The sequence below is a fragment of the Urocitellus parryii genome, chromosome 1 (assembly GCF_045843805.1).
Source record: "Urocitellus parryii isolate mUroPar1 chromosome 1, mUroPar1.hap1, whole genome shotgun sequence".
Lineage (NCBI taxonomy): Eukaryota > Metazoa > Chordata > Mammalia > Rodentia > Sciuridae > Urocitellus > Urocitellus parryii.
Genome location: NC_135531.1, coordinates 138,153,830 through 138,225,918, shown reverse-complemented (window position 1 = coordinate 138,225,918; position 72,089 = coordinate 138,153,830). Strand labels below are relative to the sequence as shown.

The following is a 72,089-nucleotide window of genomic DNA, read 5'->3' as shown; positions in this document are numbered from 1 at the left end:
GCTGCTGCCACCGACACCAAGAAGAAATCTCCACTGTCCTTTTTTCTCTGTGTCAGTAGTTTCAAATTCAAAATCCCCAGATAAGTGCATCTGATTGGCAGAGTCTAAGTCAAGAGCCAACATCCCATTTGGCAGAAAAGGTAGAATACTAGGTTTCTCTTCATTTCAACTTCTCTTCTAGGAGGCAAAGAATCCCTCAATTAGGAAGGGTGTTCAAAATCTGGACATCAATAATTACAAGTTTCCATTACACATATGACACTCTGACAAATGCCATAGGATGTAAGGGAGATATACAAACTTAGTTTCAGCAATACCATATTTAATACATATAGCACAGTACCCATTTTATAACAGGCACTAAATAAATAATACTTTTATATTTAGTATCAATATCATTATAATCATGGTCATTATTATTCCCCAAAATAATGTGACTTTTCTCCTTCTCCCATGCAGAAGTGAAGTCTAGTTTTCAAACCCTTTTAATCCAGTTGACCTCTCAACTTGCTTTGACCAACAGAATGAGGTTGAAGTGATATTATTTGAATTCTGAAACTTCAAGAGACATTTGCAGCCCGGTGCAATGGCTCAAGCCTGTAATCCCAACGATGCAGGAGGCTGAGGCAGGAGGATCACAAGTTCAAGACCAGTGTCAGCAATTTAATGAGGCTAGAAGGAATGTTGTGAAACCCTCTCTCAAAAATAAAAAATAAAAAGGGCTGGGGATGTGGCTTTGTAGTTAAGTGCCCCTGGGTTCAAACCCCAGTATGAGAGAGAGAGAGAGAGAGAGAGAGAGAGAGAGAGAGAGAGAGAGAAGAAGAAGAAGAAGAAGAAGAAGAAGGAGGAGGAGGAGGAGGAGGAGGAGGAGGAGGAGGAGGGGGAGGAGGGGGAGGAGGGGGAGGGGGAGGAGAAGGAGGAGGAGGGGGAGGAGGAGGGGGAGAGAAATTTGCATCATCTGGAGATTCCAGCTGACAACAAGTACCAATCCTGAGATATCTGAGTAGTGTCATCTTGGACCTTCCCACCTTCAACAGAACATGGCAGCATGACTAAGCTTAGGCAAAAGCAGCATGGAGAGCTGAGAATATCGCTCAGTGGTAGAGTGCTTGCCTTACATGCACAAGGCCCTGGGTTCAATTCCTAGCACCTTAAGGTAAAAGAGGAAAAAAAAAAAAAAAAACACCATGGAAACTGCCCATGAGATCTATAGAATCTCAAAAAATAATAAATTCTTCACATCTCTCTCTTACCCCCATATTTTACTGATTTGGTTTTTTTTTCCTAAGCAACTTGGCAAGACCCTGTCTCAGAATAAAAAGACCTGGGAATGTGGCTCAGTGCTTAAGCACCGTTGGGTTCAATCCTGAGTACCAAAAGACAAAAAAAAAAAAAAAAAAGCCCTAGGCTATTTAAATCTGTGTTTTATATTATGTAGGCTATTCTACATAAATGAAAAATACACATATTTTAAATAAGTTTTTAAAAGAATATTTTGATTTTTCTCATTGGTTTACTCAAGCAAATTACCTCAAATGATAAACTAAGTTTTTTGTTTGTTTGTTTGTTTGTTTGATACCAGGGACTGAATCCAGGGGTGCTTTTCCACTGAGCCACATCTCCAGCCTCTTTTTTACTTTTTGAGATGGGGTCTCATTAATTGCTTTGGGCTTGAGCTTGTGATCATCCTGTCTCAGCTAAGTTGCTGGGATGACAAGTGTGTGTCATCGTGTCCCGCCAAACAAAGTCTTTTGAATTGTCTGCACCTATCATTTCTGATCTAAAACATTCCATTTAATATAAAGAGTCATATCCAATTCAGGCTCTGCTATAATTTGGGGGATATTTTGTTTTGTTTTGTTTTTGTTTTTGAACTGGGGATTGGACCCAGAGGCACTCTACCACTAAGCTACATCCCGTCTCACTAAATTGCCCAGCCTGGCCTCAGACTTATGGTCCTCCTGCCTCTGGAGTAACTGGGACTTCAGGTGTGCACCAAAACACCCAACCACAGTTTGGATTCTCAATGAAGTTCAAAGGATCATGTGTTAAAGGCTTGGTCCCCAGGGTAGCATTGTCGGCAAGTGGTAGAAATTTCAGGAAGTGGGGCCTCATGGAAGGCTTTTAGGTCATTGGAGGTATACCCTCAAAGGGATTATGGAATCCTGGCTTCTTCCTCTCTCTTTTTGCTCCTGGACTCATGATTTGACCATATTCCTGCCATAATATATTTCCTCACAGTAGGCCTAAAGGAATAGGGTCAACTGATCATTGGCTGTAATCTCCAATGAATCCCCACAGAAAATGGTTTAGTCTATGTATAAACCGAATTGTTATCTCCAAATTCCAATCTATCTTACCCTGACAGTCTCAACCTCTTAGCTAATTTTATAGGTAGTGAAGGCCGAGCGCAGTGGCGCACACCTGTAATCCCAACATTTTAAGAGATATTAAGGCAGCAGGATCAAGAGTTCAAAGCCAACCTCACAGTGGTGAGGCACTAAGCAACTCAGTGAGACCCTGTCTCTAAATAATATATAAAAATGGGGCTGGGGATGTGTCTCAGTGGTGCCCCCTAGTTCAATCCCCTGTACTCCACTCCCCCCAAAAAAGGTTGTGATGATTGTTAAAATCTCAAGCCACCTCAATCAAGGTAGTAAGTTCCACCCCTCCTAAATCATAGTGTATTAATTACTGTGAATACTCTTTTAACTAACATCACCTAAACCTTAAAATGTTAGTGGCTTAACATGAATACAATCCAGTATGGATTAGGAACATGGAGAAGACTGACTGCTCCATTCAGCCATTCAGGGACCCAAGCTCCTTCCATCAAACAGCTCAGTCTCCTCTGCTGGATTCTTTCTGCATCTTGTCAGCAAAAGGAAAGAGGAAGCACTGGGGGATAGACAGCATAGGAGGATTTTCAGGGACTTGGAAATGGTAGGGACCACTTTCTCACCCATCTTACTGACTGACTACAGGGATATGGTCCCACACATCTAAAGGAATGCAAAGAAGAGAACAGGGGGCCAGGTTTGTGGCTTAGTAGTACAGCACTTGCCTAGCATGTATAAGGCACTGGATTCGATCCCTGGTACCATATAAAAATATATACAAATAAATAAAGGTATTGTGTCCATCTGCAACTAAAAAAATATTTTAAAAAAAGAACAGGGTTTATTATTACATAACAAATTACTCCCAAATTTGTGGCTTAATGCGGTATTATTCTCTCAATTTCTGAAGGTCAGGAATTTGAAAGATATTTTGTAATGGAGTCCCACGAGTTTGCAGTCATATATTGAACAGGACTCCAATTATCTGAAGAAAGGTTTGACTGGGGCTGGGAAATCTACTCCCAAAGTAGTTTATTCACACAGCTCACATTATTGCTAGCTGTTGGAAGGCCTCGTTGTCTCTCAACATAGGCTTTTCCAGTGGGCTGCTATGTCCTCAGCCATAGCAGATGGCATCCCCCAAGTGAGTCTGTTAGGGATACCATAACAAAACACTAAAGACTAGGTGGCTTATAAATAATAGTAAATTTGTTTCTCAGTTTGGGAGACTGGGAAATCCAGGATGCGAGGCATTGGCAGATTCAGTGTCTGGTGAGGACCCACTTCCTGACTAACATTGGGTCTCCTTTTGGGTCCTCACATGGTAAAAGGGGACAGGGAAATCTCAGTCTGTCTTTATAAAAGCACAACATTTCTTTTTTTTTTATTATTGGTTATTCAAAACATTGCAAAGATTGCAGAATCACATCGGTTACACACCCACATTTTTACATAATGCCCTATTAGTAACTGTTGTATTCTGCTACCTTTCCTATCCTCTACTATCCCCCCTCCCTTCCCCTCCCATCTTCTCTCTCTACCCCATCTACTGTAATTCATTTCTCTCCTTATTTTTTTTCCCATTCCCCTCACAACCTCTTATATGTAATTATGTAATTTTGTATAACAATGAGGGTCTCCTTCCATTTCCATGCAATTTCCCTTTTTCTCTCCCTTTCCCTCCCACCTCATGACTCTATTTAATGTTAATCTTTTCCTCCTGCTCTTCCTCCCTGCTCTGTTCTTGCTCTCATTATATCAAAGAAGACATTTGGCATTTGTTTTAAAGCACAACATTTCTTATCACCTAGTCAGTCACCTACCAAAGGCCCAGTCTCCCCATACTATCACTGGAAGTTATGAATTTTGGGAGGTACATTCTAGCAAGCAATCCTAGAGACCACGGTGTTAGCCAGAATGACCTACATTACCTAGCCTCAGAAATCATACCCTGTCACTTCTAAATGTTATTGGTCCCCCAAACCAGCTCTGGTTCATTAGGAGATTATGCAAAGATCCTAGAAGTAAGGATACCTATGGGCTATCTTGGAAGACTGGCTATCACATGAAGTTTGGTAAACATCTGCCACAGGACAATGTAAGGTAGAGATAGGTCATGGACAGAATCAGCAAGATAAGTTAGTGATTGTCCACCTGACTTAACACTGGCTTGACTAAAGCAGTGGGAAACACAATATACCTGAAGAAAGTGGACTGAACCCGATTTTACAAATGTTTCACATTTCATTTTGTACAATGCTACAGATTCCTCCAAAATTTTACTCCAGACCTTCTCCCAGTATGAAATATAAGACCATAAAAATACTAGGGGAAAAAAAGAATATATATTATTATATTCTTAATATATATATTAAGAATATATATAATATTATTATATATTATTTCGATTGTGATATACTTTTTTTAAAAAATCAAATTCCAGGCAGACCAGGAACCAGTCAGGTGACCCTTCTGTTATTTAAAGATATAAAAAATGCTGGAGACTTGAGAAAAAAGGCCATGGAAGGCACCATTGATGGCACATCAATACAAGAATACAATGGCTATTGATCCATTTCAGATACTTGAGGCCACAAACAAAGCAGTTCACCTCTACAATCTGAGAAAACTGAAGTTAATTCTTTTTTTATTTTTATTTTGTTGTTGTTGTTGATAGACTTTTATGTGGTGCTGAGGATCAAACCCAGTGCCTCACAAATGCCAGGCAAGTGTGCTATCGCTGAGCTACAGCCTCAGCCCAAGATGAGACTCTTATCTACTGAAATTATTTTCAACCTTTCTCCAAACAATATTTCAGAGTTTAAAACAAAAATTGCGGGGCTGGGGATATGGCTCAAGTGGTAGCACACTTGCCTAACATGCGTGAGGCACTGGGTTCGATTCTCAGCACCACATAAAAATGAAATAGATATTGTGTCCACCTAAAAAACTAAAAAATATTAAAAAAAATGAAACAAAGAAAAAAAACTTGGTATCTTAGCAAATGATACTTCAATTTTAATTGCTTACATTGAAGACGGAGAAAAACAAGTAAATAAAAATACCTAATATCTCAAGTAGAAGATCACCAGATTTCTTTGAAAAATCTTCCTGAAATAACAAATATTTCTGAAGTCAAAAAGATATATAAGCTGTCTTCACAAGAAAAGATTGGGACATTATTGGATAGTATTATTAGAATGTCAACATAAGATGTGGTATAAAATGTTAAAAATATTTTTTTTTAATATTTCTTTTTTTAGTTGGACACAATATCTTCATTTACTTATTTTTATGTGGTTCTGTGGATCAAACCCAGGGCCTCACCCATGCTAGGAGAGCGCTCTACCGCTGAGCCACAATCTCAGCCCCAAATGTTAAAAATATTAACAGAAATTTTCAACATTAAAGAAAACATTGAGGGGGCTGGGGTTGTGGCTCAGCGGTACAGCGTTCGCCTAGCACATGTGAGGTCCTGGGTTAGATCCTCAACACCACATAAAATAAATAAACAAACAAACAAAGGTACTGTGTATAACTAAAAGAAATAAATATTTTAAAAAAGAAAAACAAAACATTGATTTTTCTTTGCTGATTATAAAATTAATATATGTTCATTCAGAAAATTTTTTTTCATGAGACTAAGGATTGAATCCAGGGCTTTGTGCATGCTAGGCAAGTGTTCCAGCCCTACAAAAAATATTTTAATAAAATGAGATTAAAAAAAAAAAAAACTCCTAATCCTACCATTTTTACTCATGTTAGTTTTTATTTTTGTTGTCTTCTAGTCTACCATTTGCATTTAAACATTTTATTTTCATAATCGAAATAAAAATTGCCATCAGTTATTGAAAAAGGAATTCCAGGTAGTAGATTTATTTTATTAGTTATTGCAATTCTGTTTGGGGGAGTAGGGGGTACTAGCGATTGAAACTAGGGCTTTGTGCATGCTAGACAAGCACTCTATCAACTGAGCTATAGCCCTAGCCCCGAAGAATATTATTTTTATTTTAGTACCAGGAATTGAACCTAGTGGCACTTAATCACTGAGCCACATCCCAGTCCTTTTTTGTATATTATTTTGAGATAAAGTCTTTCTAAGTTACTTAAGGCCTTGCTAAGTTGCTGAGGTTGGCTTTGAACTCACAATCCTACTGCCTCAGGCTCCTGAGCTGCTGGCCAGGTGTATAACACTGGACTTGGCAAGAATAATTTTTATAAATCCCACTGGGGTGGGAAAAGCTTGTGAAATGAAATTTAAAATTAATGCATTAAATGTGCCAATATTTTAAACACCATAAACAAAATAAGGAGACAAACTGAGGAAAAGTTACTTGTTAACAGTATACATGAAGGATTAATTTCCCTAAACCCTCACCCACAAAAAAAAAGTTTAAAAATCACTAAGGAGGGCTGGGATTGTGGCTCAGCGGTAGAGTGCTCGCCTAGCACGCACAGAGCCCTGGGTTTGATCCTTAGCACCACACAAAAATAAATGAATGGATTAAAGGCATTGTGTGCAACTAAAAAAACAAAAACATTAAAAAAACACTAAGGAAAGAAAATTTTTAAATGGCTTTCCATTAAATGTATAAAGCCAGGCATGTGGGCCCATGTCTATAATTCCAGCAACCTGGGAGGCAGAGGCAGGAAGACTGTAAGTTCTAGGGCAGCCTCAGCAGATTAGTGAGCCCTTATAACTTAGTGAGACTGTCTCAAAAAAATAAAAAGGGCTAGAGATTTAGCTCAGTGGTAAAGTGGCCCTCAGTTCAATCCCCAGTGCCAAAAATACTAAGTAAAAATGTTAATATTTTTTTTAAAAGTAAACGTGTCAAAACCCTACTAAACCAATTTTTTAGAGATTAATAGAAGGATAATGTATAAGCCTAAAGAGAATGAGAGAAGAGACAAAAACAGATATCATCTCAAATTTTGGAAAGCTATAAAGTACCCACATGAAGCAGTTATTTACTTTACAGAAACTTAGAAAGGGTATAGTGCCTGGAAAGACAAAAAAACAGTCTATATTAAGAACTCAGACCTTAAGTTTCCCTCCCTACCTCCATATAACCAGGTTCATCCACAACTTTTATTTTTGCTAATGTGACATACATATTTAAAATAGTGGGTTTTATTTGGAAAAGCGTTTAAAATAAACATTCAGATAGCGTTTAAATAGCAAGGAAATATCAATATCTGATTTTACACAGTCATCAAAAATTCTATGACAAACCTACTTTCATCCTTTCCAAATTATCTCAAGACTAGGGGAAACATGTGGACTGAATATATTGTTCATAGACCCCAAACTGCCACCTTCTGGATCAATCATGTCATTACTCTTGTGGTCTTAGAGAATGAGAATTAGATTAGAAAATCTTCTCCTGGACCAATACTTTAGCCTGAAAGAATATTTCAAAGCCAAATTTGTGAACTCTTGTGATTTGTCTTCAAAGACTAATCACACCATTATAACAATGCAGTATTCAAATGCTGTGCTCCTCCTGGGGAAGCAAATATAAGAAATATGAGCTAGGGGTACAGCTCAGTGGTGGAGAGTACTTCCTCACACTTGCCAAGCTCTGGGTTCAATAGCCAGCACTGTCCAAAAAAAAAAAGGCACAAAATCTCCAAAATATGAACCTACCTTTCATAAATTCCATCAAATACAAAGAACCAATCAATTCAGAGACAGTAAACCATGCAACAATGTATTTATTATGTATAGGCATTTAAAATTATTTTCCCAATATCTCCAGACCAGGGCACAAATAATCATGCTGCTTAACATATTGGAAAATGCAAGCATAATCATTGCCTAGAGAAGGGAAAACCATCTAATACATGCTTAGCCAGGAGGCCAATTCATCTGCCGACCTCCAAGAACATGCAGATGAACATGATAGACAGACTGTCCTCCATCAGCACCTTCATTCACCACCATCCGATAACCCTTCTTAAGGCCTAGATCAGCAGCACATTTCTTGCCAACAATCATTAAATGTCCAAGAAGCTGGAAAAGAAAAAGAGTTTCTTAAGCAGAAGAAATTTACAACTTCTTGCCATTAAATAACAGTCAAGTTTAAATACCAAATTAAAATATTGCCAAGGTGAAACACACACCCTCTTGGGCAAATATTCTGAAACTCTCTTAATCCTAATACAGCATAATTTATAGTTAAAATCCCATTAAAAAGCTCTTTAATTATATTCCAAGTGTTTCTAAAAATATGTATATGTGTCATTCCAATGACTTGGGAGACGAAATAGTAGGATCACAAGTTCAAGGCCAGCCTCAGCAACTCAATAACACTGTTGGCGCCAGGTGCGGTGGCACATGCCTGTACTCCTAAGAGGCTGGGGAGGCTGAGGCAGGAGGATTGCAAGTTCAAAGCCAGCCTCAGCAACTTAGCAAGGCTCTAACCAACTCAGCAAGATCCTGTCTCTAAGTAAAATATAAAAAAGGGCTAGGGATTTGCTCTGTGGTTAAGCGCCCCTGGGTTCAATCCTGGTACAAAAAACAAAAAACAAAAAACTTGGCAATATGTACAGGTCCTGTCTCAAAATAAAAAATAAAAAGGTCTTGGACTGGGGTTGTGCCTAGGGGCAGAGCGCTTGCCTAGAATGTGTGAGGCACTGGGTTTGATTCTCAGCACCTCATATAAATAAATAAAAAATAAAGGCCTGTTGACAACTAAAAAACTATTTTTAAAAAAATAAATAAAAATAAAAAGGTCTGAGGATGTATGTAGCTCAGTGGCAAAGTTCTCCAGTGCCAAAATAAAATCAATCAATCAATCAATCAATCAATCAATCTGAAGTCCCATTAGATCTTCTCCCTTTGGTACAGGGCTACTTACATTAAGATAGAAGAAACTCATCAAGGCACAAAAATGCCTCTTTGCTACTGCCCCCCAATATTAAAGAAGCAAGTCTGCTCTAGGAATCAAAACCCTTCTGAAGGTAGAAGACTGATAATACAGTTTGCCCACTGTATTGAGTTAATAGTAAACAAAAGATATATAAAACATTTTCTTAATCTTTCAGTGTTCTTAAGTCTTATCACTGAAAACAAATCAAAGTGTTATTGTTTCAATACTAAGTTTCCCCCAAAAGCACAGGTGTGAGATGATGCAAGAAAGCTTGGAGGTGAAACAATTGGGTTTGAGAACCTTAACCATTATAATAAGTACATTAATCCATAGATAGAGATTAACTGGGTGGGAACTGTGGGCAGGTAAGAGTGTGTTGGGTGGAGGTGGGTCCTTGGGAGCGTGCCCTTGGAGCTTATATGTTGTCTGTGGTGACAACTCTCTCTGCTTCCTGGTGTCATATTCTGAGCTGCCTTCCTCCACCTCACTTTTCCACCATTATATTCTGCCTCACCTTAGGCCCAGAGCAATTGATCCAGCTGTCTATGGACTAAGACCTCTGAAACCAAGAGCCCAAAAATGAACTTTTCCTCCTCTAAAATTGTTTTTGTCAGATCTTTTGTTGCAGCAATGAAAAAGCTGACTAAAATACAGTTTGGCTCTGCACAGAATAGGAAGCAGAGCCTACTGTCCTGGTGCTTACTAAGGCAATGGGAACAAAAAACCTAAGACTCTCTCTCCCTTCCCTCTTTTCTTGCCATGGGAACTTCTTGAGAACTTGTAAAAATGTTGGGAAAAGAGGCTAATCCCCTTTGTCTCTTACCATGAGAAATAGCAAACAATGAACTGGTACTTTAAAGTTCTGTCACCAACCTGCCTCTCTAACTTTTATTAGGAGAGAAAGTTGGTAACACATAGGTAGACTACTGTGTAAATAGGACAAATTGTCCATTGACTGTATTGAAAAACAAAAACAAATGACCCAAAGTGAAATTAGGTATTTGCCACAGGTCCTACAAGTCCCCAGGCAATGTAAGAGATCTGGCAATGTCCACAGGAAAAACTACTACAGTGTACTTTTCAAGTTATATCTTAATTTCACAGGTTTTCTAATTCCCTCTATAGAGCTAAGCAATTGATTCTGAATACCCTCTCTTTCTGTTTCTGGCCCATTGCCTCTAACCCAAGAAAGTCATAAGGGCAAAGAAAAATGTTCAGACACATTTCAATATTACACAATCCTATCAATGGGATCTGAAATATTAAAAATATTAAAGTCTGACTAGTTACAATGTGATTCTAAGACTGTTGGGCTTTTGAAATTTTTGAAATACATATATTTGGGGGGCTGAGAATTAAACCCAGGGCCTTGTGCATGCTAGGTAAATGATCTACCACTGAGCTACATCCCCAGCCCTCAACTTCTATCTTAATTTCACAGGTTTCCTGGTTGCTTCAATATAACTAAGTAATTAGATTATGACTACCCCTCTGTTTCTGGACTACTGCCTCTAAACCAAGAGTCATCAAATTTTCTCTGCAAAGGGTCAGACAGTGGGTCACTTGGCCTCTATTAAAAACTACTCAAGGGCTGGGGTGGTTGAGCACTTGCCTCGAACCTGTGAGGAACTAGGTTCGAATCTTAGCACCATATAAAAACAAATAAATAAAATAAAGGTATTTAAAAAACTATAAATAAAAACTTTATCTATACTGGAATCCAAACCTATAAATACAACTGTCCACTAAATAATTCACACAAGACATTTCTTTTATTCAAGGGTCATTGTAGAACAAAAGTAGCCATGGACACTAAACAAAGTTATTGTATTCCAATAAAACTTTATTTATAAAAATAAGCAGCCAGTTAGATGTGGCCCACAGCCCAGCTGCCAGTCCCTGCTCAATTACAGGTTTAGTAATCAGATTTTTAGACATAATAGGAATGTGCATTTGTAATTGAGTGTTGGAGAGGTTCACTTTGAGATATGCATGTGGATTCTAATGTTATCTATTTTGGGTAGACATGATTAAATTTGACTTGGAGTTTCACAAACTAGTGAGTTTCCTTTCAGTATATGCCTTGAATGTTTTTGCACAAATTATCCTTTAGAAGATTTGTCATTACCAAAATTCTGGTCATAATTTTAATATTCTCTATTTGTATTTTTTTTCCTCTCATTCAATCATATAGCACACCAATTCTTGGTCTTATGACATGCCAATAAAATCTAATTTATTTCTCTATATGCCTAATTTATAAAAATCAAAAATTACTTCTGTATGTTTACCTTACTTCAAAGTGTCACAATGCTTTGTTTTTTCTCAGTAATGCTCTTAGGAAGATGAAAAAATGACAGCACTTTAAGAACAAAATATAATCTCCCAATTTAAAAAACAATAAAATAAACTGTGTTGGAATTTTACTTACATTTTCATCATCATCTTCTGCAGCAGAAATCTGGGTTATATGTTTCTTGGGTACCACCAGAAAATGTGTTGGTGCTTGAGGGGCAATGTCATGGAAAGCAAGACACTAAGGGGTTAAAAAAAAAAGTCAAAGTTTTAGTATATTATCTGCTTGGCTTAAACTTTTTCTTTCAACAAGTATTCATTGAACACTAACCATGTGGGAGACACTGTACTAGATGCTAAAAAATAGAAATAAACAATGCACATACAGACTCCATGACCCCTTCTATGGAACTTAAAGAAATTAACCACATCATCTCCCCAGTCAGATCTCTTGAAACTCTTTACCTCCAAGTTATACTGTCCTTCAAAGCTCTCTATCCTCAGAGCTTTCCCCCTCTACTTCAAAGATGTTTTCTCCCTCCATACCCAACTTTTGCTATTTAATTTTAAATGCTAGTCATTCCTCAATTTGAAGTGCTAAATCCTCTCTTCCTAGCACACACATATATACATATATATATATATATAAAATTTCTGAAGGAAACCTAATTCCCTTCCCCTCACACTTTCTCTAGATCAGAGTCCTGATTGTGTAATTTCTGTGTTTTTTTTCCCTTTACAGGAATCAATCAGTTTTGTAATCACATGTTTGTCTCATATTTAAACAGGTATTCTTCCCATTTAACTCAACTATTTAAGAAACATATATGTTACCTTTTGTGGAACTGAACAGTAGCATTCTGACAAATCATTTACCACACTAGAAGTATCTGTAAATATACATACTATATGAATGTCTTTATATCATTTGTTCTTTACTGAAGGTGGAAGCTGTTTAATAGAACTCATGCATGTTTATTTGTCTCAGAAGTAATTTTATTTGGTATTCCCTACAAAATGCTGTATCATGCTGTTATGCTGAACAAAAGACCTTATTTCAACGTGCATTTATAAAATGAAACTGGAAACTTTTTTTTAAAAAGAAACATGCTTTTTCTAAAACAAAAGAACTTCCCAACTAGTAACAAAAGTACCTAAATAAAATTCAACTCAAAAGAACTAATTAAACCATAGATAACACTTTGAATCTAGTATCAGTAGCACTGGTTTCCTTTTATTCCGTTATTTCTTAGAGTTTGTAGATGGACACAGTAACTTTATTTATTTTTATGTGGTGCTGAGGATCGAACCCAGTGCCTCATAGGTGTTAGGTGAGCTCCACCTCTGACCACAACCCCAGCCCTCTTAAAAGTTTTTTTAACAAAATGTTTATAAAAGTTTTTCTACCTATATGTGCCAAACTCCTGCTCAGCTTTATTTATACTGGAATCGAAACCTATAAATACAACTGTCCACTAAATAATTCACACAAGACATAATTCTTAAGTTTAATCAACAAGGATTTCACCTGTAATGAAGTTAACTATTTAAGAACTATAAAACTAAAAGTTATAAAACTGTTTCCCGTGAAATACGAAAGAAATCACTAACTTAAGTGCACGTTTTTCAGCGGTAGAGATCAAGGAGAGCACATCCCAGCCCGCCCCGCGCGACCCTGCGGCCGCCAGCGCAACGCGGTGCCTGCGGTGCGGTGCGGTTCGTGCGGGCCGAAGCGGCGCGGGGACGCCCGGGGAGGGCCAGCTGTGCGCGGGAGATCTCGGAGATTGGGCGTGAGTCAGGGCGCGATCGGGTTTCTCCCTGTCAGGCAGAGCGCGGGCGAGATTGAGAGATTCCTAACACAGACGAGGCCCGCGGCAGACGCGGAGCCGGCGGGCGTTGCTCCCGGGGAGCCCACGCGCCCAACGCCTGCCCAGGCTCCGCGGTGTGCGGCCCCATGAGCGGCCGGCGGCCTGGCTCGCACCCGTGGCTGATAAGGCGTAACTGGAGCGCCGGCACGCGCCGGCAGGCCGCCTCCATACCCGCCGCCCTGCCCGTTGGCTGGGGGCCCGAGGTAGAGGCCACGCGGGCGCATGGCTGGGGCGGCAGGGCCCCTTCCCTCCCCTCCGAGGGAAACCGGCGGGTCCTCAGGCCATTGCCCCGCCTTAGCCCCCGAGCAAGACGTGCCAGCGCCTACTTGGTCATCCTCGAAAATGATTTTGGCAGGGATTTCCTTGCGGATTATCTTCTCAAAGATGGTGTCGCCGTCAGAAGGCTGGGCCACCTGAGCCTTGGCGATTTCATCTGCCATCTCGGCCACCCTCCCGCACGGTGGCCAGGGGGAAGTCGAGAAGAGGGACGAACCCGGGGAGCCGGCAGAGGGCGTGTGCACGCGGTCCGGGCGACGCCTGCGCAGGGACCGCTGCTCGCGCGCTCAAGTGGTTCTGCGACTGCGTACTAGCCACCCGGGCTGCAGTTGCGGCTGCGGCAAGGGCGCGGAAGTAGCGAATGCTCCTCCTGCAAGGAGACACACCCGGGTCGTTTTCCCTTGGTTCTTTCTTGTTTGCCGCCGAGTGGAGCTATTGGCTTAAGCCTTTCATTTGCTTACAGGAAAAAATGGACGCTGTGACTAAAAAGATTTGACTATGTGCTGCTGGCCCCTGTTTGCTGGCTGAGACATCTTAACACTTCCTTTCTCAACTACTTAATTAAGGTCTTGACTAGAGCAATGAAGCCCATTTTGCATCAAGTTGTTCCTTTCCCTAGCAGTGGCTCTCAACTTTGCGCATTAAAGTCACTTGGAGATGTTACTTATTTATTGGCAGTGGGGATTTATTTTTTGGTATCCATCTCTGGCACACGCCTGTGATCCCAGCGACTCAGGAGGCTGAGACAGAAGGATCACATGTTGGAAGCCAGCCTCAGCAATTTAGCAAGACCCTGTTCAAAATAAAAAGTAAGGTCTGGGATTACAACTCAGTGATAGAATGCTTATCTAGCATGCTTAAAGCCCTGGGTTCAATCCCCTATATCACACACGCACACACAAGAATGGATAAATACTCTTAATAAATGATTTAAAAAGGCAGGAGATGTAGTTTAGCGATAGAGCATCTCTGGGTTCAATCCCCAGTGCCCCAAAACAAAAGAAAACAAGTTAGTAAAATCATTCGGGAAGCTTTTAAAATTCCCTGTGAACCTGGCAATACACCAGACCAATTAAATCCAAATCTCTGAGGATAAGACCCAGGGATCAGTATTTGTAAACGCCCTTGGCTGCTCTCCAAAGATCCCCCCCCCCCCAGCAGTCATCAACAAAGTGTAAAACACCTCACCTTAAAGGAACAAAGCCTTCCTTAATCCCACCTCCCCTTCCATATCTTGGCTCCTTTTAAAAAAGTGTTCTTTGCACATTGTGTCCACTTTCTCAGCTTTCACTTTTTAGTCCATTTCTCGCTTATCAAGGGTACTTTTTAGTACTAACAATTCTAGTTATCATACTAGATCCCCTGGCATCATTTGCTACTGTTGACCATTCCCTCCTTTCAGCAATGGATTTCACTCTACTACTTCTCTGCAGCCATTTTCTCCTTCCTTCACAGTGAGCTTCAGTTCCGTACTTCTCAGTGGTTTCTGTTCTTGGCCTCCTTTTTAGATAACACAATCTCCATTGTCCATATTCAGAAAACTATAACCATACCTCCTGAATTGTCCTGTATGATTACACTTAACCACTTTGTTTTGGCAAAATTATTCCTAGTGGTTCCCTTTAATCTTAAAAGTGCCCCTTAGGGGCTAGGGATGTGGCTCAAGCGATAGCGCGCGCTCTCGCCTGGCATGCCTTCGGCCCAGGTGCATGCGTTCGGCCCAGGTTCAATCCTCAACACCACATACAAACAAAGATGTTGTGTGCGCCAAATACTAAAAAATAAATATTAAAATTCTCTCCCTCTCTCATTCTCTCTTTTTAAAAAAAAAAGTGCCCCTTAACCTCTATTATCAAAGACATGGAATCTAAATAATGCCTATAAATGAGACAATAGTTTTGAAATCATGTTGATATCCTTTTTTTTTTTTTTTCAGAGAGAGTGAGAGACAGAGACAGAATTTTTTTTAAAATATTTTTTAGTTTTCGGCGGGCACAACATCTTTGTATGTGGTGCTAAGGATTGAACCCAGGCCGCACACATGCCAGGCGAGCCCGCTACCGCTTGAGCCACATGCCCAGCCCCTCATGTTAATATCCTTTTTAATGACAGCAAAATTTTCAAAATCATTTGGTCTGAAGTGGGGTCCTCTAAGTTAGGTTTCTAACATGTTCATAGGAAACGTGGTTGCTGCTGAACCTGGAACCACACTTTGAGGTCCACCAGTATAAAGGGATGTTTTATAGGAAAACATCCTCTGACATATTTAGAAGTATAGGAGTATCATGTCTGCAACCTACTCTCAAACAGTTCAGAGGAAAAAAAAATCGAGAAGGATAAGTAATCACAGTAAAATGTTAACACCTGGAGAATCCTTTTTTTTAAAAAATATTTTTTAGTTGTCATCGGACCTTTATTTTATTTATTTATGTGCAGTGCTGAGAATTGAATCTAGGCAACATGCTAGGCAAGCACTCTACCATTGAGCCAGAGCCCCAGCATTTAGAGAATCTTAGTGAAAGGCATATATAAATTCTGTATTTTTCTGGCAACTTTCCTTTAAGTCTAAAATTGTCAAAAAAAAAAAAAAAAAAACGAAAGAAAGAAAAGAAAAGAAGAGAAAGAAAGAAAGAAAGAAAGAAAGAAAGAAAAAGAAAAAAGAAAGTGCTATTTTAGCCCCAGCTACTAAGGAGACTGAGGCATTAGGATCACTTGAGCCCAGGAGCTTGGAGCCAGCGAGGGCAACATAGTGAGGCCCTGTCTCAAGAGATAAAATGTGTCTATTTTGGATAATAAATAATACAGACAACTTCCACGTCATCTAAAAGCTGTATCATCTATAAAGCAATCACTTAGGTACTTGTCTCCTGACCTGCCTCTCCCTTTAATTCCATACTAGCCAAAAGATGTAAATTATTTCTTACTCATCACCTCCACTTACTGTCTACAAGGCCCTTGAAATATAGTTTTACTCTGTCCACAACAAACCAAAACCTCCTCCTGTTATATTCAATATCCATGATAGTACCATTCACCCAGTTGCTCAAGTTGAAATTATTCTCAAATCTTCTGTGGCATTTTCAACAGATATCATGAACCTAATTCTCACTTCCTCTATCCCCACTACTCTAATCCAATATCATGCCTGGCATGGAGTCCTTGGAGGGACTTATAGTTGGAAAGACTCTCTGCTTTCATGGTCATCAGTTTGCCACACAGTACCCAAAGTGATCTTTGCAAAATATAAATCATGATGTCACTCTTTTGCTGGTAATATTCCAGTGCATTCCATCACAGAATAATATTCAAATCCTGGCAGCTTCTCCTATCTCATCTCCTCCTACTGCAACCTGATGAATTGGTCTCACCGAATGAGGATGAGGTAGGTGGAATCTCACCATATCCTAATCCCTGGGGCCTATGAATATGTTACCTTACATGGAAAAGGGATTTTGCAGATTGATTAAGGATCTCAAGGTAGGGAGATTTCTGGATTATTCACGGGGATCCAGTGTAATAACAGGGCCCTTTGTGAGTGAAAGAAAGAGATTCCATCACAGGAGTGAGAGAGAGAGATGTGATATCAGAAGCAGGGTGGAGATTTGAAGATATTCTGCTGTTGGCTTTTATGATGGAAAGAGCCATCACAAGTGGCCTGGAAGTCATAAGTCAAACTGGATTCTAGGGCTGGGGATGTGGCTCAAGCGGTAGCGCGCTCGCCTGACATGCGTGCGGCTCGGGTTCGATCCTCAGCACCACATACCAACAAAGATGTTGTGTCCGCCGGAACTAAAAAATAAATATTAAAAAAAAAAAATTCTCTCTCTCTCTCTCCTCTGTCACTCTCTCTTTAAAAAAAAAAAACTGGATTCTACTCAGCTAAAATGAAATTGTCAAAAGGGCTGCATTCTTTGAAGACTCTACAAGTGAATCAACTCTCTTACCTTTTCCACCTTCGAGAGACCACCTGCACTCTTGGTGTGTGGCCTCCTCCATCTTCAAAGTGAGAGCGGGAGTATCTTCAGGGCTCTTCCTGTCTCTTCTTCCTTTTTCTACTTTCAATAATCTTTATCCAAGGATCAAGAATTTGTGCTCTATTTGTGTACAAGTGTCAAAATGCATTCTACTGTCAAATTTAAAAATTTTAAAAATCTTTGTTTTTTGTTAGGCACAACATACCATCCAAGATAATATTCCATCCCTAAATTCTTAATTTAATCATATCTGTAAAGCCCCTTTCATCACATAAGGTAATATAATCAAAGGTCCTGGACATATAATCTTTTGGAGGGCATTATCTCCCTACAACAAAGCTCTGTGAACTTATGTGATGTTGGAATTTCCTGTTTGGTTCTGGGCCGTACACTTTCAGATGCAGACAAACACGGATGCTTTCCCTTAACAATCAAAAAGAGTTATTTCATTTGTGGAACAGTGAAAGGAACCACAAAGATATATGTAAGACAAAAGCACCCACAGATTGAACTGATTTTGGCATTATAAGAACTAAGTTTTCAAATATCAGAAGATGATCAAGCATGGTGGTGCAGGCCTGTAATCCCAACAGCTGGGGAGGATGAGACACGGTATTATAAATTCAAAACCAGCCTTAGCAATTTAGTGAGGCCCCAAGCATTTAGTGAGACCCTGTCTCAAAATAAAAAAGGTTGAGGCTGTTAAATTGAGGTGATTGTTAAATTACCCCTGGGATAAATCCCCAGTACTCCCCCCACCTTCGCCAAAATCAGCAGATGTGGGATTTTGATTGGCTGAATACAAGACCCTAGTCAGCCAGAGATTACCACAATAAATTACAAATTTTCAATAAATTGGGCTATGATTTTAAAGGGGAAATTTTTTTTAAAAAAAGCATCTTTTAATCATTGTCACCATTCAGAAGGCACTACAATACAATGTCTTAAGATCAACTAATTTATCGTGTCCTGTATTCAATACAATATCCAGTACATTGGTTTAATTGCTTGATTATGTCAAATGCTTTTCCACAAATCTAATGCACCGTAATATGTTTTTTTTAAGCCAGGCACGGTGGCACACACATGTAATCCCAACGACTCAGAAGGCTCATAAGTTGAAGGCCAGCCTCAGCAATTCAGTGAGGCCGGGAGCAACTTGGTCAGACCCTGTCTCAAAATAAAATATAAGGGCTGGGAATGTGGCTCAGGCGGTAGCGCGCTCGTCTGGCATGCGTGCGGCCCCGGTTCGATCCTCAGCACCACATACCAACAAAGATGTTGTGTCTGCCGAGAACTAAAAAATAAATATTAAAAATTATCTCTCTCTCTCTCTCTCTCTCTCCTCTCTCACTCTCTCTTTTAAAAAAAAATTAAAATAAAATATAAAAAGGGCTGGGGATATAGTCAGTGGTAATGCTCTGTCGGGTTCAATCCCCAGTATAATAATAATAATAATAGACTATTATCTACTATTCTCATGACTTGCAGTATATTGAAATGCAGACAATAGAGAGAAAAGGGGGCCTTGAGTTCCATTACTCCAAATCTTTCATTCTTTATAAAGTCAATTGTACCTAGAAATTAATCTGAAAGTTTGTGGGGGTAGAGAAGGTGAACAACTCTTATGACATAGGAACAAGGTTGAGATTTTTCTTACTGCTTGCAAATTCCTAAAGTAAACTGTACTTAAAAGTGCTTCTGTTATGATTCTGTTAATAAGTTACCCATTTCCTCCTCTAGCAAAACAAGTAGGGCAAATTAAGTAGGTAGGATATAAAGGGTATGGATAGTCTTTGTAATCAGGCTTAGCAGATTTGTATCCCAGGCCTCCATTTAATAGCCATGTGAACTTCAGCAAGTAACTCACTTCACCTTCTTGGAAAGAATGAAAGAATATCAGTTTTTAAAAATCAGTGTTCCAATCAGTGCCCAGTGTAGTTGTTAACGCTTGATTGTTACTGATGCACATTTCTAAAGAGACTGTCCCAACCAGGAAATGCTAAAACACAAGATATTCAAAACGTAACCAAAGCCCGAAAGAAAAGATAACCACCCAAGATGGAAGTGATTCTGCCCCTAATAAAGATGGCTTCCAGGTGATTTCCTTTTTCCTCTGGCCAGTAATTGGGCTCCAGTACTTCTCGCGGTTTTACAGTTGTAAATTGGCAAATGCCTCTCCCTGGTTCTTCCGAGGAAGGCGGGGCTACGGAGATGCTGCGTGATGATTGGTTGTGGCGCGCTAGGAACCGGGAGTTGGACGTCAACGCCAGGCCTTGATTGGTTGCCGAGAGGCGGGGCGACTCAACCGCTTGAGTCGGTGGCCGCCACCGCGAAGAGAGCCATGGGTCAGGCGGCCAAGGTGACAGGGCCTGGGGAGGGAGTGGGTGCGGTGCCGATGGTAAGAGTAATAAGTTCGTGGCCGTGGCCTTGGGAAGGTTGTTTGGAGTTTCTGGAGGCTGGGGTTCGGGACCCTTTCTGGAGGATGATGACCAACCCTGAAGGGCAGTCGTGGGTTCATGCAGGTGCGGAGAAGGGAGGGAGAAGTCATTACGGTTCTTAGTTCTTTGTGCTAACGGGCACTGAGTGTTATGAGTGATAAAAGCACGCCACTTGAGTTCTGAGTAATTGAGGGACCAATTTCAGGTCTCTGAGAAGTACAGGAGATGTTAAACACAATCCGGAGTTAAAACCATGCAATGATGTGGAATGTTTATTCAGATGATCAGAAAGTGTACAGAAGTGTAGGAACCAAAGGAAACTGAGCCCCGGCAGAATGATTTGCAAAGGTAATATTTAGCGATAAATAGCAGAAATTGTGAGACCCAAGTTCTCAAAGTTTGGGATGTGCTGGGCCCATCTGCATTACTCTCTAAAGACCTGGTCTCGGATTGTTTTCTCGTCGAGCCCATGCCCATTTCTTACCAGTGCCCAATTCTTGACTTTAAATATCAACATTGTGGCCCATTAGGACTTGCAGTTGTCACTGGCCAAAACAGGCACAGAAAGGAAGAAATGCTATGCTACAATACTTTGAGGAAAAACAGTGTGTTTATGGTTGATCAATAATAGGGAGCCACAAAGCGGTCCTCTTGTTCTATTGAACTTTCAATACACTTTAATATAAGTCACAACAATAGAAGCAAAATTGTACTGCCTGAGTTTCCTGAATAGCTGGGACTAAAAGCTTGTGCCAGGTCTAGTTTACCTCTCCGCACTTTCTGAAATTCCTTGCAACATGTCTACTACTCTTGCAATATTAAATTTCCAGGTTTCTATGATGGCATCTGTGTGAGTGTGTGTGTGCTGAGATTGAACCCAGGGCCTCACAGTGTTAAGCATATGCTATACTATGATGCCTTTAAAATCCATATTTTTGCCAACAGTCTCTTCAGGGCTATCAAAACTTTTACTACCAAGCACTTCAGAATTCTTCCTTCCTGTACACAGTATTCAATTAGAAAGCTACTTGCACATTTTTGGGTACTTGTTACAGCAGCATCCCATTTCCCAGTACCAAAATCTGCATTTGTCTCCTACATTTGTCTTAATAAAGTACAGGTTAAGCATCCCTAATACCAACATTGGTAATCTGAAATGCTCTGAACCATAAAACTTGTTGAGCATCAATGTGATTCTTAAAAAGTTTCAGATTTTTGGAGCATTTTGGATTTCAGATTTTCAGATTAGGGGTGCTGATCCAATAATTTTATGCAAATATTCCAAAATTTTGAGAAACCTCAAAATCTGGAAAATTTCTGGTCCCAAACATTTTGGCTAAGGACACTCAACCTGCCATAAACAGTGTGGCTTAGAACAACAGAAATTTATTGTCTCACAGTAACAGAGGCTAGAAATCCATGGTCAAGATGTCAGCAAGGCCACACTTCCTCTGAAACACTGTGCGGTGTCTTTCCTTGCTTTTTCTTAGCTTCCAATGGTGGTTCTGTGCCTTGCTGTTGTATCATTCCAGTTTCTATCTTGGTCTTCACCAGGCTCTCTTTCCTCTGTGTGTTTATAATTCGTGTGGTATTTTCCCCACATTGGAGTCTCATTGGAGTAGGTCACCCTAGTGACCTCATCTTAACTTGATTACATCTTGCAAAAGGTTTATTTCCTAGTAAAGTCACATTTATAGGTGTCTGGGATTAGGACTTCAACTTCTTTTGGGAGTATGCACAACTCAAAGCATAGTAGTATGGATATTCCACATTTTGTTTACCTATACATGAGGTTGTAGACATTTAGGTTGTTTCTACTTTTTGACTATTATGAATAATGCTGCTGTGAACATTAGTGTACATGTTTTCATTTTTCTTGGGTATATATCTAGTAATAGAATTGTAATCAAATTATTGGATTGTGAGATGATTGTGTTTTAACTTTTTGAGCAACTGCTAAACTTTTCCAGAGCAGCTGTATTTTTTTTATCATTTTCACCAACAATATATAAGAATTTTGTATTTTCCATATCCTTGCTAACACTTGTTATTGACTTTGTTTTACTATTGCTATTCTACTGGGATGTGGTAAAATCTTATTGTGGTTTAGATTTGGATTTTCCAGAAGGGAAAGAATGTTGAACATCTTTCATAGCTCATTGGACGTTTGTGCATCTTTTTTTCGGAGAAATGTCTACTCAAATCCTTTGCATATTTTAAAAATTAGGGTTGTAAGTGTTCTTTTGATATTCTGGGTATTAAGCCCTTTTCAGTTATATGATTTACAGATATTTTCTACCATTCTGTGGGGTTTTTTCTTTTTTCTGTTTCTTTGAGATAGGGTCTCACTCTGTCGCTTAGACTGAACTCATAGTTGGCAGTCTGCCTCAACCTCCCAAGTTCTTCTTGTACCTGGCTGGTTTTTGTTTGGTTTTGTTTGGTACTAGAATCTAAACCCAGTTGTGCTTTACCACTGAGCTAGAGCCCCAGACCATTTTTTTTTTTTTTTTTTTTTTTTGAGACAGGGTCTCAAAACTAAAAGTTTCTAAGGCTGACCCAAAACTTGGGATCTCCTGCCTCAGCCTCCTGGGTTGCTGGGATTACAAGTGTGTGCCATAGTACCTAACTTTTTTTCTTTTTTGATAGTGTCTTTTCCCTTTCCTTTTTTTAAAATAAAATTTTATAAAGATGATAAATATGTAAAGTTTAAGAAGTAAAATTGAAAACCAGTAGACACCCATTTTCTTCTACTTATTCCCAATTCTTGCTTCCCAGAGATCAGTGCTTTTTAATCATTTTAATCATCTGGGATTTACTTCATATTTCTAAATAACATGTTTAAACTGCTATTCATTGGTTTCTTTCTCTTTTGAGATATTTTTTATTGACATTTAGCTATAGAAGATGAGGACTAGTCTCACTCTCATACGTTGTCTTCAAAATGTATAATTTTTGAAGAAACAGTTTTCATCTTTGATATTATTCCTATTATTATTGAGTGTAATTATTAACTTTTTCCAAGATTTGAAAACATTTTCTTGTCTTCTCATAGTGATATTATTTAGATGTTATATGCCATTCTTATTTTCTAATACTTATTTATTTATTTTAATATTTTTTTTAGGTGTAGGTGGATACAACACAATGCCTTTAATTTTTTTAATTTTTTATTTTAGAGAGAGAATTTTTTAATATTTATTTTTTTAAGTTTTCGGTGGGCATAACATCTTTATTTTATTTTATTTTTTGAGAGAGATAATTTTTTAATATTTATTTTTTAGTTTTCGGTGGACACAACATCTTTATTTTATTTTTTTTACGTGGTGCTGATGAGATGGAACCCAGCGCCCTGCGCTCATGCGTGCTACCGCTTGAGCCAGCCTATGCCTTTATTTTTATGTGGTGCTGAGGATTGAACCCAGGTCCCGCCCGTGCTAGGTTAATGCTCTACCGCTGAGCCACAATCCTAGCCCTTCTAATACTTTAAATGTGAACTGCTTTTTCCCTTAGATTTTATTCTTAGCATTTCACTGATATGCAGCTGTGAGTTTTGTGTTTTACACTTGGTGGAACCCTTCTGTCTAGTGACTTGTGTCCTTACTTGGTGAAAAATGTTCTTGATTATCGCCCTTTTCCTTTTTTACTTCCATTTCTTTCTTGTTGGTGCCCCTGCTGATATTATTGTTAGGTCTTTAGATTACTCTCTTAATTTTCTTATTTTCTCTCCTCAATTTCTTTCTTTCTTTCCTTTTTTTTTTTTTTTTTTGTTGGGGATTGAACCCAGGGCCTTGTGCATGAGAGATAAGCACTCTACCAACTGAGCTCTATCCCAGCCCCTTCTTTTTTTTTTTTTTAAAGATACCTATTATAATTTTTTTTTTTAGTTGTTGATGGACTTTATTTTATTCATTTATTTATATGTGGTGCTGAGATTGAATCCAGTGCCTTACACATGTGAGGCAAATGCTCTACCACTGAGCCATAACCCCAGCCCTCTCTCCTCAATTTCTGTCTCTGGATTTTTGTTTTATGTTCTGAACAGATTTTCTCAACCTAATTTTTGCTTTCATACAGTTGATATCCAAGAGATTTTTGGAGTTTTCTGCTCCCAATTTTCCTGGTTCTTTTTCTTTTTTTCTTTTCTTTTTTTGTTGTTGTTATTGTTATCTGCCTTTGATATTATCAGTTTTCTAATGCATGTAAAACCCTTAATATGGTGTCAGACATGCAGTATGTTCAGTGTTAGATTATCTGGAGAACAGATTGGAGGAAAGGAGGCAATGATGGTAGAGTGATATATCTTTGTAAGTCATCTAAGAAAGAGATATGAAGGTCTGAACTAGTTTTAGGATGGGGGATATAAAAATGTTTAGGGAGGTATTCCTAAAGTTCTACATGAAGAGTAGAGTAGATTTAAAGGATGACCTTAACATTTTTGGCTTGAAGCTCAGTGGTCTCAAAAACTAAAATTGAGAACATGGGCTGGGGATATAGCTCAATGATGAGGCTCTGAGTTTGCTCCTCAGCACCACATAAATAAATAAATAAATAAACGAGATTGAGAGGACAGGGAAGGAGTGCAATATTGAGTACCATTTTGGACTTGAGAAATGAGAGGTGACCTCAGCTTATCAAAAAAAAAAAAAAAAAAAAACAGCTTGATAGGGCTGGGGTTGTAGCTCAGTGTAGAGTGATTGCTTAGCATGTGTGAGGCACTAGGTTCGATCCTCAGCACCACATAGAAAGAAAGAAAGAGAGAGAGAGAGAGAGAAAGTAAGAAAGGAAGAAGAAAGAAAGAAAGCTATTATGTTCATCTACAATTTAAAAAATAAAAAAATCTTGATAATCTTTAACAAAAATGCCAGGTTCTTTTCTTTCTTTTTTTTACACAAACTTTGAATATTCATAAGTCTCAGCATTCCACTCTGCCTTTGAGAAACTGCAGTTAAACTTGCCTAAATTATCTGAAACATTTTTTTTCTGGCTCTTTTCAGATATAATAAGTTCATGATTTTGTGTAAGTGTATGTATGATTTTAAGAGTAGATGAATGGGGCTGAGGATATAGCTCAATTGGTAGAGTACTTACCTCCCATGCACAAGGCCCTGGGTTCAATCCCCAGCACCACAAAAACAAACAAACAAACGAGTAGATGAAAGCTTCAATATGTTAAGAGGTGAACAAATACATACTAAACTGGTAAAGTTGGTTAGCAGACTGATTTTTTTAAAATTTAAATTAATTAATTTATTTATTCTAATTAGGTATGTAGAATGCATTTTGATTCAGTGTACACAATTGCAGCACAACTTTTCATTTCTTACAGTAGTGTCCCACCATATGTGCAGTCATACATGTATCTAGGGTAATGATAACCATATCATTCCACCACCCCACCCCCACCCTGCCTTCATACCTTTCCTCCCTCCCCTTTGCCCAATCAGTTCCTTCATTTTCCCCATTGCCTACCCCTGCAATTATGGATCAGCAAGCAGACTGATTTTTGACAGGATTATTATCTTTTTAACCTTTCTTTCTTTCTTTGATTCAGAGAACTTTCTCTTGGTAAATAAAGCTAAAACTTTTTTGTAAATAAAGCTAAAACTTTTGGTACTGAGGATTGAGCTTAGGGCCTATGCATGCTAAAAATACACTCTACCACTAAACTGCATCTCCAATCTATATATCTTTCTATATATCTGAATGCAAAGGGAATGTTATTATGGCAAACCATGATTTTTCATGAGTTATTTTGAAAAATAGTTTAAGAAACAAATAGAAAAGGAAGACTGTTAATTCTTGTAATACAATTATGGAAAATTGAAAGTTTTTCTTGTGAGGTCTGAGTTCTTATTTTCTTAACAGGTTTTACAGCTCTTTAGAACATTGCACAGAACAAGACGACAAGTTTTTAAAAATGATCCCAGAGCATTAGAAGGTAAATATATTTTTTACCCCTCTGGAGCAAGTTCATTTTTTAGATGGCTGTTATTCTGTTCTGGAAATCCTGCCTGTTTGGTTAAGACCTGTCTACGGAATGACCTTTACTATCTCTCCTCTGAGATTATTTCCCTTTTGATTTTTTACTTCTTTTTCTCTCTTGTTGGTGTTCTTGTTAATATAACTGTTCTGGATTACTCTCTTAATTTTCTCCTCTTAATTTCTCTCTGGATTTTTATTCTACATTCTGGGCAGTTTTTCTTTCTTTCTTTCTTTCTTTCTTTCTTTCTTAATTTTTTTTAGTTGTAGATGAACATAATACCTTTATTTTATTTATTTATTTTTTAATGTGGTGCCAGGGATCAAACCTGGTGCTTCATGCATGCTAGGTAAGCGCTCTACTACTGAGCCACAACCCCGGTCCTTAACCAAATCTTTGATTTTACACATATATAGTTTATAAAGATTTATTTACATTACTTTTTTTGGTACTAAGGATCGAATCCAGGGGCATTTAACTATTGAGCCACATCCCCAACCCTTTTATTTTTAATTTTATTTATTTATTTTAGTATCAGGGTTTGAACTCAGGGGTACTCAACCACTGGACCACATCCCCAGCCTTATTTTGTATTTTATTTAGAGACAGGGTCTTACTGAGTTGCTAGTACCTCGCTTTTTGCTGAGGCTGGTTTTGAACTTGCAATACTCCTGTCTCAGCCTCCCAAGCCACTGGGATCACAGGCATGCGCCACTGCGCCTAGCTTATTTTTTATTTTGAGACAGGGTCTCACTAAGTTGCTTAGAGCCTCGCTAAGTTGCTGAGGCTAGCTTTGAACTTGTGATCCCTCTCCCTCAGCCTACTGAGTCACTGAGATTATAGGCATATGGCACCATGTCCTACTTCTGTCATATTTCTTTGAGGAATATCTACTTAAAGAAAAAAAATTAAATCAGGTTTTCAGTAAAGAATCAGGAAATGGTAGGTCAGAATTTCAGTGTTCTCCATAACTTGCCTTATTTTCAGATCATTAAACCTGTTTCTCTCTCATCATATTTTCACGTTTTAGGACCAGGTACCATCATATTGTAAATACTAGTTTTAGTCAAGAAGTCATAGTAGTTGAGAAAGAAAACCAACTCAGATGATTCCAAGTTCAGCATCTCCCTGTTTTAAGCAGTTTCTATCTTATCTGGAAGTTATAGCTATAAGCTTTAAGTTCAGTAATAGTCATAGTCAACTTCACTCCCAACTTCCTTAGGAGTTAAAAATTTTCTAATTAACCAGAAATAATTTTTTAAACATTAAGGTATATACGTCATATGTACTTTATCATTATTACTTGGTACTGGGATTGAGCCCAGGGACACTTAACCACTGAGCCATATCCCTAGCCCCTTTTTGTACTTCCTTACAGACAGGGTCTCACTGAATTACTTAGGGCCTCAATAAGTTGCTGAGTCTGGCTTTGAACTCAAGATCCTCTTGCCTCCTGAGCTGCTGGGATTATAGACAAGGCCACGGTACCCAGCTTCATCTGTACTTTAAACAAATTTCTAATTTAATTCTCATATCAGCTCTATAGAGTAGTAACTATTATAACTCCTACTTTTGCAAGGCAAAAACTAACAAAATGTGAAAAGATTTATCCCACATTATACATGATAAGAGGTAGAACTGGAATATAGCCTAAGTAATCTTGACTCCATAGCCCAGACTCTTAACCACCTTACATATAAAGATGTATCAAACACAGAAGGAAGGTTTTATGGCTAGTCCCTGTTAACGTGGTATATTTTTATTGCTTTAATTTTGGTGTTGGGGGTACTAGAGCTTGAACTTGGGTGCTTTACCACTGAGCTGCATCACGAATCCTTTTTATTTTAAATTTTGAGACAAGGCCTTTCTATGTTGTCAGAGGTCTTGCTAAGATGCTGAGACTGGCCTCAAACTTGTAATCCTGCCTCACAAATTCCCAAGTTGTTGGGATGATGGCATGAGCCACTGTGCCCAGCTGCTTTAAAAGTTTTTAAGTGATAATCTTAGCAACCCTGGAGCTGAGGCAAGAGAATTGCAAGTTCGAGGACAGCCTCGGCAATTTAATTGTCAGTGTATGTACATATATAGTTTAACACACTTGTATGTGTTGACTTTTGCTTTCTTGGAAAAACAAAAGATTTTTAATCAAAGTCCTTAGGTTTATAGAAAAAAAGCATGAAGCTGGGCTGGGCATCGTGGGGAACACCCATAATCCCAGCTACTTAAAAGTTGAAGCAAGAGAATTACAAATTCAAGGCCAGTCTCAGCAACTTTGGGAGACTATGTCTCAAAATATCAAAATAAAAAATAAAAAGGCTGGGCATATAACTAAGTGGTAGAACACCCTGGATTCAATCAAAACAGAACAGAAAAACACAAACCAGCAATCATTTGGATTTCTTAGAATCCAATAACTATAGAGTGAAAAGCAGGGAAAGTATTAGAGTGCTAAAAGTTTATTTATTTGTTTATTTATTTATTTTTTGTGGTGCTGGGGATTGAATCCAGGGCCTTGAGCATTAGAGGCAAGTGCTCTACCCACAGCTATACCCACAGCCCCTATTTATTTATTTATTTATTTATTTTTAACAAATTTACCTGTCAAAACCTCTCCAAGAGATTTATTTAATATATTTCTCATGCTTTGTTTTACATGGGAACAAACTCTTTTTTTATACTATAGAAAAAGAAATGAATAATATAATGAATGACATGTAAATTGTTGAGGCAGGAATTCTAAATTCTAAAGCAAATAACTGAATATATTTTTTCTCTCTAGCAGCCAGAATAAAGATAAATGAAGAATTCAAAAGTAATAAAAGTGAAACTTCTCCTAAGAAAATAGAAGAGGTACAGTAATTGAGTTTTTCAAATTATATCAATGCTCTTTTTTTTTTTAATTGGTGTATTTTAGTTGTATTGTACATAATGATAGGATTTGTTATTACATTTATATACAGGTACATACTATCATAATATAATTTGACCCATATATAATAAAGCTCTTATAAAATTTTGTTGGCAAAGAGGAAATGATGAAAATAGAGAGGATATATGAAGTCAAACCCATTACTTGATAAATAAAACCATCACAAATATAGATAACCTTCATTTGTTTGGTGTGGCTCACCTTCTCAAGATCATCTGCCTACACCCAAATGACACCAAGTTGCCCTGTGAAAAGAACATGGAAGTAGCCATGGTCAAACCAAGAGCAGCTGAACCAACAGAGAAACCCATGAAATTCTGTCTTCACCTAAGGCAAGTGACTGAAACTATGGAGAGTGTTGTAATAACTTGGAACTCCAGAGGGAACTTCTGCTCAACTAGTCAGGTCAACCCCTCCCCCCCCTTTTTAAAAAAATTTCTATCATCTAATAGCATACACAGCCTCAGTTTATGAACTATTCTACTTTGCCTTCCATATTTGCTTTTTGGTCACTTGCTATAGTTGAAGACACTCTACTGATATTAGTCTGTGAGCTCCATGGAACTCTTAATACATGCTCATAGAAAAGATGCACAGGTGATTCTTTTCCTGTATAATGTATATATATACAATGTCTCTATCCTGAACTTCTGTGTCTATCTTTGTATAAAGGTAGGGAAATGGTCCTTATGAAGCAAACAAAAAATAGAGAATTTTTGCAAGGGTTAGTTAGGATTCAAAGAATTGGTTTGGTAAAAGGGAAGATACAAACTAGAGTCTTCCATTTTTAATAGAATTTTTATGAGTTTTAAAGAAATATGATAAAATGCATTTATATTATATAGGAAAAATAGTATTTTATTTTCTTTTATTTGGTACCAAGAATTGAACCCAGGGGTGCTCAACCACTGAGCCACATCTCTAGCTCTTTTTATTTTTTATTTTGAGACAGGGTCTTGCTAAGTTGCTTAGGGTCTTGGTGACTTGCAGAGGCTGGCTTTGAAGTTGCAGTTCTCCTGCTTACACCTCCTGAGTTGCTGGGATTACAGGTGTGTACAATGGTACCTGGCAAAAAAATATACTATTTTTAAATAGTAAATACCTGTTATAGTTGAGCTAATAAAACAGAATGACATAGCCTAAGTATTTCCATCTGTATATATTAAAAAAAAAAAAAGGAAGATTTCACTTAAGCATATGATAGGACAAACAGGAAATATGTAATTTTTATTTATGGTAGAAGTTAAGATGACAGTGTAATCAGTAATCAAATCATAACTAGGAAGAAGACTGGCACATGTCTGTAATCCCAGTGGCATGGGAGGCTGAGACAAGAAGATTGCAAATTCGAGGCTAGCCTCAGCAACTTAGTGAGGCCCCAAGCAACTTAGTAAAAACTCTGTTTCAAAATCAAAAAGGTCTGGGGATGTGGCTCAGTAACCCAAGTGTCCTTGGGTTTAATTCCTGGTAACAAAAAGAGCCAAAAACAAAAAAAAGCAAGAGTATATGAAGGGAGCCAGGCATGGTGGCATACGCCTGTAATCCCAGCATGTCAGAAGGCTGAGACAGGAAGATCGTGAGTTCAAAGTCAGCCTCAGCAACTGCGAGGTTGCTAAGCAACTCAGTGAGACCCTGTCTCTAAATAAAATACAAAATAGGGCTGGGGATGTGGTTCAGTAGTCAAGTGCCCCTGAGTTTAATCCTTGGTACCTTCCCCCCAAAAAAAAGAGCATATGAAGGGGTCTGGTGTTGAAGCTCAATGGTGAGCGCTTGCCTGGCACGTGTGAGGCAATGGGTTTAATCCTCAGCACCACATAAAAATAAATAAAATAAAGGTTTCATGTCCATCTATAACTGAAAATATTTTTTTAAATAAGAGTATATGAGGAAGTTTGTACTATTGACCATTCAGTAGGTGGATTAACAACAATATGGTAATTTTTAAATTTTGAAATTATTATTAAGGATGTTTTAATGTCACATGCCTCAAGTCCCAGCCACTTGAGAGACTAAGTGGTAGGATTTGAGGCCAGGAGTTTAAGACTAGCCTGGGCAACAAAGGGAGACTCTGTTTCAATAAAAAAGATTTTTAATTGAAGGCTTTTTCTGTCAACTAAATTGGGAACATGAACATACAGTCTCCCAAATTTATTTTACACATGGGACATTAATCTAACATTAACCAATATAGATATTGGATGTTTGTTTTATGTAAATACATATTTTATACTTTCAGTAACTATGTAAATATTATTTAGTAGTTATTGATAATTAAATTCTCATAGATTACAGGGTTCTTGAAATCTTGGTGTCAAAAGGAATCCTAGGCATCTTCTAGACTAGCAGTTCTCTAACTTGGTAGTCTCAGGATGCCTTTACCCTCTTAAAAATTGAGGACCCTTAAATGACAAATAAGCCAACACTACAAAGAATACTCAAACTGTATACAGAGGAACCCAAAAACAAATCCCAAAACTCCCAAGTAGATAAAGATCAATAGAAAACTAATCATCTAAATGAGAATGAAAACAATTAAACCTAAACAAAAATTAAAATGACTGTAAACCACAAACACATCCATAATAATATTGAATATTAATCTCAACTCCCCAATTAAAAGACATAGATTAGTGGAATGAATCAAAAAATAAGATCCAACTATATCCTCTCTGCTAGAGACTCATAGGCAAAGACACAGACTGAAGGTAAAAAGTTAAGAAATTTCCACTCAAATGGAGTCTGTAAACAATCTGGAGTAGCTATTCTCATATCTGACAAAGTTGATTTCAGGCAAAAATTAATCAAAAGAGACAAAGTAGGCCCTTATATACTGGCGAAGGAAACAGTCCCAACAAGAAGAGACATATATATAAATGTGTGTGTATATATATATACACACACATACATACACACACATTTATATAAAAAATGTCAAGGTACCTAATTAAGAAAATATTCCTTAAATCGCAGATAGATCCCAATATAACAATACTGGGTGACTTCAACACACCCTTATTACTACTAGACAGGTCATCAGAGCAGAAACTCAATAAAGATGTATTCAACCTAAATAATACTATAAATAAAATGGACCTTATAGACATATACAGAATATTTTACCCCCAAACAACTGATTTACCTTCTTCTCAGCAGTTCATGGAAACTTTTCCAAAATAGAATATATTCTAGGTCATAATGTAAGTCTTAGCAAATACAAAAAAAAAAAATCAATATAATCCCACGCATCCTATCAGACCATAATGATGAAACTAGAAATCAACAGCAAGAAATAAAATAGAAACCACATAAACACATGGAGATTAAATAATATTCTTTTAAATGAAGATTGGGTCAAAGAAGAAATGAGAGAAGAAATCAAGAAATTCTTAGAAACAAATGAAAACAAAGATCTAACATATCAAAGTCTTTGGAACACTATTGAAAGCAGTACTAAGAGGAAAAGTTATAGCAACGAGTGCAGGCACTAAGAAATGCAGGCATTAAGAAAATGGAGAGATTCCAAATAAATAATCTTATGCTCCTCCTCAAGGCCTTAGAAAAAGAATAAACTAACTCCAAATCAGTAGAAGATAGGAAATAATTAGACCACAGCCAAAATTAATGAAATTAAGAATAAATAGACAATACACAGGGTCAGTGCAACAAAGAGTTGGTTCTTAAAAAAAAAAAAAAAAAAAAAGATTTATAAACCCTTAGCCAGACTAACCAAAAGATAGAGAGAAGACCCAAATCAGCAGAATTAGAGATGAAAAAAGAGATATCACCACAGATGCTTCTGAAATCCAGAAGATCATTAGAAAAATTTTTTGAAAATTTGTATTCTAATAAACTGGAAAATCTAGAAGACACTGATAAATTTCTAAACTCATATGACCTGCCCAAATTGAACCAGGAAGAGTCAGAAAACCTAAATAGACCAATATCAAGTAATGAAATTGAAACAGCAATTAAAGGCCTGTCAGTGAAGAAAAGTTTAGGACCAGATGGATTCTCATTTGAGTTCTACCAGGCTTTTAAAGAAAAACTAACCCTAGTCTTTCTCAAATTATTCCGTGAAATTGAAAGGGAGCAAACACTCCCAAATACATTTTATAAAGGCAGTAAAACCCTGATCCCAAAATCAGGCAAAGACATATCTAGGAAAGAAAACTATGATCAATACCCTGATGGATGTAAAAATTCTTAATAAAATATTAGCAAGCTGCACTCAAAATATATATATAATAATATACCATGACCAAGTGGGCTTTATCCCAGGGATGCAAGATTTGATCAACACATGCAAATCAATAAATGTAATTCACCACTTACATAGAATTAAGAACAAGAACTGTATGATCATCTCAATAAGAGCAAAAAACGCCTTTGATAAGATACAGCAACCATTCATGTTAAGAATAATGAAGAGGGGCTGGGGTTGTGGCTCATTGGTAGAGCACTTACCTAGCACATGGGAGGCCCTGGGTTTGATCCTCAGCACCACATATGAATATAATAAAATAAAGGTATAGTGTTCATCTACAACTAAAATATATATTTTTAGAAAAACACTGGAGAAAATGGGGGTAGAAAGAACTTATATCAACATTATAAAGGCTATATTCTACAAACCTAAAGCCAACATCATTACTGAATGGAGAAAAACTGAAAGCTTTTCTTCTAAAATCAGGAACAAGTCAAGGCTGTCCACTCTCACAACTTTTTCTCAATATAGTTCTTGAAACTCAAGCTAGAGCAATCAGGCAAGAGAAGGAAATCAAAGGAATACAAATAGAAAAATAAGAAGTCAAGCTATCACTGTTTGCTGATGTCATGATCCTATATCTAGAGGATCCCAAAAATCCCACCAGAAGACTCCTAGAGCTGATAAAGAATTTAGAAAAGTAGCAGGATGGAAAGTCAACAATCAGAATTCAATAATTTTTCTATATTCTAGTAGCAATTCAGCATAGAAAGAAATCAGGAAAACCATCCTTCTCATAATATCCTATTCATAATATTAAAAAAAAAACTGGAATTAATCTAACCAAGGAGGTGAAAGACCTTTTCAGTGGAAAACTATGGAACACTGAAGAAAGAAATTGAAGAAGACCTTAGAAGATGGAAATTTTAATGGTATAATATAAAATAAAAATAAAATGGTCTGGGGTTGTGGCTCAGTGGTAGAGTGCTTGCCTAGCATGAGTGAGGCACTGGGTTTGATCCCTGGCCACCACAGAAAAATAAATAAAATAAAGGTATTTTGTCCATCTACAACTAAAAAATATTTTAAAAAATAAAATAAAATTGACGACTCCAGAAAGCTCCCATGTTCTTGGATAGGCAGAAGTAATATTGATAAAATGGCCATACTACCAAAGCAATATACAGATTCAAGGTAAACCCATCAAAATACCGATATTCTTCACAGAACTAGAAAAAACAGTCCTTAAGTTAATTTGGAAGAATAGGAGACCCAGAATAGGTAAAGCAATTCTAAGTAAGTAATTCTGAGTAAGAAAATTGATGCAGAATGCATCACAATACCTGATGTCAAATTATACTGCAGAGCTATAGTAGCACAAACACTGCAGTATTGGTATCAAAATAGACATGTATGCCAATTGAATAGAACAGAAGATAGAGGCAAATCCACATACTTATAGCCATTTGATACTTGACAAAGTTGGCAAAATATATGTTGGAGAAAAGAGCCTTTAAAACAAATAGTGCTGGGAAAACTGAATATCCATAGATAGAAGAATGAAATTAGATCCCTGTCTCACCCTGCGATTCAAAATGAATCAGACTTAGGAACTAGACCAAAAGCCTTGCAACTGCTAGGAAAAAAAACATAGTCAACACTCCATCATATAGGTATAGGTACCGACTTTCTTAACAAGACCCGTAAAACTCAAGAAATAAAATCAAGAATCAATAAGTGTGATGTCATCAAATTAAAAAGCTTTTGCACAGTGAAGGAAACCCATCAAGAGAAGGAAGAGAGAGCCTACAGAATAGGAAAAAACCTTTGCCAGCTACTCCTGTGACAGGGAATTAATATCCAGAATATATAAAGAACTCATAAAATTCAATTGCCAAAAAGCAGATAACCCAATCAATAAATGGCAAAAGTACTAAACAGAAAATTCTCAAAAGAAGAAACACAAATGGCCAACAAATATATGTAAAAATTTTCAACATCTTTAGCAATCAGGAAAGTGCATATCAAAGCTACATTAAGATTTTATCTCACTCCAGTCAGAATGGCAATTATCAAGACTATAAATAATAATAAATGCTGGTGAAGGTGTGGGGGGAAAGTACACTTATACATTGTTGGTGGGACTGCAAAATTAATACAACCACTTTGGAAAGTAGTGTGGAGGTTCCTCAGAAAACTGAGACTGGAAACATCATATGACCCAGTCATCCCACTCCTTAGCATTTATCCAAAAGAACTAAAATCAGCATACTGTAATGATACATCCACCTCAATATGTATAGCAGCACAGTTCACAATAGCCAAATTATGAAATCAGTCCAGATGCCCATCAATATATGAGTAGTTAAAAAACATATAGCATATATACACTATGGAGTTTTACTTGGCCAAAAAGAAGAATGAAATAATGATATTTGCCAGTAAATGGACGGAAAAGGAGAAAACCATGCCAAATAAGTCAGACTCAGAAAATCCAGGGTCAGATGTTTCTCTCATGTAGAAGATAGAGCGAAATAAGGGAAAAAAAACAATGGAGGAGGGAATTGGGTATCATAAAGATAAAGGGAAGATCAGTGAAGTAGAAGTAGGAGAACGAGAGGGAGCAAGGAAGGGAAAGGGAAAGAAACAGAATGAATTTAATAAAGTCAAGTTATATTCATATATAAATGGACCAAAGGGAATTTTACTTTTATGTATGTGCTGAAAGTACCAATCAAAAATAAATAAAGAAGGGGCTGAAGTTGTGGCTCAGCAGTAAAGTGCTTGCCTAGCACGTGTGGAGTGCTGGGAAATAAATAAATAAACAAACAAACAAACAAATAAATAAATAAATAAGCAAAAGAATGATCAGTAGAGTAGATGGAGAATAGGGAGAGGGAGAATAGGAGGAAAAAGAGAGGAATAGGTACTGAAATCAAATTCCTTGTATGTGTAATTTTATAAAATTGAACCCATATATTATGTATGATTTTAATGGTATAATAAAATATAAAATAAAAATAAAATGGACTCGGGTTATGGTTCAGTGGTGGAGTGCTTGCCTAGCATGTCCAAGGTACTGGGTTTGATCTTGGCACCACATAGAAATAAACAAATAAAATAAGGGTATTTTGTCCATCTACAACTAAAAAATATTTTTAAAAATAAAATAGAGGACTTCAGAAAGCTAGTTAACATATTAAAAACTTAAACCTACAATTTCTTTAAAAGTATATTGATTCATTTTAAAATAACATTAATAAACCCATTATTGGGCTGTATCTGTGGCCCAACGGTAGCGCACTTGCCTGGCATGTGTGAGACACTGGATTCGATTCTCAACACCATGTATAAACAAATAAATAAAGGTCTATAAACAAGCTTAAAAAAAATTTTAAAAAATAAAAATAAACCCATTACATGTAGAAATAATCTTAAAGTTTAAACATTTTTTAAAAAGAAATTACTATTTATGAAAAATAACTTTAAAAAATTTAATGAGAAGGGTGACATCATTTTGTATCTTTGTAAATCTCTGCTTCAGTAGAAGTTAGACATCTTCGTTTTTTTTTTTTTAATATTTATTTTTTAGTATTTGGCAGACACAACATCCTTGTTTGTACGTGGTGCTGAGGATCGAACCCGGGCCGCACGCATGCCAGGCGAGCGCGCCACCGCTTGAGCCACATCCCCAGCCCCTAGACATCTTCTTTATTGAATCTCTACAACATGGTTTTTTTAAAATTATACTTTTATTTATTTATTTATTGGTATGTGGTGCTGAAGATTGAACCCAGTGCCTCACACATGCTAGGCAAGCACTCTACCACTGAGCCACAACCCCAGCCCTCTACAACATGTTTTTTAGGTTGAAGAAAGTCCAGTCTCACACAGATATATAGTTGGAAAAGGGTAGAAGTATGTAATAGCCTTTTCAGATAATTGTGAATATTCTTTGATATTATATTTGACAAGTGGCAATTTCTTAAAGGTCCCTTGGAATATGGAACTTTGTTATCTGTAGACCAATGGATTTTTCGGGGGGAGGCTCTAGATTTCATACAGACCACCTCTTTCTCATCTCTGATCCCCCACATCTCTTCTTCCACATCTTACCTATTTTCAGCCTTAGCTCTAGGACTTAACTCAGTTTATCACCTCCAATGGAAGAAAAGACTCATCTGTCTTCCTCGGTACTCTGCTAGGCCCCTTTCTGGAGTCAGGAGGTGGAGCTTGCTCTCCCGTAACCTTCTCCACGTTAGCTAGTGGAAACTCCCTCCTTTTGATTCTCAAACGAAAAATGGTGGCATTTTCTTTTTTGACTGCTGTCCTGTCACATATCCAATCTGTCAATAGATCTTATTGGTTTACGCTTCAAAATAGATCCCTCATTATCACCTCATCCAAGCCACCATCATCTCTCCCTGCATTGTTCCATCAGCCTCCTACCAGGACTCCCTGCATCCACCTTCGCTCCCTATTCTCAAGGGAGTGATCCATTAAAAACACACACATCAGGTCACTCTTATATTCACAATCTTTATCCCTTAAAAAAAAAAAAATCTACTGGCTTGGGGTGTAACTCAGTAGTAGATCCCTTGTCTGGTGTGCCCATGACCCTGTGTTCAATCCTCTGCATCACCCCCACATTCCCCTGCAAAAAAAAAAAAGTTTTGTTGCTTATCATGATCTACAAGATTATATATCTACTTGACTGAATCTGATTCCCACCTCAACTTGAATCATGTACCCTCTTTCTTTTCAGTCACAGTGCCTTATTTTGAGGGTTTTTGAATCTACAAAGAACTTCAGTGTCTCAAAGCCTTTATACTGTTAACCTCTTCCTGCTAAGTTCTTTCTCACTTAGGGTTTTTCTTACTCACAGCTTCATTTAGTAGAATAATGACTCCCCGCTGCCATGTACCAATACTGGTGACTGAACCCAGGGGCACTCTATCACTGAGCTACATCCCAGCCTTTTTATTTTTAAAATTTTTAAATTTTGAGACAGGGTCTCACTAAGTTGACCAGGTTAGCTTCAAATTTGTGCCCAGCTAGACCGGTGAATTTTAATCTCTTTTCTTTTAAACAGATTTTTTTTTTTTAACCTATGCATGATTGTATAACACCATACAATGGTGATTTGGAAAATACAGTTTCATGAAAAGACAGATTTTCCAAATGTGTTAATGTAGTTCAGTGTGTGTGTGTGTGTGTGTGTGTGTTTTGCAGGGGGTGGGGTATACCAGGGAGTGAACTCAGGGGTGCTTAACCACTGAGCTACATCCTCAGCCCTTTTTTATTTTGAGACAGGGCCTCACTAAGTTGCTGAGGCTAGTCTCAAACTTGCAATCCTCCTGCCACAGCCTCCCAAATCTTTGGGATTACACATGTGTGCCACTACACTCAGCCATTGTATGATATTTTAAAATTACATCTATTAATATTAACATCTATCTCATCAGAAAAATCTTTTAAGTATTGCAAAGCTTTAAAGCTCATATAGCAGATACAAGTTCTCCAGAATTCCAATTTTTAATGGAAAGCTTGAATTTCATCATTGTCAGCAAATACTATCAATTGTTTTCTTGAAGTGACATATTCATTTCATTCATGTTTAAGATGTCTGACAAATATCTAAGTCTAAATAATCACAGCTCTTAGTATAAAATGGTATTTTTTCTGGGCGTGGAAGCATATACCTATAATCCCAGCAACTTGGAGGCTGAGGCAGGGGGATTGCAAGTTTGAGGCCAGCCTCAGCAACTTGTCAAGGTCCTGAACAATTTAGTGAGATCCCATATTAAAATAAAAATCTTAAGAAAAGGGGCTGGGGATGTAGCTCAGTGATAGAGTCTCCTAGGTTTAATCCCCCAGCCCCAGAAAAAGAGGTATCAGAGAAAGCTTTACTACTCACAAACAATGCAGAAGGCTATATATAGTATTATGAAAACAATTTTGATTGTGTTCATAATACTTTCAGATCCCTGAAAGAATTTCAAAGGTACTCAAGGGTCCACAGTTTAGGAATCACTGTTTTTGTCCAGTTATTAATTTTGCATTTGATGAGGTCTGAAAGTGAAAAAGAGTGGGTAGTTAACCCAAAGCCATTCCTTAATGACAGAGCTGGAGTTGGATTCCAGGGATTCTGACTCCTAAGCCAACACTCTTTCTAATGTTCAGAACATTCAACTGTATAAAGAAAAAAAAAGTCAAACCTCTGCCCAACTATTGTGCATTTTAAACACATTTTAAAATATGCATTATTACCAAAAATACTCTAAATCTATTTTGGAACATCATGTAAAACTATATGAGCTTTTTGTGTACTTGGAATAGTTGCAAAAAGTTAAAAGCAATATTATCTAAGAAGAAATTGTAATAAAACTGTAGATTTCAATTAAACATTCAGGGCTGGGGCTGTGGTTCAGTGGCAGAGCACTTGCCTCACAAATGTGAGGCACTGGGTTTGATCCTCAGCACCACATAAAAATAAGTAAATAGGAATATTTTTTAAAAATTAAACATATACATAAAACTCCTAAAAGATTTGTTGTTTGTTTGTTTGTTTTTTAACAGCTAATGAAAATAGGTTCTGATGTTGAACTGTTGCTTAGAACATCTGTTATACAAGGCATTCACACAGACCACAATACCCTGAGTAAGTTAAAAAAAAAAATTCTGACTGCAATGTGTTTTGAAATATTGAATAGTTATAACACTTTTATTTGTTTGTTTGTTTGCTTTTATTTTAAAAGATGGGGTCTTGCTATTTGCTCAGGCTGTACTCAAATTCCTGGGCCCTTGTAATCCTCCTGCCTTAACCTCTTGAGTAGCTGGGCCAACAAGCATGTGCCACCATACCTCACATTACCTCTTAATTATAGCACTTTTAATGTTAATAAGTAAAACAGCTTGATTTTGCCAGGCACTATAATATTTATTGTATGCATTTATAAGGTAGTCTAAAAATGCCGAATTATGAAACTTTGTTATACCAGATTTCATTTTAATTTTTAAATTTATACCCTGATTGTATTTGTAAAACTGTAGTTACAAAAACATTACTACTATTTTCATCATATTTATTTGGGATTCTTAATTTTTCTAGGCTCATGTATCACTTACCTAGACTAAATCTAATTTTTACCTTTTATTCTGTAATTATTTTAATTCAGAAGAATTGGGATTATAGGAAATGGAAATGTAATTAAGAATTCTCCATTATACCTTGAGACTCTTTATGGGATCCAGTAGAATCTCATTTCACATTATATATTGTTTTCACTCCCTGAAATATTTTGGGGGATAATAGCAACAAAAAACAATGACATTGAAAATCATTGTTTTTAGGGGGCTGGGGTTGTGGCTCAGAGGTAGAGTGCTCGTGGAGCATGCGTGAGGCACTGGGTTCAATCCTTAGCACCACATAAAGATAAAATAAAGATAAATGTTAAAAAAAAAAAAAAAGAAAGAAAATCGTTGCTTTTAAAGTTCTCCTTTTGGGGGCGGAAACTGGGGATATAACTCAGGGGCACACTTGACCACTGAGCCACATCCTCAGCCAAAATCATTGCTTTTAAATAGACTATTGGAAATATACAGAAAAGTACACAATATATAATTGTACAACTCATTGAATTTTCACCAAGTGAAAGACCTAACATCCATATCAAGCTGTATATTACAGCATCCCAAAAGTCTCTTCATATCCTCATGTTTTTTCTAGTAACCTTCTTCCCACAAGGGTAGCCATTATCCTGACTTTCAACACCATAGTTTGTTGGGTTGTTTTTGTTTTTTTTTTTTTTTATATAGGGGTTATTGAACCCAGGGCGCTTATCCACTGAGCCACATCCCCAGCCCTTTTTTGTATTTTATTTAGAGACAGGGTCTCACTGAGTTGTTTTAGCAGCTTGCTAAGTTGCTGAGGCCAGCTTTGAACTTGCTGTCCTCCTATGTCAGCCTCCTGAGGCACTGGGCATGCACCACTGTGCCTGCCATGTTTTTTTTTTTTTTTTTCCCTCCTTTATTCTGTAGGTTCAAAATGGAACAGATTTGATTCCATTAAGTTATGTTAGGCAAATTCCTCTGAATATTTTACCAGTGTCTATCCTGCATATAAAAATGAGAAATAAAATTCTGCTTCTTGTTTAGAAAATTGAGAATTGTGATTATGAATCTCTCTAGATGTGTATGTATATACATCTATGTATCTCAACATGAAGGTAATAGAGAGTAAAAATAATAAAATGAAACTGCATTTTTGCAATTGTGCATGAATTCTAAATTTCTCTTTTCTTTCCATTCCAAATAATATCTGTACTGAAAATTAAATATTGAATTTCACTCAGCAAGAACTCCTTATCTTATATAATTTGTAATTTTTTTCCTTTTTAAATACTAACTTCCGGGGCTGGGGATATGGCTCAAATGGTAGTGCGCTCGCCTGGCATGCATGCGGCCAGGGTTCGATCCTCAGCACCACATCAAACAAAGATGTTGTGCCTGCCGGTAGCTAAAAATAAATATTAAAAATTCTCTAAGGGCTGGGGATGTGGCTCAAGCAGTAGCGCGCTCGCCTGGCATGCGTGCGGCCCGGGTTCGATCCTCAGCACCACATACAAACAAAGATGTTGTGTCCGCCAAAAAAAAAAAAAAAACTAAAAAATAAATGTTAAAATTCTCTAAAAAAAAAAAAAATTCTCTAAAAAAAAAACTAACTTCCTTTATCATGGTGTGTGATTTCAAAGTTCTTTATTATAGACATGACAATTTAATCATTTTGGGAAAATTTTCTTATTTAAAAAAAATCTTTTAAAAATATTGTGGAAACTGCTTATTTTCCCCAAGTACTTGCTAGTTTTTGTGATTTTTTTTCCCATATCATCTTAATTGCACGAATTTGAATTAATCATAACATTTGATTCATACCATTCTCATCATTGGTCTAGCAGAGCCTTTAACTATGACTTAGAAAAATACTGAAATTAACTCATTGTTCCACAGTTGCTTTCTCTTTGATTATTGACGTAACATGGATATTAGTCAAATGGTTTTAGAATTGACCTTTATCCATCATACATTCTATAGATAGTTACAAATTTATGCATAAAAATTGTATCAAGAAAACTCAGAACTTCATGTGACTATATATCAATGGTATATAGTTTTGTTTTTGTTTTTGTTTGTGGTACTGGGGATTGAACCCAGGGCCCTGTGCAAGTACTCTACCAACTGAGCTATATCCCCAGCTCCTGGTATATAGTTTTTGAATAGGATCATCTATACTTTTTAACTTCTTCTGTGGCATATATGTAAGACAAACAAAATGGGAATGTGCTTTGAAAATTGGTATGATACATTTTTTTCAAATGCACTAGAAGCCAGACACAGTGGACCATGCCTGTAATGTGACTTAGGAGGCTGAGCAGGAGGATTGCAAGTTCAAAGCCAGCCTCAGCATCTTAGCAAGGCTTTAAGCAACTTTTTTTATTTTGAGACCCTGTGTCAAAATAAAAAACAAATAAAATGGGCTGGGGAAGTGACTCAGTGGTAGAACACTCCTGGGATAAATCCCCAGTACCACACACACAAAAAAAAGCAATCTTTTTTCAGATGTGTTTTTAAATTTCTGCCTTTTCATTTATTTACATTTGTCATTACCTACAACTATCTTAGAATTTGTATTTAAAGGCAAATTAATGTGATTCAGTAAACACTTATTGAATCCTCTTTGTGCTGGGCACTAGAATTTATGGAGAATGCTCTTAAATGTTCCTTCAGTCCTTCAATGCTGTAAGAGAGGCACATAAGCAGATCCCCATATGAAAGGATAGATTCTTGGAAGAAAACACTTAGTTTTCTAAAGTTCTCTAACTTCTTTTTTAAATATTATTTTTTATTGTTGTTTATTTTTTATGTGGTGATGGGGATTGTACTTAGGGCCTTATGCATGCTGGGCAGGTGCTTTACCACTGAGCTGTCTCCCCAGCACCCCCGCCTTTTTTTAAAAAATATTTTTAGTTGTAGATGGACACAATACTTTTATTTATTTACTTATTTTTATGTGGGTGCTGAGGATCGAATCTGGTGCCTCACACATGCGAGACAAGTGCTCCACCACTGAGCTACAATCCCAGCCTCTAATTTCAACTTATCATTTATATTTATGTTCTTGATATATTTAGCAACATTTCTGTAACTTCAGAGTTAAATATTTTAACATCTTATAAATTATTGATATTCAACGTGTCTCTCTGATTGCCATACTCTTATAAACAATGCTACCCATAATAGATTTTTTTAAAAACTCCTGCCCTTAATTTTGATTTTGGTCTATAATTGAGCTAAAGCCTTTTTATTTCAAAAGAAGTACTTTGTAAATTATGCATATAATATGACCAAAGTAGATAAGGCTTTCAGGGTCCTATAAAGTACAGGAAATAAACCATGATCTCAGTGCAGTTCCTTATCAAAGATCTGGCAATGTCAAATAGATTCATGTGGTTAATAGTATTTGGCATCTAACATAGAGAGCAAAGTCAGAGATTTTACAATCAATAAAATAAAATTATAGAAAAATAGTATATACTATGTAAATACACCTGTGGTATGTTTGGCCTAATTAAAGTGTTAGCAGTTAATGAATACAGAAAAATTCAATTATAGAGTAACCTTTGATTCCAAAGATCACACAATAAGAAGAATTGAGTGAAGGGATAGAGTAGTGGATATTCGAGAGGCTTTCTGGTTATTTACCAGTCTTTGAATGTCTTCCTTTGTCTTAGGAATTTTCATCTGCAGAAGTTCTAGATCCTCAAGATAGAATAAAGAAAATTCAGTTCCTCAGTTTCCTTTGCATTTCTGATATAGATAGCATTTGATATAGATATCTATATCAAATATCTATATCAAATATGCATTTGATATAGATAGCTCACACCTACCCATGTTCCGCAATGGACTTGAGGGGCTATCGGTGTAGTTCAGAGACAGGTTTGCCTCATATGCATGAGGCCCTTGGTTCAATCCCCAACAAACAAACAAAAGAAATGACCTTGAGGGCAGAGGCTTGGCACAGATCTCTTTTACTGGCAGGAGTAGCATTAGTGGTTATAGGATCAGGTCCTCATGGGAAAGTGGCATGGATTTGGTGGCAGGGGAGATGTAGGAATGTTGTTTCTGGCAGCATCTGAAGTATAGCACATTGTGTTTTTCATAAGGTTAAAAATGGTAGCAGTTTCTTCTAGTGCTCCATTGGAGTGGCAGTTTTTAATCATTAGGCCAGTTCTAGGGTATGGTTTTGCTGTTTTTCTGAAAACAGTCTCAAACCTGTCAGATTCTTTAGCCCTCACAACAATGCCATGAATAGATGAAAAACCTATTAATAATGTTTTTTTTTTCCTGCTTAATCAGTCCTAGTCCACTTGTGTTTAAAACCAACAGAAGTTTTCTCAAGAAGTGAGGTACTGAAGATTACACAACTTAAAATGCGAAAGTAGAGAGTGAAAAGTAAGGGTAGAAGGGAGTATGATTATCATGGACCTGACCACTATAGGCTTCAAGCTTGTGACCCATATAGTGGTAAAACATAAGGTCAGGGCCTCTTTCTATTTCTTAGGACACAAACCAAGTACTACCTGAGGCTACAGCTAAGAGAAATTGCCAGAATGTCAGTGCATGCTGGTTAGTTCTTCCTGCTTTCAACAAGGTACTGAAAAAGAAAATGAGTGCAGATTTACTAGTTCATCTGCAAAGCAAGATGGATTTAGTTAAGGGGTATTCTTTGCAGCCTAAAACCTAATTGATTAAGAGTTCTGCAAGGCTCTTTAAGAGAAAATGCCAATTGGTCCCATCCTCTAAAACTAAAACAAAAAATACAAGTAAGAGTCTTCTCAACTCTAATGTGAAATAAAATCAGTGCCCTTAAAATTTTCTCATACTGCCAGATGCATTTAGTCACTGAAGCGTATTGTTTTTCATTGCTCTAAGAAGTGACTTAAGGTAAGGACCATTCCAGAAGATCATCTTAACACTAAATATTTTACTATACATTTTAGGGGCAAATGACTATACTTACATTTAATTCTAATATAATGACTATATAATTATAATTCTAATTTTAATAATTTTAATTATTCTCTCTGTTTTTCTTTTAGAATTGGTCCCTAGGAAAGATCTTCTTCTAGAAAATGTACCATACTGTGATACACCAACTCAGAAGCAGTGAATTTTCTAGGATAAAACAAGACTTTGTATATTTTAACTATAAAATGTGTAACTGGCAAAAGTCCTGGAAATATTGAAAATGTATGAATTAAAGAGTAACATCATAATTTAATTCTACATTAAAAGGACATTGCTAAGAACTACAGAACATAGTTTTGGTTTTGGTTTTGGTTTTTGTGGTGCTGGGGATTATACCCATGGCCTATTCATGCTAGGTAATTGCTCTGCCACTGAGCTATATCCTCAGCCCTATAGTTAAGTATTTTTAAAGGACATTAGAGAAGATAATTTATTTTCATTGAAAATCAAACTTTATAAAGTAAAACTTAGGGAGGTATATCAAATTCACTTCTTTTAGACCTTTATAAGTGTTCTGCTCTTACCAAAGTTATTTGGAAATTTCATGTTTTGAAAAGTTGTAAGTTTTCCTCCCATGGAAATTTAATTAGATGTAAATTATTAGATTAAATTAATGTTTAGTCTCCAAATTATTAAAATGGCCAAAAGAGTCACAGCTCTCCACAGAAAGTATTCTTTGTTTCCTGAATATTGGAATTATTTCTGAAACTAATAAATAATTATAGCTTTTTTTTTTTTTAGACAATAGACAGGTTCTCTGTGTCCTTATAAAGACATTTTTAATCAGTCTTCTAAAGACAGATGAGTAAAACCTCAAAATCACTTAGAGTCACTATAGAATAAAGAAACCCTAATTGTTTTAATGAAATGGTGGGCTCAATCAAACTGGGTATGGCCTTACTAGAATTAGCTGTATTTAGACCACAGTTGACTTTACTGTGCAAATGTAACATATGGCTATATTCACTTTGCTTAAATCAATAAAACTTAAATGACTTTTCTTCTTCTACATGTCCCATCCTTGGGATGAGACTGAAGAATCACAAAAGGCCCTAGCATTCTACCATCTAATGCTAGAAGCTGGCGCTGGGGATGTGGCTCAGCGGTAGCGCGCTCGCCTGGCATGCGTGCGGCCCGGGTTCGATCCTCAGCACCATATACCAATAAAGATGTTGTGTCTGCCGAGAACTAAGGTAAAAATGTTTAAAAAAAAAAAAATGCTAGAAGCTATAAAATTGTATTAACATTCTTCTTGTTTCTCATTTATCTGTGTATCTTTATCGTTCCCTTTCTCAATGAATAGTGTGTTCTCTCCAATTTGATAGTGAACATTCTCCATTTGATGATGATACAGTATTTTACATTTTTTACAAGATTCTCAATGCAAGTTTATTTGTTAGCAAAACATTGGTATATCTATACAGGATATAAAATGTCAAATTGGAAAACAGATTAAATTTTAGAAAATCAAAAAATTATCAAAATTATTTAGATGTAGTACACTCAGTATTAAACCAGAGATTACCCTTTATGCATCTTAAATCTTTTTTTTGGTGCCAAGGATTGAACCCAAATGCCTAACCACTGAGCCACGCCCCCAGCCTTTTTTATAGACAGGGTTTTGCAAAGTTGCTTAGGCCCTCACTAAGTTGCTAAGGGTGGCTTTGAATTTGCAGTATTCCTGACTCAGCCTCCCAAACTCCTGGGGTGCAGGCATGCACCGCCACACTTAGCGCATCCTAATACTTTTGAGGAGATAAGTTAGTAATCTGTGAAATGTATTATACACGTCAAAAGATTCATAACTTTTCATCTTTGTATTTAATTTTTACTATGTGAATAGAATTATATATATTATGTATAATATACTATAATTTTTCAGTACCATTAAACATGTAGAAGCTCAAGACTTTTAAGAAATTGAATTATTTGTTTTCATTTTTTACTCACATTCATTTAAGTATCTCATCAAACTTTTTATAAACTAGTCATCATTAGTAGTAAAGATTAATAATTGTATTTTTATTTTGTTAAAGCTTATTGCTAGGGCTGGGGATGTGGCTCAAGCGGTAGCGCGCTCGCCTGGCATGCGTGCGGCCCGGGTTCGATCCTCAGCACCACGTACAAACAAAGATGTTGTGTCCGCTGATAATTAAAAAATAATAAATATTAAAGTTCTCTCTCTCTAAAAAAAAAAAAAAAAGCTTATTGCTTAGAGATTTTCTTTAAAATATGCATATAAGGGGCTGGGGATGTGGCTCAAGTGGTAGCGCGCTCGCCTGGCATGCGTGCGGCCCGGGTTCGATCCTCAGCACCACATACAAACAAAGATGTTGTGTCCGCCGAAAACTAAAAGAAATAAATATTAAAAAACTCTCAAAAAAATATGCATATAATAGAAATAGGTAGGTAGAATATTGTACTTTAATTCCTTAAGATTATAAAGTTCCTGTGAAGTATATCAACATATCAACAATAGGCTTGACTGTCACAGAATTTTGAAAGATTTGGCACCCTTTCCTTAGATAACATATGCATATTTCAAATAAATTTTAATGAGTTGTTTAATAATTTCATTAAATAACAAAATGGTTTATGAGTTCTTGGTCTGTTGTAAAACAAAGGGCAAGAGTCAGGATTCTAGAGAGTATAAATTACTATACTTATGTAGTGTTTATTTTGTAAACCCTTTGTAAAAACTTTGAGAATGATTATCTAGGCACCTACCTTTTCTCTCTCTCTCTCTCTGTCTCTCCCCCTCTCTCTCCCAAGAGAGAGAGAGGGGGAGAGAGAGAGAGAATTCTTTTTTTTTAATATTTATTTTTTTTAGTTTTCGGTGGACACAACATCTTTGTTTATATGTGGTGCTGAGGATCGAACCTGGGCCACACACATGCCAGGCAAGCGTGCTACCGCTTGAGCCACATCTCCAGCCCCCTACCTTCTCTCTTATACAATGCCAACATTTAACTAAATCTTTTTTATTTAGTTTTTTTGTTTTTAAAGTTTCTCATGTTCCCACTGGATTTTTGTGGCCCAAATCTAATTTTCCACTTTGATTATTGAAACAGTGATAATGGATCGTATGCATTCCAGTTGGAGATAACCTAGGCTCAAAGGCCCAGCAGGAGTTTGTAATCTTGAAGTTAGAAAAGGTGGATGGCAGGAGAATCAGATTTGGCAAGCATAGGTAGCTAAGACTCCTTCACTGAAGATTTAAATTTAGGGAGAATATGGCAGGTAGTTTGTATAACATCTAATCCAGAACATTAAAATTAAGGGCTGAGTCACACTTAAGTTGGTTCTCATTTTTCCTGTAGAAGGATCTTTCAATATCATTACAGTGTCTGGAAAGCACACAATTAAGAATAGATGGAATTTCTATACTCATCAACAAGGCAAATAAGTTTTATGGAAAATAACTTAAATGCAAGTGTAAACAAATGGAAATTTCAAAAGTGGATAAATCAAAATTAATATAGCTTTATTTATCAGCTGTAACTAGAAATACAGTGGGAAAAAAGATCTTATTTAAAGTAACAAACTATACTTAGGAATAGACTGAAAAAAAAACTGTAACGCTTAAAAATGAGAGATACTATGTTGTTCTAGTTGGTACAACTGAAAATTGTAATGACAATTCTTTGAAATTTAATCTTGAAATCCCAACAGATTGATATATGTCTACATAAAAATGTAAAACTTGTGTGTTCTATGGAAGCCACTATAGACTGTAGAGAAAATTATAAGCTTCTTCTATAATGATTAAAGTAGTTAAGAAAAAAAAGGTGCTTCTAGTAATCCATTAGCAAAATATAACTCAGTGCAAAACAGGAAAATTATATAAATAAATAGAAAACAAAAAATATTGTCTTACTGGGTGTGGTGGCACACACCTGTCATCCCAGCAGTGCTGGAAGCTGAGGCAGGAGGATTGCAAGTTCTAAGCTAGCCTAAGCAACTTAGTGAGGCCCTAAGCAGCTCTGTTTCAAAACATAAAAAGGGCTGGGGATGTAGCTCAGTGGTTGAGCGCCCCTGGGTTCAATCCCTGGTACAAAAACAAAACAAAAAAAATATTTATATGGTCTCTAATGAATGTAAATTAAAATACTTTCAAATTGTTACAACTTAAAGAAGAAATTATACTTTATATTTGTAAAGAGTAAAGTGTGGGGGGGAAATGGGCACTATCTTCAAAGGCATGTTAATTAGAGGGCCTTTTTGAAAGGGTTGACATCAAAACTTAAAATGTACATATTCAATTCATAAAGAGCTAAAAAAATACTAATGTATATACTCGGATATATCATATATGGAAATTTCTGTATTAACAAAAAAATGCTATGGTGGTTTTAAAATGCAAATGAGTGGTGTTATGTTCTATGTATTCTGCATCTTTTTTATTATATTGTTCCAGAAACTTGTCTTTATTGTTGCATGAACAGCTCTTTCACTTTTAGATTTTATTCATGATAAGAATAAACTAATCCAATGGATAATAATGTTTCCAGTTTTTTCATATTGCAAACCAATTTGAAAAAAAAAAGCACACAAATTCTTACACCCATTGCAAAAGTTTGTCTGGATATATACTAGGAAAAGGAACTGTTGTGTCATAGGATATGTGCGTATTCAACTTTTCAAGAAATTTTTAAATTGTTCTTTAAAGTCATTGTGCCAGTTTACTCAACAATGAGAAGTCCCATTTCTCTACATTCTCACTGTATGTCACTGTAATTGTTATAACTTTTCTTGTTTTTATCAAGCTGGTAGATATGAAATGGTATATTAATTTGTATTTACTGGTTACTAGTGAGAAATAAATATATGTGTGTGTGTGTGTGTATATATATATATATATATATATATATATATATATATATATATATATATATTGTTCTCACCAATGTGGACTGACATCATCCAATTCTGTGGAAGACTGGAATAGACAAAAGGGTGTCAGAAGATTGGATTTGTTCTCTGCTTGAGCTAAGACATCTGTCATCTGACATTGCTGCTCCCAGTTGCCAGGCTTTCAGACTTAGGCCAGAACTTATACCATCAGACCTTATTCTAAGGCTCTTGAACTCAAGACTTACACAACCATTTCTTCTGTTCTCCAGTTTGCAGATGACAGATTGTAGGACTTCTTGGCTTTTGTAACTACACAAGCCAATTCCTATATGGAATCTCCTCATATCTATAGATGTAGATAGGTAAATATAGATGTATGTCCTATTCTGTTTCTCCAGCAAGCCCTTAATAATATAATGTTGAAGATGAGTAGATTTGTCAAGAAAGATCAATAGTTTAGTTTTGGGGCTGGGGTTGTAGCTCAGTGATGGAGCACTTGTCTCATATGCATGAGGCACTGGGTTCGATCTTTGGCATCACATAAATAAATAGATATTGGGGCTGGGGATGTGGCTCAAGCGGTAATGCATTCGCCTGGCATGTGGGGGGCGCTGGGTTCGATCCTCAGCACCACGTAAAATAAAGATGTTGTGTCCACTGAAAACTGAAAAATAACTATTAAAAATTCTCTCTCTCTCTCTCTCTCTCTCTCTCTCTCTTCCTGTCTCTCTCTAAAAAGAATAAAAAAAGATATTGTGTCTAAACAAAAAGAGTTTAGTTTTGGATATGCATTAAGATGGCTATTAGACTTCCAAGTGCAAATGCTAAAAGGACATTAGATAAAATATTTAGAGTTCAATAAGTGATCTGGAGATAGAAATTTGGAGTCATGAACATAAACCAAGTATTTAAAATCGTAACATTGGAAAGCATCACCAAGAAACTGCTTATGGAGAAGAAAGCAGAGGGATGGATCTTGGGACACTTTGTGTTAACAGGTTAAGGAGTTAGGGAGCAACAACAGAAGAGACAGAAGTTTCCAGTAAGGTGAAACAAGGAAAATACAGAGGAAAAGATCAACGAACTTTGGAGCGTAAGGGATAAATCTGACTTATTACCTTTTTTTGTAAATGAAATTTTATTGAACACATGCTCCTTCATTTCCATAGTCTACTGCTTTCAGTCTGCAACAGCAGAGTTAGTAACTGCAGCAGACACTACACAGTTAACAAAGTCTAAAGTTTCTGTTTGGTTGTTCTTTACATAAAAAAAAAGGTTGCTTATCCCTGATATAGATAAGCATTGAAAAAGAGGTTATCTCCTTTGCCAAATGCTGCTAACAGGTCAAGTACGATTGGGACTAAGAATCAATAGTTGGATTTAACATGGAAGTGACTTTGATGACTTTGGCAAGAGTTTCAGTGAGATAATTGGAGAAACATTGTGTGCCCACATTCTCTTCAAACTGATCTCTAATTCATTGTAATTGCAAATAAAATTCCAGCAGGTCTTTTTATTTTTTTCTTTTGGAACTATTCTAAAACTTACTCAAAATTTTATGGGGAATAATGAAGATCCATAAAAAGCTAAATCAGTCATGACAAAGGAGAGTAAAATTCTATACTCACAACCAAAAATAAGAATTTTGATTCATACTCATACCATATACAAACATTACCTAAAAATTGACTTACATGCAAAATCTAAGACTACAAGGCTGGAGATGTAGCTCAATAGTATGGCAAGTGAGAACCTTGGTTCCTTAAAAATTTTATTCTTCCACCTCCAGTGATTCTTCGACTCTGCATTCCTATATGCTCTTTGCCTGTGCCCTTGGCACAGTATCCTGTAGCCCTGCAGTTACCTTCACCCTTCCTTGATCTTTCTGTGATATACAGATGAATATGTATAACTTGTAGGATGTATGATTTGAGTATTGCAGTTATTAGAAATTAAGATTGGAGAGGCTGAGGTTGTGGCTTAAGTTGTAGCAGCTCTCCTGGCATGTGCGAGGCACTGGGTTCAATCCTCATCACAGCATTAAAAAAAAAATTAAAAGATAAAGATATTGTGTCCATCTAAAACTAAAAAATAAATATAAAAAAAAGAAATTAAGATTGGAATAGAATAAAAGAACTTTTGATTGCCAGCTTCTGATATCAGGTCACCCACAGGTGAATTGCAACTTAGTGAGACTTCTGAATTTACTGTCATTCAATAAATTCTGGCATTGTGGAAAAACAAAAAAAGTGTTTATCTATGTTGATGGCATAGTTCACTCACAGCACTTGCATATTTTCCTCTCCTAGATATTTACCTAAGGAAAATGAAAACATCTATCCCCACAAAGCAGATTAGTGGTTGCCAAGAGATAAGGGCATGAGGACAAGTGGGAGGGAGGAATTAAAATATGGGCATGATGAAATTGGGGGAGGTGATGAAGGCAATTTCTTTGAATATATTTGTTAATCAGCTTACATTTAAATTTTGTAGGTCGTGCTGATGCACACCTGGGAGGCTGAGGCAGAAGAATTGCAAGTTTGAGGCCAGGCTGAGCAACTTAGCAAGACCTTATCTTAAAACATAAAAAGGCAGCCACTTGGGAGGCTGAGGAAGGAGAATCACAAGTTCAGAGCCAGCCTCCACAACCACAACTTAGTGAGGCCCTAAGCAACTTAGCAAGACCTGTTTTTTTTGTTTTGTTTTTGTTCTTGTTTTTGGTACCACACAAAAGCAGGGCAGGGGTGTTGCTGGGGATCTAACTTGGTGGTAAAGCACCCTTGGGTTCAATCCCCAGTACCAAATAAATAAATAAATAGTATCCCTCCACTGATCATTAACTTTTTACTTTACACAAAATACCTACCAATAATAATATATTTAGCATTTTCCTTCTTCTTCTTCTCCTTCTCCTTCTTTTTTGTACTGGGAAATGAACTCAGGGACCCTTTACCACTGAGTCACAAACCCAGCCCCCTCCTCTTTTTTTTGAGACGGGGCCTCACTGAGTTACTTAGGGCCTTGCTAAATTGCTGAGGCTGGCTTCACACTTGCAATCCTCCTGCCTCAGCCTCCTGAGTCGCTGGGATTACAGGTGTGCACCAGTCATCTATTCTTTTTATTATGATTGCTTTTAAGATTTTTGTCTTTTCTTTGGTATTCTAGGTAGAGATTTTATTTTGATTTATCCTACTGAACACAGTATTCTTCATCTTTCTGAGAATTCAAGTTGTACATTAATTCTAGAAATTTCTCATCTATTTTCAAATATTGCCTCACACTATCTCTGTTCTTTCCTACTGAAGCTCCTGCTAGTCATCTTTTTTTTTTAAAAAAAATATTTTTTAATTGTAGATGGACCTTTATTTTTTATTTATTTGTATGTGGTGCTGAGGATCGAACCCAGTGCCTCACACATGCTAGGCAGTTGCTCTGCCACTGAGCCACAACCCCAGCCCCTAGTCATTTCTTATACTGCTCATTACACTTCCTTCTTGTTAATTTGCTCAATTCCATAATTCATTACCTGCTCTGATTCACTACTTTCTTCTTTTTCTCTTTTGCTTTTTATTTTTCTTTCTTTCTTTTTAATTATTTTTTCTTTTACTGGAGAGGTTGAGCCCAGGAGTACTCTACTAAGTTACATCCCCAGACCTTTTAATTTTGAGACAGGGTCTTGCTAAGTTGCCCAGGTTGGCCTCAAATTTGCAGTCCTCCTGCCTCAGACTCGTGGTAGCTGGGATTTACAGGCATTTGCCACTGCATCCAGCTCTACTTCTTTTTTCAGCTGTGTCTAATCTGCTATTCATGCACCCCATGTATTTCTTCTTTTTATTTCAGCAGTTTCATTTTTAATTTTTAGTCATTATATATTTTATATCAAATGCACTCTTCCTTTTTCACAGCAATTTGTTCATTATGATTCTTTATATCTTTCATCATTTAAGATACTGATTTTATGTAGTCTCTTTTCAGAAAGTCCTATTTTATCAACTACATAGATAATCAATACTCCTCTTTGTGACACATTCTTTCCTCATGTGTTTTGTCAGCTTTTGTCATATGTGTATCTTTTTGGGGGGGGGCACGGGGGATTGAGCTCAGGGGCACTCGACCACTGAGCCCTATCCCCAGCCCTATTCTGTATTTTATTTATTTTATTCATTTATTGATATGCAGCGCTGAGACTCGAACCTAGTGCCTCACACATGCTAGACAAGCGCCCTACCCCGGAGCCACAAACTCAGCCCCTGTATTTTATTTAGAGACAGGATCTCACTGAGTTGTTTAGCTCTTCACTGGCTTTGAACTTGCGATCCTCCTGTCTGAGCCTCTTGAGCTGCTGGGATCACAGGCATGTACCACCGTGCCCAGCTTGTTCTATGTATATCTTGGATGTACATTATTAATTCTATGAGGATCCCATGTGGAGTTGTGGATTGTGGGAATGTCCTTCTAAGAGATTTTACGCTTGTCTTTGCCAGGCACCCTGAGAGTACTTAGGAGATTTCCATGCCACTCAAGAAATTTTTGATTCTAAATCATCACGTGATATGACAGTTTTCACTTCTCACCAGTGATTTCTCCTCCATGCAATGGAACCTTGCTCCTTCCTCAGGTTGATGTTTTTCAGCCTACATCATGGCTGTCCCAGTCCTGTGAGTTGCTGTGTACCTGCGCAGAGATCTCAGTTCTAGTCCCTTATGTTGATTTATCCTACTGAACACTTAGCATTTTTCATCTTTCTGAGGATTCAAGTTGTGCATCAATTCTAGAAATTTCTCATCCATTTTGAAATGTTGCCTCACATTCTCTCTGGGTGTAGCAAGTAGGGCTTATTTCTAAGTCTTCTAACAGCCTCTAGAACTACCTCAGCATCAGCTTACAATACACAGATTGTAAGTTTTCAGATCTCTTTTCTTTCTGGCATAGCTATGTTGCATGTGGTATAAAACAAAGCATTGGAAGGCTAATAGGGACATGTTAATGGGACACAGGATGTCTGGGAGTATAGCTCAGTGGTAAAGTATGTGCTTATCAGCATGTACAAGGTTCAGGGTTCATTCTCCAGCACTGGCAAAAAAAAAAAAAAAAAAAAAAAAAAAAAAAAAAAGACACAGGAGTTAAATTGAAGGAACTCTAGATGGTCAAATTTGGGACTTGTACATAAAAAAATAAAAATGACCATAATTGAATAATAGTCCAACACATTCATTAAAAAATACCCAAATTCAAGGCCAGCCTCAACAATTTAGAAGGCTCTAAGCAACTTAGTGAGACCCTGTCTCAAAATAAAAGAAATGAAAAGGGCTGGGTATGTGACTCAGTGGTAAAATACCCCTGGGTTCAATCCCCAGTACCAAAACCAAACCAAACCCAGGAGTTCATAAAGACAAAGTAAAAAGTGATTTTCATTTTTTTCTCATTCTAAAATTATTCAAAATAAAATCCTAGAGGGAATTAGTATTGAATCTTATCTAGAATTTTGTTGTAGGGAAGGGTCCACATCTTCTCCAACTCAAAATTTCAGATGCTATTCTTTTAAAGGAAAATAAATTTTTGTACATGGTTTTCTGGCAATCTACTGTTAATATATCTAGTTTTCTGATATGTTATTCAGTTAAATATGATTCAGGCTTTCATGTTAGGAGTTCTTTTTTCTGCAATAATATTTTTCCTATTTTCAACTGAATGCAATCTCTCCATGTATTCAACCAACATTAATTAAATATTTGCCCAAGGTGAATCTCAAGGTAGGATTCAACAACAGAAACAATCTAGTAGAGAAGACCAGCAAGAAGGTGGGCAATTGTAGTGTAACTAGTGCTAAAAAGGGATTAGGCATAGGATTTTAAGAATGTAAAAGTAATTGATTAGAATGAAGTTTGTAAAACATAATAAATACATAATATGATGTGTATTTAGTCTCTTAAAGAAATAACCAGGTGTAAAATCACTCACACTTAACCCCATTTTTCAAAATATAAACTGGAATGAGAAAAACAAGATTTTGCGGGCGTGGTGGCGCACAACTATAATCCCAGCGGCTTGGGAGACTGAAGTAGGAGGATCTCAGGTTCAAAGCCAGCCTCAGCAACTCAGCAAGGCCCTAAGTAACTCATGAAGACCTTGTCTCAAAATTTACAAATTTGCAAAGGGCTTGGGATGTGGTTCAATCATTAAGTGGCTCTGGGTTCAATCCCTGGTAAGGAAGGGAAGGGGAGGGGAGGGGAGGGGAGGGGAGGGGAGGGGAAAGGGGAAAGGGGAAAGGGGAAAGGAAAAGGAAAGGAAAAGGAAAGGAAAGGAAATTAGAGAGTGCTTGAGGAAGTGAAGAAAGCCAGATTGGGTAAAGGGCAGTTGAACTATAAAGCAGTTACAATAGGGCCTGGAGCGGAAATAGCCTTCAGAATTGTTCTGAATGAGGCAAGGAGACTGGGACTTTGTTCTCTTGCATTGAAGGCCCGCCTACCCCAGGGAAGAGGCACAACCACAGTGAGGTAGTTCTATTAACTAGGGATAACTCCCAAAAAGAGCCATAGCTGTGAACCTTTAGCAGCCAGTACTCCCAGGAGCTGGGGAAATGAACACTTCTTCTGAAAGGGACGGCTGGGCTGTTTTCGGGACCCACTAAACCAAATAAGGCTTTTCATAATTAACTTCATCATCCCTGGGCTTCTGGTCCTATTCCTGTACAATGAGATATCTGGAATAGATGATGCACTAGTTAGAACTGTTAGAATTCTGAGTAATAGAAAACTACTTGATTTAGCTTTTTAAAGAGAAGGTTCCAGGAAGGAAGGGTGGAGGAAGAAGAAAAAGAAAAGGGGAGATTGATTTAAATAATAAATATTGTGTCTTGCAGACTTGGCGTTGGAGCTGAGCTGCAGGAGCAGAATGGAGTGCCACAGGCAACCCGGGTGGCCTGCACCCCATCTTTGTGCTGTTTCCTTATTCACTGCTGCTGAAGTCCAGCTCACACCATCTTTCAGTTCACATGAGGAAAATGGCTACCAACAGTAGCTCCAGAGTTTTAACTCCTCTAGTCAATAAAAGGGCCACATTCAGGATACCAACTCCAAATTGCCAGAAAATAAAGTTCCTGAGCCTCATTTACGCCGAGGGAGCAACCTGTGATTCAAACACCTATGCCTAGGTAAAAAATCTTGTTAGGAGAGATGACACTTCCAGAGAAGATTTAACAACCAAGATATCTAGAGCTGTTATCTCTAAAATACCCCAATCCTGCCAGGTTCAGTGATGAACGCCTGTAATCCCAGTGGCACAAAAGGCTGAGGCAGGAGAATCACAACTTCAAAGCCAGCCTCAGCAACTTATCAAGTCCTACACAACTTAGTGAGACCATGTTTCAAAATAAAAAATTAATAAGAGCTGGGGATGTGGCTTAGTGGTTAAGCACCCCTGGGTTCAATCCCTGGTACCAAAAAACAAAAACAAAAAAACACACCCAATTTTATTAATGAAAATAACTACCTAAGTAAAAATCAATTAATTTTCACTGACAGGCTGGGGATATAGCAGAGTGGTAGAATGCCTGCTTAGCACACATGAAGCCTTGGGTTTGATCCCTAGTACTGCCAAAAACAAAAGAAAACAAAAAAAACCTCACTGATTCTTAAACAATGTTGTAAATTGTCATTTTAAAACTTGGGGGAACCAGGCATAGTGGCACACACCTGTAATCCCAGTGGCTTGGGAGGCTGAGGCAAGAAGATCACAAGTTCAAAGCCAGCCGCAGTAAAAGCGAGGCACTAAGCAACTCAGTGAGACCCTGTCTCTAAATAAAATTCAAAATAGGGCTGGGGATATGGCTCAGTGGCTGAGTGCCCCCTGAATTCAATCCCCAATACCCCCCCACAAAAAAAAAAAAAAAGAAAGAAAGAAAAGAAACATAGGGTTGCTGGGAATGTTGCTCAGTACTTGCTTAGTGCAGCATAGTGCAGCCCTGGGTTTGATCCCTGATACAATACACTCATTAATATATATATATACACACACACACACACATACATATATTGTAGCCAGATGCAGTAGAGGTCAACCTGGGCAACTTAGCAAAACACTACCTTAAAAAATAAAATGAAGAAAAGAGCTGGAGATCTATATCAGTGATTGAGCACTTGCCTGGTTGCATCTGGGTTCGATCCCCAGCATGTAGTGTTATGACAATTGCCCATGGAAACTTGACAATAAGTGAGGGAAGCTGGAGCAGAAACCCCTCAGCAAAATGCCTCATGACTTAGCTTTTTTATTTAGACTCCTGAAACTAATAGTGATTGGTTTTCTGACTGGTTTCTGGCTTAGACCAATAGCTGGTATTCACTTACAATGAAGGTTGTTATAGCCTATAAACAGGAGTGCGGTTGTTATTAAGATTTGTGAAGAGATTGATAGAAAGATCCATTGACACAGGGTAAGGATATAGGCTCTAATTTAGATATAGCTCTCATCCTCACAAAGAGCAGGTGACATAGCCATGTTTCTGGTCCTAGATGCAAACTTCCCTAATCCTCACGTCCCCCAAAAGATGCCAGTGAAATGACCTGAGGCGGAGGAGGATCCAGTGAGCTCCCTCAAGAGGTCCATTCCCACTGGAGGGTAACAGCAAGAAGGTCAACTGGAGGAGCTTGGCATACGTTCCTCCACAAAAAAGGACCAAAACAAAGAAAAAACAACAGCTACTTCACTGGAAAGTTTGAGATGGAGGGCTGGATGCTGCAGAACAGTAAGAATACATGGTGGTCATACAAGGAAGGGAACTAAACCCATGGCATCTACCATCCTGTCTCTTGAGATTAACCCTCAACCAAGAGGTTATTTCACTTGGCAGGGAAAAGTTAAGAAGGAGGCCCCAGCAGTCCTCACTCATGCCATGGACACTTGAAGCATTTGCCACTAGAGAAGTCTACAGCCCTCACAGGCCCCAAGCCCAGTTCGGGAAGTTAACAGGTTACCACACTGCTGCATTGCCCCAGAGAAAGAACAACCCATGTTGTGCCTGCCCCATGCAGGCTCATGATACACAGTGCCATCCTGAAACCATACTCACCTGGTGTCCTGGGAAGCCACCAAGCAGCATCCCCTAGCAGCTTGGCCAACCCAGTCCTATGAAAGTGGCCTCCCCTATCTTCCCTCTATTCTAGGAAGTAGCCGGGCAGCCCACCCTGTGAAACTCATCCAACAAAAGCCCTAGGAAGCAGATGGGTGTCCCCACACAGCCACCATCCCAGAAAGCAGCCAAGCAGACTTCCCTGAATGGCTCAGCCCACCAAGGCCCCTGGGAAACAGCTCCACCCCACCAATCTGCCTATAGCCTCAAAAAGCAGTTGAGCAGAATTTTCTCAGAAGCTCAGCCTGCTAAGGCCTTGAGAAGTAGACAAGTACACCAAATCACCCACCCTCTGTCCCATGAAACTCCTGGGAAGTCTGCCCTTAGCAGGTCAGGGCCCAGAGTCCCTGTAAAGTCACCTTTGTGACTCTCAGATACTCATAGGGACACTGCATCACTAACAGGCATACTGCACTGCACCCACTGGTGCCTACAGGGGCAGCTCCACCTCATGTACCCATAGACAGGCACCTGACACCTGCAGCCAGGTACACCATATTCAGAGCTGTCAGTGAGCCTACCCCACCTAAGAGAGCTATACAGATAACAATCCATAACCCCTGCAGCCTAGGTCACTGAGACACCTGCAGACAAAGTTCAAAGCCAGCCTCAGCAAAAGTGAGGCACTAAGCAACTGATGCTGATTACAGTTGAAGAAGCTACACAGACAATATGCTAATGCACCCACCTCGAGCCAAAGTCAACACAGTGTATCCAACTGAAATCCTAGGACATGTCATCAAGATAAAATCTTTTACTATAAAAGCCATCTGATAACATTTGTAGAGGCATCTCATTCACCTGATACACAAATATCAATGTAGGGGCACAAAAACCATGACAAAACAAGGTAACAGGATGCCTCCCAGGGAACACAATAACTCTAGCAATAGACCCCAAAGAAATGAAAATTAATAAATTGCATGAAAAAGAATTCAAAAAATTATTTTAAGAAAGCTTAATAAGATACAAAAATTTACAGACAATTCAATGAAATTAGAAAGACATTTCAACATGTGAATGAGAAATTCAGCAAAGACACAGAAATCATTAAAAAGGACCAAACACAGAGTGCTTGCCTAGTACGTGTGGCATTGGGTTCAATCCTCAGTGCCACATAAAAATAAACAATAAAATAAAGGTATTGTTTCCATCTACAACTAAAAATATTTTTTAAAAAGAACCAAATGCAAATCTTGGTACTAAGGAACTCAATAAATGAAATAACAAATCTGCTTGAAAGCCTCAGTAGAAGAGTAGATCAAGCAGAAGAAAGAATTTTGCATTTTAAAGGCTGGTCTTGTGGGGCTGGGGTTGCAGCTCAGTGGTAGAGCACTTACCTAGCAGGTGTGAGGCACTGGGTTTGATTCTCAGCACTGCATATAAATAAATAAAATAAAGATCTATTGGCAATATATATATATCATGCATATATAATACATATATTATATATATTTTGAGAAGGGAAAAGGATAGAAAACAGATTCAACAAAGTAATGGGTAAAGGGTGCCAATTGGATAGAATAAATAATTTCTAATGTTCTATGGCCCAATGGGATAACTAGATTTGATAACAATTAATTATACATTTCAGGATAGCTAATAAAAAGGATTTTGAATGTTCTCAACACAAGGAAGTGATAAATGTTTGAGATGATATACATACGGATTACCCTACTCTGATTGTTACATTTTTTTGTGTATGGTGCTGGGGATTGAACCCAAGGATGCTCTACCACTGAGCTATATCCCAGCACATTCTTTAATTTTTCATTTTGAGACATGGTTTCACTAAGTAACCCATACTGACTTCAAACTTTTGATTTTCCTGCCTCAACCCCCTAAATTGTTGGGCATTACAGGCATGTGCCACCATGCCCTCTTGATCATTACTCACTGTATACATGTATTAAAATATCACACTGTACCACACAGTAGACTATGATCATCATGTGCCAATTCAAAATAAAAATGTATTTTATATCTAAAAAGAACAGATAAAAATGTATTTTAAAAAAGAAGCCCATTCCCTATAATCCATAAAAGAAACTTATATCACGTTAATCCTTTCAAACCATTCCAGAGACTCTTACCACTTATCTGCCTGGGTGTGGGTCACTGGTAAAGTTACTATTGATTTACTATTGATTCATACAGTCTTACCATGGATATCAGCAAAGAACTAAGGCAACTTAGACTTTTTTTTTTTTTTTTTTTAAGCTTGAATTACACTCAGGCTCTCAAATGCTGGGTCAGTACTCTACTCCTGAGCTACCTTCCCACTAAGTCAGTTTAGACTGAGTTAATCAATATCACCTCCAACAATATCAACAATATCAACCTCTCATTATCACCAAGAGAGATTAGGCAAGTGGTCTGCCTGAGGTTTATTCCTGTACGAAGTTTTTACTGATGTAAGGAAATAAACAAGTGCATAATTATTAGATAATTTTGGTGACAGACTGGAGCAGGATTTGGATCAAATCCAGCCCTCCACATGTTTTTATAAGTTTGATTGGAATGCAACCATGGCCACTCACTTACATATTGTCCATGGTAACCTTCTTGCTAAGCCACATATTTGAGTGATTGTGAGGCTGTATGGCCCTCAAAGCCTAGAACATTTACTGTCTCTACATAAAAAGCCTACTAACCCTTGATCTAGTGACAAAGAAATTAATTTTCTATATTGCCAATCTAGAGCATTCCAAATTTGCCAATTAATTGAAGGCAATTTGTGCTTTTAAAGGCTGATTTTTTTTGATGTGCCTCTCATATACGCTTGTCTCAAAATCATAGTTTAGAAAAGATGTTCTTTTCAATAAGTGGTACACTCAGAAATCCATTCCAAATGGTGCAGATTTAAATATAACAAACAATAGAGTTCTTCTTTTCTTTTTTTTTAAAGAGAGAGAGAGAGAGAGAGAGAATTTTTTTAATATTTAATTTTTAGGTTTCGGCAGACACAACATCTCTGTTTGTATGTAGTGCTAAGGATCGAACCCGGGCTGCACGCATGCCAGGCAAGCGCGCTACCACTTGAGCCACATCCAAAGCCCACAAACAATAGAGTTCTTAACTAGAACACACAAAAAAGCATTAACTCTAAAGGAGAAACATTGATTAATTGAGGCACATTGAACTTAGGAAAATTTGTTTGCTAAAAACACATTAATAAAGTGAATAGAGCCAGGCACAGTGATATACGCCTATAATTCCAGAGGCTTGGGAGGCTTTGAACTGACCACAAGTTCAAAGCCAGCCTCAGCAACTTAGTGAGGCCCTAAGCAACTCACCGAGACCCTGTCTCTAAATAAAATACAAAAAGGGCTGGGGATGTGGCTCAGTGGTTGAATACCCCTGGGTTTAATCTCCAGTACCAAAAGGAACGTGCATAGGGAAAAAAGTGAACAGGAAAATTCAGAATGGAAGAAGATATTTATGATACATACCTTTGATGTATATCCAAAATATATAATGAATTCCTACAAATCAGTATACAAAAGACATATGTTAGAAAAATGAGCATAAGACTTCGACAACTCAGAAAAGGAGATATGTAATTGACCAATAAACCTGTGAAAAATTGTTTGACTATATCAGTCATCATGGCAAAGAAAAATAAAACTGTGATGTAATATCATTACCTATCTACTAAGATGACCAAAATATAAATAATAGATGATACCAAGAGATGGCAAAGATGTGGAGCAACTAGAACGTTCACATGCTGCTTATCATACACAAGTTGGTATAACTTTAGAAATGTGTTCAGCTTTATCTACTAAAGAAGGATATGTACATGTCCTATGACCCAGAACTTGCACTCAAAGCTATGGAACTCTTTTCACCAAAATATATGTATAGCTAGGCACAGTGGAACACACCTGTAATCCCAGGGACTAGAAAGGATGAGGTAGGAGGATCGCAAGATGGAGGCCAGCTTCAGCAACTTAGCAAGACCTTCAGCAATTTAGTGAAACTATGTCTCAAAATTAAAAAATTTGAAAGGACTGGGGATATGGCTTAGTGGAAAAGCACTCCTGTGTTTAATTCCAATAACACACACACACACACACACACACACACAAGATATATACAAAAATGTCCACAGCATTATTATATGTATTGTCCCACACTGGAAACAATTCACATCACCAAAATAGTAGAATGAAAAACTTGTGGCATATTTATGCCATTAGATACTATACAGTAATGAGAATGAAAGTTCAAAAATATGGTGAAACTATTTTACTTAGAAATCAGGAGAGCAGTTGCCCTTAAAGTAGGAGAAAAGACCAGAAGGGAACAAAAGAAGGGTTTCTGGGATGCTGGTAATGTTCTGATTTTTAAAATTTTAAAAAATCTGAATGTTGATTGTATATGGGTGTTCACATTATAAAATTTATTGTGACTATGGATAAATATGATGTTGGTTGTATGCTTATGATTTGTATACATTTCATGAATTTGTTGTACTTTAATTAAAATGTTCATGTTTTTAGCCAGGTGCAGTGGTGCATGCCTGTAATCCCAGCAGCTCAGAAGACGGAGGCAGGAGGATCACAAATTCAAAGCCAGCCTTAGGAACTTAGGCCCTAAACAATTTAGCAAGACTCTGTCTCAAAATAAAAAATAAAAAGGGCTGGAGATGTGGCTCAGTGGGTAAGTGTCCCTGGATTCAAGGGGAAAAGAAATCATGTTTCTAGAAAACTAAAACCAATCTATGATGTAGAAATCAGGGTGGTGGATAACTTTTGAGAAAAGGCAGATAATGACAAGGAAACCACTAGAGTATTAGCAATATTCTACAGTCATGAGTCACTCAAAAGGGATGCACTCTGAGAATGTGTTGTCAGGTGACTCTGCTCTTATGGGAACATCACAGGGTGTACTTATACAAATCTAGATGGTCAAAGTTGGTTACCCCTGTGGACTTGACGAAGGCAAGAGATAAGATATATGAGGTTAGGGCTGGAGTGTTTTACAGTAAACTCTCTCTCTCTCTCTTTTTTTTTAAATAAGTAGAAGGAGTATGTTCTAAAATAATCATAAAAAGTAGTATAATAAATACATAAATCAGTAACAGTCATTTATTATCGTTATCAACTACTATGTACTCTACGTAATTGCATGTGCTATACTTTGATATAACTGGCAGTTTGGTGATTTTATTTGTATCAGCATCGCCACAAACATGAGTAACATGTCACCTTATGATGTGATGTTAGGACAGCTACGTCTAGGCAATAGGAACTTTCCAGCTCCATTACAATCTTATGGCATCACCGTCGTACACATAGTCCATCGTTGCCTGAAACATCATTAAGTGACACCTGACTATATTTTGATCTATGAAATCAGGAGAGCAGTTGCTCTGTGAAAGTTTATTGAGTTTATGTACTTGTGATTTGTCTTGGTTTTTGCATGCATGTATGCATATATGTTTGTATGTTATGCTAGAATAAAACTTTTTATTGAAAAAGAAAGTATGATTTATATTAAGTTATTATACCTTGTGATGGCATCAAAATGGCTCACGTAATACATTTTAGAAAAAGTTTTGCTATTGACATGGTGTAGATTACACCAGTAAATGGTGAACTATATAATCCTGTTGTATTTCAAGGTTTAAAAATTAATTACCATTTAACTAAGACTGGCATAGGAAGCTTCCTGGTGGCAGTTTAATATATTGGCCCACACTCTGAATGTATCTCAGTATCCTTTTCAGATGAATAATAAGATTCTGACCCTTTAAACTAAAAATAGTCTGACTTTTTTTTTTTCCAGGAACTGTAGGACTTTATTACTTCCCTCCAGGATAGTGAACACGTAAGACTGAAAAACACATTCAATGAGATGGGTCATTAACCATTGTACTTAGAACTTGGTCTGCTATAATGTCACTTGTAAAAACATCATGTAGTGGCTTTGATACAAACACAATACAGGAAAAGAAAAGTTGTGGGTTGCCACAGCAACTATAACGTATTTGATTATATCTGGTTATGATCGTTCTAATTCCTCTATAATTTATGTCAATGTGACTGAGTAATGGTTGATACAGGAATTACTTAGAAGTATTGAATTTCTATAAATATAAGTTGTCAGTTCATCATGTTCTGGTTATATGCTTGCATTTAATTATGTCATTTGTTTTAAGAATAACCCTGCTTTAAAAATACTTTTGACTTTTTTTTCTCAGGAAATATTTCCAAGCCAGGAGCAAATAGCACTTACTTGCATCTGCAAAAACACATTTAGGTAGTGTGACTTTATGGCACCTTGATGGAATAGGTGTTATAGATGTAGGACGAGGGATAGAATGGCAGAAGATAATACATTATTTAAGATGACAAAGCAAATCAGGGCAGACTATTATTGGAATCTTGTTCAGGATGAGGCACTGGCCAGGTGGTGTTTTTGTGAAATGTATGCTATGACCTCATTTCTTGAGCACAGTTCTATCATCAGGAGCCTGAGCACATTTGACTACAATCTCCGAGTCATACATACTTGTTTCTTTTTTCTTTTCTTTTTGGTACCAGGAATTGAACCTAGGGGCACTTAACCACTGAGCCACATTAGCTGCCCTCTTTTATATTTTATGTTGACATAGGGTCTCTCTGAGTTGTTTAGGGCCTTGCTAAATTGCTGAGGCTGATCTTGCACTCACAATCCTCCTGCTTCAGCCTCCTGAGCCGCTGGGCTCACAGGTGTGCTGCAAGATTAGAAAGTCTCCATGAGTACCTCATAAAGTCTGTAAATGTTCTGTTCATCCATTCTGTTCTTTAATTTTTCAGTGCTGTGGATCAAACCCAGAGTCTTACACATGCTAAGTATGTGCTTTACCACTGAGCTACACTCCCTGCTCCTTTTGCCTCCTCTACAAACAATTTCTAAATGAAAAAGGAGCATGCTTCTATTTACTTGAAAACTGAATGTTTCCTTTTTATTTTTCTTCTCTATTGCTTTACTATTTTCTCCTCTTGCTTTACTATTTTCTCCTCTTGCTTTACTATTTTCTCCTCTTGCTTCTCCATTTTCCATCAGTTCTTTTCCATAGGTGAATTGCGTAAATTTAATGTTTTGTTAATTGTTAAATATTGGTATTGAAAAGAATGTGGCTAGGGCCTGGGGTTGTGGCTCAGCAGTAGTGCACTTGCCTGGTATGTGTGAGGCATTGGGTTTGATTCTCAGCACTGCATATAAATAAATAAAATAAAGGTCTATCAATAACTAAATTTTTTAAAAAGAACATGGCTATTGATACATATGTACACATAGAGTCAGAAATCATTTAAGTGATTAATATATGAAGAATATTCACTGTAAACATGGTGTAAAGTTAAAATTGTTAGCATCCTTAGACAGTAATTTAAGATCTTATTTCCCAAGCCTTTCTGACAGCTCATCAGTGCATAATGCTCACATGGCTGAGGGTTCCAGAAATTGTTTGAATTTATAAGAAAAAGTGGCTATGATTTTCTCTGTGATGATAAAAAAATTTCCAATAATTTGGAATGAAACTTCATAATGCAAAGATAAAATGGGATATTTCATAAACATACTCAAAGTTAGTAAGGGGTTCTTTGCAATACAGAGATTCCTAAATCCTGAGATAGATACGAAATCATAGAGATTAAAAGCATAGGCATTTGCCATTAGTCTGCCTGGTCACCTCCAACTTCCCCACTATCTAGGTATGCAAAGACAGGTTACCTAACCTCTTTGTGCCTCTTTCCTCATCTATAAAAGAAGAATAATCTGCCTACCTGAAATTAATTAATATGTTTTAACTTCTTAGGACAGTACTTGGCACATTGTAAGCACTTAATATGTTAGCTATTTTTTTGCATTATTTGATAATGACATTGAATCAAAGAAACTATAACTATTGCTCCAATAAATTTAAAACAAACATAAAATGAAACCAGGCATGATGGTGCATGCCTGTAATTCCAGCGGCTCTGGAGGCTGAGGCAGGAGGATTGCAAGTTCAAAACCAACCTCGGCAATTTAGCAAGGCCCTAAGCAACTCAGCTAAATAAAAATATAAAAAAGGCCTGGGGATGTGGCTCAGTGGTTTAAGCACCTCTGGGTTCAATCCCTGGTACCAAAAACAAACAAACAAACAAACAAACAAACCCATAAAATGAGGCTGGGAGTGTAGCTTAGTGGTGGAGTTTGCCTAGCATGTACAAGGCCCTGGGTTCCATCCCCAGCACTGCACACAAATAAACAACAACAACAAACCATTAAATGAAGCGTGATGAAGACTCACACATCGCTGCACTTGCTTTTGCATTTCTACTGCATGTGTATTGTCAGAAGAGTGCCCGCCAAGCTGCAGGGGACACAGATGGAGATGGCATTTTATCTGCTCCTTCTCCAGTTGTTTTATCTCAAGAGGTTTCTGTAACATGGGCATGTGAACTGGTATGGACACAGAGTGGGGCACAGGTGGAGGAATAGCATCTGCAACTCCTCAGTATCATTCCCAGCGATTCCTTCAGATGACAATGCGATTTTGTCCCTTCATCCTGCCACTTACTCTCGCTTTGCTTCTGTTTCTTGCTGCTCAATCCTCCAGCTTTGTCCCAGATTCAAGTCGTTAGCCCTCTCACCCTGAAAGGTATAATAAACGCTAACTGCTTTCTTAGCTAATGTAATTAAGTCGCTGTCATGCTATCCATTTTTCTTAAAATAGAAGATTATTTTCTCTCCTTTCCAGCACTGTTTCTTAGCTAATTTATTTGACTCATCCTTATCCGTTTACTTAAAATAGAAAATTATTTTCTACCCGCTCTTTCTTCTTCCTTGCTAGTTCTAAATGGAACCCAATTGACTAGAAAACATAATTGTTTCTTTCTTTCCTCTATTCCCACCTGACATTTTAATCTTATCTGGAGCATCTTTAGACCAGAGTTGAATATCAGTGACCATCAGAAAGACCGCCTTCTCTGGCCTTGCCCTGAGTGTGGCTGGAACATGTTTTCAGTTGTGTGTCTCCTGACCTCCCCTCTGGGGCTAGGGTAGGTTTCTGCTGGGTGAGTTCTGGGGAGGCTGTCCTCAGGGGCCACTTCTACTTCTGAAGCTGGCTTTCTATTGATCTGATGAACACTCTAGCTTTCTTATGATCAATAATATAAATCAGAATAAGATTGCAATTTTCTACATAAAACCCAAACCTCTCCCTAATGGCTTGTTCCTGTAGATGAACTGTTTCTGTTCTGTTTGAAAGCTAGTCCCTCCCCTCCCCTCCACACAAGATGTCATTCCCTCTCACTCAAGTAAAGATATTTCTGCTCCCTGGAATCCTATCAAATTTTCACTCAATTTTTCACTCTTGACTAAATTACTTCCATCAGCCTACAAGGATGCTATTATTTATATCATCTTAAATAAAATGAAGAAAAAGTTATTCTTGACCTACTTTCCCTCCATCTACTGCCCAATTTCTTTACAGCTAAATTTTTTAATCGGTATCTGTAAATTTTCTCCATTTCCCAGTTCCTCTTTCTCTCCCTCTCTCTCTCTCTCTCTCTTTTTTTTTTTTTTCTTCCAAATACTGGGATTGAACCAAGGACCTCATGCTAGGCAAGCATACTACTACTGAGCTACATTCCTAGCCCCTTCAAAAATTTTATTTTCAGACTGGACTTGAACTTCAAATCTTCTTCCCTTAGCCTTTGAGTAGCTACAAGCCTGTCCCACCACACCTGTCTCTTCTCTCTTCTCTCTTCTCTCTCCTCTCCTCTCCTCTCCTCTCCTCTCCTCTCCTCTCCTCTCTTTTCTCTCTCTCTCTCTCTCTCTCTCTCTCTCTCTCTCTCTCTCTCTCTCTCTCTCTCTCTTTTTCTCTCTTTTGTTTGGTACTGGGGATTGAATCCAGGGACACTTTACCACTGAGCTACATTCCTAGCCCTTTTTAAAATTTTATTTGGAGACAGGGTCTTGCTGAGTCGCTAGTGCCTCGTTAAGTTGCTAAGGCTGGCTTTGAACTCTAGATTCTCTTGTGTCAGCTTCCAGAGCAGCTGGGATTACAGGTATGTGCCAACACACCAGGCTTCCATTCTCTCTTAAACCTACTCCAATAAGGCTTTTGCCCACACCACTCTATCAAAACTGTTTTTTGTCAAGGTCACCAAATTACTTCCATGTTGATCAATCCATTGGTCCATTCTCAGCCCTCATCTTACCTAACCAACCAGCATTTTATGACATTGGCCACTCCTTCCTCCATAAACCCTCTACCTTTTAATTGCAGGACAACATACTCTTCTGGTTTTTCTCCTACTCCCTGGCTGTTTTGATTGAAATATATATTAGAGACTGGTCTTGCTCAGGCACTAAGTGACTCAGCAAGACCCTGTCTCAAATATACAGTGTCATTTCTCTTTTAGAATGCTAAATGTGATTTTTAAAGTCCTGTGGTGGTGCGACCATCCTTCACATTCTAGTGTAAAGGGAGGCCAGCACCCCCAGCAGGATCTGTTGGTATTCACTGATTGAACCATGAGGTAAGCCATCTTCTAGGAAAAGTATCTGATCTCTGTTCATGATAGGAATGTAAGCTGAAAGGAAGACTGGGGAAAAGAAAAATGCATTGTGTAGCTCCTGGGAGAAATTGGGCATGATTTCAAGGAAAGAGATCTGGCTGTTAAATAAACTCAGTAATAGGGCCTGAGATCTCAAGAGGAGTTCTAGGCACAAAGTAATGCCTCAGACCAAACCTTCCCACAGCCCCGGTCCCAATATGAATCACCAGCATGGATGAACGTGTATGGGGGAGGGTGTGGATAATCCTGAAGGACGTGACTCCTTAAATTGTGTAACACCACTGGCCACAAGTAGCCCTATGGGAATTCCACAACAGGACAAAACACAAGGAAGAGGAAATATTTAGTTTCCTACCCATTTTAGAAGAGAAAGGGGGGGCTCCAACAGCAGCAGCCAGAGGGTGGTGACAGTGAAGCTGACTAGATGCAGAGGATAGGGTTTACACAGCAGAAGCCAAAGCCAAGAAAGACAGCTGGGTAGGGAAGGGGACAGAACAGCAGGCAACCTGATAGGGTAACAGCCTTGGGTCATGCAGGATCCCTAATGGCAGCAACAGAATAGGGTGGGAAAGGGGGTCAGGGTGAAACAGCCATTAAGTGTCTGGGCACAGCAAAAGAGCAGAATCAGTGGCCACTGCATGAACAGTAGCTTAGGCTGAGCGCTGAGCTTCAGTTCACAGGACAGCTTCAAGCCGCAGCCTGGCTGGAATCACAATGGTGGCCCAAAGCCAAAAGGCTCAGAGCAAAGAAAAGGAATGTCATGCTGGGCAAGGTGGCGGACACCTGTAATCCCAACAGTTTGGGAGTCTGAGGCAGGAGGGTTGCAAGTTCAAAGCTAGCTTCAGCAAGACCCTAAGCAACTTAGCAAGACCCTGTCTCTAAATAAAGTCTAAAACAGAGCTGGGGATGTGGCTCAGTACCCAAAAAAAAAGAAAGAAAGAAACGAATGTCATACAGAGTGGCTTCACTGATGTGTGACACTGTGTAACAACCTCTAAAAATCTAGACACATCTCCATAGAAGAGAACCTCAAAAGAGGTCCAGGTTTTACAGTTATGTACATGAGAGTTTTCAAAGTAAAAGAATTTGGGACCCAAAAAATAAGGTGATTTTATTTTTACTCACAAGCCAGGATGTTCTAGGGACATTTAGAATTATACACTTTTTCTGACTGTTCTAAAAGAAACTATTTTGTGCATTAGTGAAATCTAGGTTACTGAAAACAGAGGCTATTCCTATAGGTGACTGGATTACAAGACCATTTGCATTTACAATCCCATAGGGTCTCTTTTGTTCAAATATGGCTTGATTGGGAAAAAGTGGGATGTTGAAAATTGGTATGGAGACTCTATGGGCAGAGTTGAATGCAGCTGGCCCTTGACCCCTAGATTCTGCCAAGGCTTCTCTGCTAACAGAAGCAGCCCGTTCTTTCCTGTTTGAGGTCAGTCTCCCCTTGCCCGAAGAACCTGAGAGAATGGCCTCCACAGGACCTGTGCCCACCATCTCTCAGTGTTTTTAGATCTTTACCCAGACTTAAATCCTGGCAGGCCTCAGGAGGCCAGATGTGAAGTATGACCTATGAGAAGGAACCAAAGACACTAAAAGAACAAGATATTACCAATGTTTACTGATAAAAAATGTGTGGGATATGTCTGGAATCCTAACAGTGTGGGATCAGGATAGAAGGAATGGAAAGTATATCTGGCCAAATTTATTGATTTGGGCATATGAAGCAGAGATCTGGACTTGATGTGTTAGCTAAAGAAACCGAGTAGCTTTAACAGTCTGATTGTTCACTGACCCTGGAATCAAAGGATGTAGGCAGAAATCAAAGATTCCTGGGCTGGCAAGGACCAAGTGACATTGTTTAATTGCTAAAGACAAGGTGGTTATAATTAATGTGATGGGTGGCAAAGTCAAAGCAGTAATCAGAAATAGTTGACCTGCAGAGATGGTTGGTGATGGCTACTTTCCCACAGTGTCCCTATGTCTGCATTAGATAGACAGGGCACTGAAATCTCACTGTAGTGTAGTAATTTAATATCAGTTAGTTGTATTTAGCCTGACTTGAATAAGCAGTAAAGCTCAGGTTTGATGACAAGTTTAACTTAAATTGCAATAGAATCTTGAGCCAATTCCCAGACTTGAGCCCCAAATTCACACCCTGAGATGAGATCCTCTTGAAGAAGGTGAGGCCAGTTTCCCTGGACACAGAGCCAAAAATATAGATCATAAGTCTTCTTCCTAACCTTTCTCAAAGGGACCTGCAGTCATTGAC

At 37.6% G+C, this 72,089-nt stretch overlaps 2 protein-coding genes and 1 pseudogene across 4 annotated transcripts; 2 read left to right on the top strand and 1 right to left on the bottom strand.

The window, feature by feature from the left end:
• Positions 1 to 5,563, top strand: part of LOC113190693 (EKC/KEOPS complex subunit TPRKB-like) — a 25,485-nt pseudogene extending 19,922 nt beyond the window's left edge.
• A 2,451-nt stretch (positions 5,564 to 8,014) lies between these two features.
• On the bottom strand, positions 8,015 to 13,931 carry Hint1 (histidine triad nucleotide binding protein 1). The gene is made up of 3 exons (XM_026400164.2): positions 13,701 to 13,931; positions 11,643 to 11,747; positions 8,015 to 8,352 (listed from the first exon to the last, which is right to left on the bottom strand). Exons 1-3 carry the CDS (start codon positions 13,812 to 13,814, stop codon positions 8,188 to 8,190), a joined length of 384 nt encoding a protein of 127 aa, XP_026255949.1. The 5' UTR covers positions 13,815 to 13,931; the 3' UTR covers positions 8,015 to 8,187.
• A 5,982-nt stretch (positions 13,932 to 19,913) lies between these two features.
• On the top strand, positions 19,914 to 48,442 carry Lyrm7 (LYR motif containing 7). 3 transcript variants are annotated; one of them, XM_026400158.2, is made up of 5 exons: positions 19,914 to 19,986; positions 25,931 to 26,003; positions 28,828 to 28,895; positions 39,758 to 39,839; positions 45,340 to 48,442. In XM_026400158.2, exons 1-5 carry the CDS (start codon positions 19,969 to 19,971, stop codon positions 45,408 to 45,410), a joined length of 312 nt encoding a protein of 103 aa, XP_026255943.1. In that variant the 5' UTR covers positions 19,914 to 19,968; the 3' UTR covers positions 45,411 to 48,442. The 3 variants fall into 3 exon arrangements, with proteins under 3 accessions (XP_026255943.1, XP_026255942.1, XP_026255944.1); XM_026400157.2 differs by having other exon boundaries at positions 28,825 to 28,895; XM_026400159.2 differs by lacking the exon at positions 19,914 to 19,986 and adding an exon at positions 19,993 to 20,149 and having other exon boundaries at positions 28,825 to 28,895.
• The last annotated feature ends 23,647 nt before the right edge of the window (positions 48,443 to 72,089 follow it).

Coding starts and splice junctions, on each gene's coding strand:
- Hint1 (XM_026400164.2), bottom strand. CDS start 13,814: ATGGCAGATGAAATCGCCAAGGCTCAGGTGGCCCAGCCTTCTGACGGC. Junction 11,748..13,700: donor TCATTTTCGAGGATGACCAA/GTAGGCGCTGGC, acceptor TTAACCCCTTAG/TGTCTTGCTTTCCATGACAT. Junction 8,353..11,642: donor CAGAAGATGATGATGAAAAT/GTAAGTAAAATT, acceptor TTTCTTTTCCAG/CTTCTTGGACATTTAATGAT.
- Lyrm7 (XM_026400157.2), top strand. Junction 26,004..28,824: donor TGATCCCAGAGCATTAGAAG/GTAAATATATTT, acceptor TTTTCTCTCTAG/CAGCCAGAATAAAGATAAAT. Junction 28,896..39,757: donor CTCCTAAGAAAATAGAAGAG/GTACAGTAATTG, acceptor GTTTTTTAACAG/CTAATGAAAATAGGTTCTGA.